The sequence below is a fragment of the Oratosquilla oratoria genome, unplaced genomic scaffold (assembly GCF_046742065.1).
Source record: "Oratosquilla oratoria isolate Oo_2021 unplaced genomic scaffold, ASM4674206v1 SCAFFOLD73, whole genome shotgun sequence".
In the NCBI taxonomy this organism is placed as follows: domain Eukaryota; kingdom Metazoa; phylum Arthropoda; class Malacostraca; order Stomatopoda; family Squillidae; genus Oratosquilla; species Oratosquilla oratoria.
In genome coordinates, this window is record NW_027467737.1 from 90,384 (window position 1) to 162,472 (window position 72,089).

Below are 72,089 nucleotides of genomic sequence, written 5' to 3' on the forward strand. Positions count from 1 at the left end.
GCATCCATCCAGACCAGGTGCCTTACCTGCTTTCATCATCTTAACTGCTGCCTTCACTTCATCCTTCCTTATTTCTCCTCCATTTTCCTCACTCATCACTCTCATTTTCTTCGCATTTCCCACTGCAGCTATCTTTCCCTCCCTATCCTCCTTCACATTTAGAAACTCCCTAAAATATTCTGCCCATCTTCCCCTTACTGCCTTCTCCTCCATTATTATCTCTCCATCTGCACCTTTTACCTTTTCTTCTTTACTTGATTCGCCTCCTCTTCCTCTCTTAATTTCTTTCCAAAACATCTTTTTATTACTTTCAAAATTTTCTGTCATACTCTTACCCCATTTTACATCTGCTCTCCTCTTTGCCTCCTTTACCTTTTTCTTTACTTCTTTTCTTTTCTTTGTACGTCTCATATGACTCCCTCGTCTTATTTTGTAACCAATCTGTGTAAGCTCACTTCCTCTCTTCTACAACCTTCTTCATTTCCTCATCCCACCATTCACTACCCTTTCTTCTATTTCCTCCTGTCCTTGTTCCAGACACCATCTTTGCACACTTTGTGACTCCCTCCTTGAACCATCCCCATTCCTTCTCCACACCTACCTCTACTCTATCCTTCACTCCCTCCTACTCCTCCTTCAGCTTCTCCTTGTACTCCTTCTCCTTTTCCTCTTCATTTAAAGAGTTCACTCTAAGAACCTCCCTACCTTTTGTCCCTTTCCTCTTTCTCCATCTGTCCTCCACTCTCAACTTACCTTCCACCAGAAAATTATCTGATATTCCCCCACCCTCTCCCCTTAGCACATGTACATCCTTAACTCTTCCTATCATAATCCTATTTACCACTACATAGTCCATTAAGGCTCTATCTACCACCCTCTCCCATGTGTACTTAAGCTAGACTTTCTTCCGAAACACTGTATTTGCTATCATCGACTCTCTTTCTATACACATTTCCACCATCAACTCTCCACTACGATTCTTTCCTGGAACTCCACATTTCCCTACCACTCCATCAATTGGATCCTTTCCTACCCTAGCATTAAAGTCTCCCAGTACTATTACATTGATATTCCTCCCTAAACCTTCTATGCACTCATTTAAATCTATCCAAAAGGCCTCCTTTTCTTCTACACTCTTCTCACTGCCAGGCCCATATGCACTTACAAAAACCCACATCTCCTTTCCCAGTTTCACCTTCATCAACATTATCCTTGAGGAAACCTCCTTCCACTCCACTACACGTTTACCTATCTCTTCACTTACTAGTATAGCCACCCCTTCCCTCCCTCACCCTCTCTTCACTCCTGATAACCTCCCACTTACACTCCCAAACTTACAATTGCCCTTCCCTTTCAGCTTAGTTTCACTCAAAGCCAACACATCCATCTTTCTTCTCACAAACATACTACCTATCTCTTCCCTTTTACTCTCATCTGTACCACATCCACGCACATTAAAAGACCCAAACCTTAGGGTGCTGGTCCGAGAACTTCCAGACCCTCTTATGCCTTTGCTTTTACTTTTAGGAATGTGCCCTGTAGGGCTACAAGGAGAAGGATGGCTAGTCCCAATACCTTTTCCTTTCTTCTAGCCTCTTATGATCCAAGTGGGAATACTTGGTGGCAGTATTCTTTTCCCCCACCACAGAAAAAGAATACTCAGAGAAATGGTACAGGACAGCAACAAGGGGTTGGGGGAGAGCATAACGGAGGGACAGTCGTAGTATAAAAGTGTCATCATTTCTCTATGAACAGAGTTTTCCTCTATCATAGACAATACGATGTGTGGCTCTGGTCCATAGGGGCGCCCCATATAGACCCTAAAGTATCAACTGCATGCTACTTTGCCATAATAACAAGCAGCCAATACCCCAGACGGGTATGATATATATTATATGTTAGTATTTATTATATACAATATATCATGTTCGTAATTATGATATACAATATGATTACTAATACAAACAGAGAGAGAGAGAGAGAGGTGGAGAGAGCCAGGAAAGTTAAGTAAGAATGACCATGGCAGATAGAGGATTTAGAATATATTTTTTACAGATGATCCTGACAATGCAGCTGCTGTGTCGCACAAGGAGAATGAACCTAGCAGGCTAGAACTTCTCCATGAAACTGAAGCAAGGCATGTCATTGCAAGCAATGCCAATTCAAGGTATGTCTTGTATTATTTGGTAAACTCATCATGTTAGTATTTATGATATACATTATATGTTAGTATCTATTATATACAATATGATATCATGTTAGTAATTATGATATACAATATGATTACTAATACAGAGAGAGAGAGAGAGGTGGAGAGAGCCAGGAAGGTTAAGTAAGAATGACCGTGGCAGATAGAGGGTTAACAATATATATATTTTTTACAGATGATCCTGACAATGCAGCAACTGCTGTGTCCCCCAACAAGGAGAACAAACCTAGCAGGCTGGAACTTCTCCCTGAAACTGAAGCAAGGCAGTCATCGCAAGCAATGCCAATTCAAGGTATGTCTTGTGTTATTCGGTAAACTCATCATGTTAGTAATTATGATATACAATATGATTACTAATACAGAGAGAGAGAGAGAGAAGTGGAGAGAGCCAGGAAGGTTAAGTAAGAATGACCATGGCAGATAGAGGGTTAACAATATATATATTTTTTACAGATGATCCTGACAATGCAGCAACTGCTGTGTCCCACAACAAGGAGAAAGAACCTAGCAGGCTGGAACTTCTCCCTGAAACTGAAGCAAGGCAGTCATCGCAAGCAATGCCAATTCAAGGTATGTCAAGGTATGTCATGTAAACTCATCATGTTAGTATTTATGATATACATTATATGTTAGTATTTATTATATACAATATGATATCATGTTAGTAATTATGATATACAATATGATTACTAATACAGAGATGAAATACGTGTCACAATGCAAATACTATGTAATGTAGACATAGCTAGCTAGATGAGAGAGACTGTATATGGTCCCTAATGATTGTTAATTTGCAGGCAACCCCAACAAATCAGCTGCTGCCCAGCCAGTGTCATCTCAGGGCAAGGATCTCTTGGGAAAGTTATGTGACATCATTGCTGTGCAACAAGAGTTAGAGGCTGTGAAGAAACAGAGGGATGCATTGCTAAAAGAAAAGGAAGAATGGAGTAAGGAAAGAATTGTGCTCAAAGGAGAAGTGACAAATGTTTATACTAAGGTTAAATATAACTTAAGTAAGTTTTTTCCCCATCTCAAGTAGAGCATATGTTAAATGGAACTTGTATTAGACATTGGAGTGATGATGATATAAGTGCATTGCATTAAGAAATTTGAGCCCAAAAGCCTATAGGTATCTCAAAGAAGTGTGGCAGTTGCCTTTACCATCTGTAACAACACTAAATAGATGGGCATCAAAATTTAACACAGAACCTGGGATTTTGAAGGCTGTGTTTCATTTACTTGAGCATGAGGCTAAGGACTTGCATAAAGAGGACAGACTATGTGTTTTGTCCTTTGATGAGTGTAGTATTGCATATGAGTGGGTATTTGACAAGAAAACAGATACATTAATAGATCCTAAGAATAGAGCCATGTGTGTTATGATTTGCGGCTTTGTGAAACAATGGAAGCAGGTTGTCTATTATGATTTTGATTGCTGTCTAACCAAAGAAATTTTGTATGATATCATACAGAATATAGAAGTGGCTACTAGTTTCATTGTTTTAGCAATGGTCAGTGACCTTAGTCCAACAAACATAAGGTTATGGAAGGATTTAGGTATTTGTATGGACAACTCCTCTTTTTGTAATCCAGCTGCTCCTAATCGGAATGTCCATGTCTTTGCTGATGCACCTCATCTTGTCAAATTAATAAGAAACAATTTTTTAGATTCTGGTTTCACATTGGCAAATGGAAGCTGTGTTACCAGTGATTGTGTCAAGGAAATAATATTTAAAAGTATCAGTGATTTGAAACCAGCTCATAAATTATCTGAAAGGCACATCACTGTACAGGGTATAAAAAGAATGAGCATCAAGCTTGCAACACAATTTTATCTGAGACAACAGCAAAGACCATACAGTATTTCAGAGGTAAAGGGGTTTTGAAAAGTAAAGGCTGGAAAGAGACAAGCAAATTTATTTCAATTGTAGATGCATGGTTTGATGTCATGAACTCTAGAGTTCTTTATGATAGGAAGCCCTCTAGGAATGCTTACGGTATCCAACTTGCTCATCAAGACAGTGTACTGGAGGAAATGATCACCATTGCAAAGAGTATCAAAATCACTGGAAGAAATCACCTTTATCAATTTCAGAGAGGTCTAGTTGTCTCATCTCAGTCTTTGCAGAACTTATATGAAATGGTCAAAGAAAAGTATGGTCTTACATACATACTGACATACAGGCTAAACCAAGATGGGCTGGAACATTTCTTTGGGTACATCAGGCAAATGGGTTCTACATATGATCATCCATCACCTCTTGCTTTTAAATATAGAATAAGAGCCCATCTTCTTGGCAAAGATAGCAAATTGATGGGGAGCAAGTACAACGTAACAACTGAAAATAATGTACCCATGATGAGTGATTCACTCACCAAAGACATGATAAGCAATTCTGATCAGGAGAATAGTGTGACTGATTCATTGCAAAATGAATTAAGCTTATCAGCAATGATATTAACCAACTTGGATATTGATGATATTGATGATCCATACATTTCTGAGGGAAAAAATCTAGATTTTCCTGATGATAGCATTCCAATTTTAAATTTGGGAAGTGAAATGAAAAAAGAAGGATTGCAATATTTTGGTGGATACATTGCTTTCAAATTTCCACAATATAAATTTCTTGGATCACATGTAACATCACACAATAATTCATGGAATACTATAGCTAGTTGGAAGTCTGGTGGTTTAATGACACCAAGTGAGATCTTGAGAAAATGGAACACATGTTCTTGTGTTACCATGGCCAGAAATCACTAACACCAGGAACAAACTCCACAGAGAAATTAACAGCGCAAATCTGTACATATGTGACATTGCCTCAAGAGGTTATTCATTTTTTTGTAAGGACACGCATGTTTTTTAGAATGCGTAACCTAGATAGAAATCTAAGGCTTCACAAGAGTGAAAAAAGGAAATATTCTAAACTAGTGTTTTAGAGAAAGTGAAACAGGATGCATATGATAGTTTGTGCGTTGAGTTAACCCAAACAAATGGACAAAAAGTGAATGTAGGACTAGAAATGGGTGGAATGATAAAAAAAGAGAGTTGTTTTAAATGGAAAAACTTCTAGATGGAAAAATGTTACAAGTGGAGTTCCTCAGGGCTCTGTTCTTGGGCCACTTCTATTCATAGTATATATAAATGATATAGACCATGGACTGTTTCCAAATTTGCTGATGATACAAAACTGTGCGGAATGGCAAATGATCACTTAAATCAATTAAATATTGAAGAAGCTTTAGATAAATTACAGCAATGGTCTGAAAAGTGGCTAATGAAATTTAGCACAAGTAAATGCAAGGTAATGCACATAGGTAAAAATAACAGTAAGTACGATTACAAGTTATTTGGAAATTTGTTAACAAAAGTGGATAGTGAAAAAGATCTTGGCGTAATTATCAGTAACGATCTCAAATCATCCAAGCAGTTTATTTCAGCCTCTGAGAAAGCAAATAAGATTCTAGGACTGATTGCACGATCTTTTGATTTCAAAAGTCCATCACTCATTAACAAGCTATATAAATTGTTAGTTCGTCCACATTTGAAATATGCTGTTTCCGTATGGTCACCGAATCTCATTAAAGACGTTGACAGACTGGAAAAAGTACACTGGCGAGCCACAAAACTGATTCTAAATATCAAAAATAAATCATATGAAAATCAACTACAACATATTAATCTGTTTTCCCTAAAAAAGCATAGACTCAGAGGTGACTTGATACAGGTCTTCAAAATTCTAAAGGGAATTAACAACATCAAAAGTGACAAAATTTTCACATTGAATGAGAATCAGACAAGAAACAATGGTCTCAAACTGTCCGGAAATAGATTCAATTTGGAAGTAGGTAGAAACAACTTTGCCAACCATGTAGTTAATGAATGGAATAAACTTCCTGCACAGGTAGTGCAATGTAGTTCAGTTCGAAGCTTTAAGAATCGTTTAGATAAACACCTAAGCAAGATACTGTAATGATTATAATTTATTTCATATTATTTGTTTTTGTTTTGTTATCATTTGTCCGTTTTGATTTTCATTTATTATTAGTTATATGTCAATTCATTATTATTTACTATTTACCTGTTTGTTTATCATCTAACTATAGCATTTATTTATGTATTTTATTTGTTATTTACATTATTATAGTTTTTAATTATCAATTTATTATTATGATTTTTTTTCTGCATCCGACCTAGATATGGACCAAAAGGTCTCCTGTCGGCATACTCCGCCTTTGTAATCCTTTGTAGTCAAATAAAAGTTATTACCTGTTATTTCGGTTTTGATATTCCATTGTATGTGTGCGAGAGAGAAAGAGAGAGAGAATGTTTACGTACAAGCACACACTAATCATCATCATCATCTTTGACGCCTGCTCCCAGGAGTTCCCACAATGAGATGACCACGGCAGAAGAGCTTCCATCTCTATCCAAACACACTCTCCTTGCCTGCTCAAGATCTCTCAATGATCTTTCACACCTCTCAGTCACTGACATACTCCCACTCCCTATTCCTCCATCATTCCACCCCCCTGTATCTCACATACACCCTCTTGGTCATCCTACTCTCTTCCATTCGATCCATGTGGCCAAACCACTTTAATGTCTATCTCTACCTCTTCAACCAAGGTTGTATAAATAGACCTTGTCTTCAACCACTACATTTCTTTCCCTTACCTTTGAGACCCATTGGAAAAAGCTCATGCACACTTTCATTACTCATTCTATCCATTCTACTTACACCACAAGCATTTCTCACTTAACTCATTTCCACTGCCTGCACTCTAGACCTCTGACTCTTATTCCAAAGCCATGTTTCAATTGCATATGTGAGGGTTGGTACTATTATTGCATTTCTGAAATCCCTCTTGGCCACACACACATACCAATGCATCACAATTTTTTTATGAGTCCCAGCAGCGACAGGTGTAGATATAACACACACACACAATCGTCGGATTGACGGCGAAGATTGGAACTCCGAAAAAAAAAAAACAGTTTTCGTGGATTTCAACTACGAGGAAGTACCTTTTTGTATTAGTAGGGAAGGGGAAAGCTCGTGGTGTAGAAAGGTGATGAAAGGGGAGAAGGGGAGGGATTACTGAGGGAAATGGAAGGAAATGAGGAGGGAGACGAACGGGCTCCCCCTGACAGCAGAAAAATATAAACAAGAGGTCTGCTGACGACACAGGGGAAATCGAAAATATCAGTAAAAGCATTAACGTTAAAATATAGATAAGAACAACACAATGGAAAGTGGAAACAATACACGAATTTAAAAACAGTTTAGATAAAATGAGATATGAAGATGGGACACCACGAGCATAGCTCCCCTTCCCATAAAATACAACTAGGTAAATACACACTAATAATAGCAATGAGCTAGAGAGTGAGAGATAACGGGGGAAAAATATAATAGTTCTAGTCTTCCTTGGCATTTCACAGTTTTCTTTGGTGTTTCACAAAGAGAAAACGGAAACATCCAGATGACATCAGAAGCTGCGCAGAACGGCTCAAGCGTTTAGACCTGGTGTATATAGATCTTGATCCGGACTGTATTCGGGGATCACGTTCAGTGCCACTGTTGTTTTTTCCACTTGACGCAGAACACCTGGAGGAAGATACAGGAATTAGGCCTTGTGACACTGTACAAGACAGACGAAGAAAGTAGATTATTTTGTTCTATGTTAGATGCCTTGGCTTTTCTGCCATGGGACAGAGTTCCAGATGGGATGGAATTTTTTAGAACTGTTATTCCGGTTCAACTCAGTTGTCTGGTAGATTATTTCAATGCGACCTACGGTTCTGGAGGATATCATCATATCCAGATGCCTGCCGAATGCCCAGGTGATGTGCTACCGCCACTTCGTATGTGCCGTACACCACTCCTTTCTCCACCCGAACTTTGGAACGTACATGAAGTAACCTTGTCTGGCGGGCATTGTACAAACAACCATTGTGAGGCGTGGAATCAAGCCTTCACACAGATGATAGGCTACGACCATCCTTCCATGTGGATCGCGATCGAGGCTCTACGAAAAGACCAAGCCCTTGTTGCAACAACACTATTGGAAAATACCCGAGGCCAACCACCACAAAAGCGCCAGAGGAGACATACAAAAGACCTTCAGAAAAGGCTTTCCACTTTCTGTAAAGACTTCGAAGCAGGCCAGAAAGCTATTGAGGCATTTCTTAAAGGCTGTGCCTACTGCATCTGCTTTTAATTCGATTTAGATTTATTCTAAGTAGTGCTAACTTTCAAATGTACTATTTCATAACTTAGTGCTGACTTTGTATTTTTCTATACTAAAAATCTGCTATTCATAATATTTAGTATATTGTAGTATTTTCATATAATATCATGTAAACTGGTGCTGACTTTGTATTATTTCATACTTAATACTTTTATACTTTATACTGCATAGCTAGCCTCAATTATACTATTGATTTCCTATTGTCATGTATTATTTGTGTTGAGTTAAAGTAATTTCAGATTGTTTTATTAATATTCAATATATTGTATTATTTTCATATACTGTCCCAACAAACATGAAATAACCAAACCAACATCATATCTACTCAGGCACTGCCGATTAAGAAATGTCGGGCCGGTTACGTAAACTCAGATTTCCAGTGTTGGTCCGACTTATAAAGTTATCTGCATGCACACTGGACTATGTCAGCTGGATGCTGGCCCAAAGCAGGGACAATTAACAGGTAACCTAAATCAGGCCTATACAGTACTACATACATCATACATATACCAAGGCTTTTTCCCCCTTACAAGGGGGGGTAGCCAAAAAGGAAAAGGCATAAAATCATTCCCACCCATTCCATCCCTGAATACACTCCACACCCCTCCACCCTCCCTCTTATCTTAGCACCTCCTGAATGACGGGTCATCCCTGCACCTTGTCCACTGCCCTGGGTAAGAAGCAGTGTCGCAAGACACAGAACATCCACAGCAAGGCTGCTTCAATAAATCGGCGACCCCCCCTCTCCGTCCCCCCATTGCATAAAATGAGAGGACGGGGAGAAATCCCTTCGGGCTGCGTCAAATTTTGCTCACACATACTACCTCACCCCCATCCACCTCATGCAATCACATCATCATCCATATACAACCATTCTCCATTCACCCCTGTCTTCTGTCCTCTCCCGTCCTTCCTCAACAGACATTCCCCTCTTCCCCAAAGCCCCCTTCACCCCATCCATCCACCTCATCCTAGGACGTCCCCTCATGTTCACTCCCTCCACATCTGCCTTCCATACCTCTTTTACTAGTCTTTCTTCACTCATTCTTTCCATGTGTCCAAACCATCCTAATATTCTTTCATCAACCCTATCTCCCAAATCCTTTTCCACCCCTGTTCTCCTCCTCACCTCCTCATTTCTCACTGTATCTAGCCTAGTAACCCCCATCATACTTCTCAGACACCTCATCTCAAACACATTCAAACTCCTTCTCTCTTCTTCTCTTATGTTCCATGTTTCTACCCCATACAGTGCTGTTGGCACAATCACAGTACTAAATTGGGCCAATTACGTAAACTCAGGTGTCCTGAGTTGGTCCGATTAATAAAGTTATCCGCATGTACACTGGACTGTGTCGGCTAGAAGGTGGGCCAATGCAGGGGCAATGAATTGGTACCCTAAATTGGGCCTACACTACATTGGGCCACATCCGTTAATTCTTATTCCCAGAATTAGTCCAACTAATAAAGTTATCTGCATACACACTGGACTAAGTTCACTAGATGCTGGTAAGTGCATTGGACCAGTAGATATAGTTATTCATTTTCACATTTGACTGCATTGGTTAGACATCGATGCCATTGATGAAAAACTACTTTTATGCCTTTGCTTCATGTGCATAGCTCAATATCAGGCTACATGCCACCTCACTCACCCTTCACCCCTCCCACTTTAACCTATTTCCACACCTGATACATATTTTTGGATGCATTCCAGGATCTGTTAAATGCACCAAGAAGTGTAGCAGGTATGGAAAAAGGTCAATGGAGCAGGGGTGAAGGGCGAGTGTGCATGGCACCTAGTCTGGTCCTGAATCATACACATGACATGTAGCCAGAAAAGTAGTTCTCCATCAAAGGCTGTGACGTCTAACAGATGCAGTCAAATGTGAAAATGAATAACTATATCAACTTGTCCAATGCACTTACCAGCATCCAGTTCACTTAGTCCAGTATAGTATACCGATAAGCATCTAACCAATACAGTCAAATGTGAAAGTGAATATCATGCACTGCTGATGAAGCTCACAAACTGAAACACACCTGATTATATACAAGCAGACTTTATTAAGAGAAATATGAAAACCAATTTTTTATTACAATGCATACTGCAATAAAAAATGAAAATCTAGTATAGGCCTTATGGTCTCTTGCAGTCTCCTTCATTCTTATGTCCTTACGTAGACTAGTTTCTAGTAGGAACTATATACACATTGATATATACATATATATATATATATATATATATATATATATATATATATATATATATATATATATATATATATATATATATATATATATATATATAAAACATATGCTAATGTACTCTTTCAGTATCAAAAATATAAAATATTCTCATTTCATATTCTCAAATTTGAAAATATCACATGAATATCAGTGTTGAACAAATTATAGAGTTTAAGCCATTAAACAATTGTGAAAGTACAGTGTATGTGCGGTTTTCAAAGGAAACATATATATATATATATATATATATATATATATATATATATATATATATATATATAACATAATATGCTAATGTACTCTTTCAGTATCAAAAATATAAAGTATTCTCATTTTATATTCTCAAATATGAAAATATCAAATGAATATCACAAAGTGTTGAACGAAATATAGTATTTAAGCCCATTGAACAATTGTTAAAGTACAGTGTATGTGCAGTTTTCAAAGGAAACAAATATTAAGTAAAAAACATTAGTTATACTGCCCCTCTACCACATAAGTATTGAATGCTTTAATAGTGCTATAACAGACCAAGGTAGACATTGCAATATAACTACAGAACATGACTACACCTACAGGTGTTTCTATCAATTCCCAGTCAATTTGAACATGTGGCACCTTCAGTCATGGATATAAGATGTAAAGCTGAAAACAACTGAGGATAATCTCATATTTATTTCCATTTTGTATCCATGACTGCAAGGATGCCAAATGTTGATACATACATACATACATATACCAAGGCTTTTTCCCCCTTACTAGGGAGGTAGCCAAAAAGGAAAAGGCATAAAATCATTCCCACCCATTCCATCCCTGAAAACACTCCACACCCCTCCACCCTCCCTCCCATCTTAGCACCTCCTAGATGACAGGTCATCCCTGCACCTTGTCCACTGCCCTGGGTCAGAAGCAGCGTCGCAAAACACAGCACATCCACAGCAAGGCCGCTTCATTAAATCGGCGACCCCCCCCATATAAAGGAGAAGACGGAGAGAAATCCCTTCAGGCTGCGTCAAAATTTTTGCTTACTAACACTACCTCACCCCCCGTCCATTCCACCTCATGCATCACAACATCTTCCATATACAACCATTCTCCATTCACCCCTGTCTTCTGTCCTCTCCCATCCTTGTAAAAGCAAATGTTGATTTTAGCTGGAATTGGGGTCATGGACACAGGATAATGCAAGACACAATCATCCAAGTGATTAACGAAAAAGCTAATTGGGTCAGGGATACAGTAAATAGAATAATGTATTGTGGTATATGGACTAAAAGAAAAACAAGGATTGGCGAGGTACATGAGAGAAAAAGAAGAAAAAGAGACAGCAGTAGAAATCCTAAATGAAATTCTGGGGGGAGAAAGAGATGCAAGCATAGACCTGGAAGAGACTTATACAATAGGTCACTATTCTAAGGATAGAAATCGACCTCTAACGATAAAATTAAGGTCACAATTGGTAATAGAAGACATATTTGAAAAAGTAGGCAACTTGGCAAAGAGTGAAAAGTACAATAAGATATGGATAAAAAGAGAAATGAGTACTGAGGAATTAGAAAACGAAAAGTCACTAAGAGAAGAAGCAAAGGAAAAAACTTGATGAGAACGGAGACAGAATGCAAAGAATTCTATTGGAGAGTAATTGACATTAGGTTGAGACAATGGCACATCAAAACGAAAAAACCAAGGACCGAAAAAATAATGGAGAAGGAAGAAAATTAAAAGTGACCTATACTAACATTGACGGATTAATTTCAGGTCTGAACGAACTCGATGATTATCTGTTAGAAGAAAAAACAGACATAATGGGAATTGTAGAGACTAAACTAAGAGGTGAAATACCATCCATCATTATTGGACAAGGTCTATACAATTACTGGATAAAAAACAGGGACAAGAAACAGGGAGGAGGAATCATGTTCTTGGCCAAGAAAGACCTAAACATGACAAAAATTGCAGAGGGCAAAGGTAATGTTGAACTGATCATGATAAAAGTTGAAGGCAAGAATATGAAAAGTAGAAAGTTTGTGGTGACCTATGTGCCTCCAAAAACAAATGCTTGGAAAGAGAATGAACATACAAAAATGCTAGAAGATACAAGAAAATCACTAAATGAGATACTAATGGGTAAGGGTAATCTGGTAATTATGGGGGACTTCAATTGCAAAGAAATTTGTTGGGACAGCATGACAGTGTGAGGAGGAGATGACTTGTGGGGCAATGTACTGCTAGACATAACCATGGAGTACACAATGACCCAATGGGACAGTGAAAACACTAGGTAAAACACTAGGTACAGAAACAATGAAGAGCCATCGAAACTACATACATACATATCCCAAGGCTTTTTCCCCCTTACAAGGGAGGTAGCCAAAAAGGGAAAGGCATAAAAACATTCCCACCCATTTCATCCCTAAATACACTCCACACCCCTCCCACCCTCCCTCTCATCTGAGCACCTCCTGGATGACGGGTCATCCCTGCACCCTGCCCACCGCCCTGGGTCAGAAGCAGTGCCGCAAGACACAGCACATCCACAGCAAGGCCGCTTCATTTAATTGGCGACCCCCCCTCTCCGTCCCCCTTTGCATATAAGGCGAGGACGGGGAGAAATCCCTTCGGGCTGCGTCAAAATTTACTCACACATACTACCCCACCCCCCCCGCCCATTCCTCCTCATGCAGTCACAACATCATCCATATACAACCATTCTCCACTCACCTCTGTCTTCCGTCCTCTCCCTTCCTTCCTCAACAGACATTCCCCTCTTCCCCAAAGCCCCCTTCACCCCATCCATCCACCTCATCCTAGGACGTCCCCTCATGTTCACTCCCTCCTTATCTGCCTTACATACCTCTTTTACTAGTCTTTCTTCACTCATTCTTTCCATGTGTCCAAACCATCCTAATATTCTTTCATCAACCCTATCTCCCAAATCCTTTTTCACCCCTGTTCTCCTCCTCACCTCCTCATTTCTCACTCTATCCAGCCTAGTAACCCCCACCATACTTCTCAGACACCTCATCTCAAACACATTCAAACTCCTTCTCTCTTCTCTTATGTTCCATGTTTCTGCCCCATACAGTGCTGTTGGCACAATCACTCCTTCATACAGTCTCCTCTTCGCATCCATTCCCAAATGTCTATTCCTCATTACACTCTTTAAACCACCAAGGCATTTACTCGCTTCTCTCAATCTACATTCTACCTCCACCTTCACTCCACCTTTTCCTGCTACACTTGCACCCAAGTATCTAAAACTATCCACTTCCTCCAGTTGCTCTCCCTTAATGTTCACTTCCAGTCTACTGCCACTTTCACCCCTTGTACATCTCATCACCTTACTTTTACCCACATTTATCTTTAGCTTTCTTCTATCACATACTCTCCCAAACTCTGCCACCAGCTTCCTCAATCCCTCCTCTGACCCTGCCACAAGCGCAGTGTCGTCCGCAAACAACAGCTGGCTCACCTCCCACTTTTCTCCATTTTCTTTAACCATCTCCAATCCCTGACCCACTACCCTAGCATTCACCTCTCGCACCACCCCATCCATGTAAAAGTTGAACAGCCAGGGCGACATAACGCATCCTTGATGAAGCCCCACCTTTACTTCAAACCACTCACTCTCTCCATTTCTAATCCTGACACATGCTCTACTACTCTCATAAAAACTCTTGACAGCTCCCAAAAGCTTTCCTCCTATCCCATAAATCTGCATAACCTCCCACAGTGCCTTTCTGTCTACCCTATCATAAGCCTTTTCCAGATCCATAAAAGCCCAAAAAACATCCTTCCCCTTTCCTATAGCTTTCTCACATAATATTTACAACAGAACCTGAAATAGTGGACAATGTCCAGTACAAGACACCAATTGGAAAGAGTGACCATGTACTCATTGAAACTGTACTAAAGGAAGAAATAGACATGGAGAGGAATGAAAGGTATAGGAAAGGAAGATTGATGTACGACAAAACAGACTTTGCAAAACTAAGGACATTCTTCCTGAATGCAAACTGGGAAAAATTCTATTTGGAAGAGACAACAGTGGAAGAGAAATGGAATATATTGATGGATAATTACAATGAAGGGGTAAACAGGCATGTACCAAGACAAATGCGAGAGTTGGTTCAACAAAAGATGCAGTGAGGCAAAAGACCGAGGGGACAAAGCTTGGAAAAGGTGGAGAAAAGACAAAAAACAAAGCAAATGGCAAATTTATATAAACTGTAGAAATGAGTACTTTATGTTAATGTGAGAAGAGAGGAAAAAAGGAACCATGAGAAGGATATTATAGATAAATGCAAAGATCAACCCAAGCTATTCTATTGGTATGTGAATGGTAAACTTTAAACCAAACAGGAAATGGTGAAACAACACCAAGGAAATATAGAATACACAGAAGAATTAGAGATGGCCAAAGTCATGAACAACAACTTTAAATCTGTCTTCACCAGAGAGAAAATACAAAATTGGGACGTAGATAATAACAAGCAATCTCCCCACATGAGTGAGTTTACAACATCACAAAAAGAAATATCAGAACATCTATCAAAACTGGACATCAGAAAATCACATGGCCCGAATGGTATTGCAAATTGGATTCTAAAGGAATGCAAAGAAGAACTAATGGACAAAATACACATCATAATAAATAGCTCACTCAAAGAAGGAAAGACACCTAATGACTGAAAAAATGCTAACATTGTACCAATATATAAAGGAGGAAACAAGGAAGAACCCACCAACTATAGGCCAGTATCACTAACAAGCACTATAGCCAAAATTTGTGAGAAAATCATCAAGAATAGATGGGTAAAACATCTGGAAGACAACAACATATTAAACCCAAGACAATTCAGGTTCAGACAAGGAAGACCATGCACTACAAACTTAATATGCTTCTACTCAAGGCTAATAGACATAGTGCAAGAAAGAAATGGATGTGCTGATTGTGCATTCCTAGACTTGCAAATAGCCTTTGACAAAGTACCATACATAAAATTACTAAAAAAACTGGAAGACATAGGAGGAATACAAGGGAACCTACGAAAATGGATGAAGGACTTCCTGACTGGTAGAATGATGAGAGAAGTGCTCAGAGAAAAATATTCAGATTGGAAAGAGGTGGGGAAAAGAATACTTCCACCAAGTATTCCCACTTGGATCGTAAGAGGCGAGAAGAAAGGGACGGGGATTGGGACTAGGCATCCTTCTCCTTGTAGACCCACAGGGGAAATTCCTAAAAGAAAAAAAGAAGGCATAAGAGGGGCTGGAAATCCTCGGACCAGCACCCTAAGGTTTGGGTCTTTTAATGTGCGTGGATGTGGTACAGATGAGAGTAAAAGGGAAGAGATAGGTAGTATGTTTGTGAGAAGAAAGATGGATGTGTTGGCTTTGAGTGAAACTAAGTTGAAAGGGGAGGGTGAGTGTAAGTTTGGGAGTGTAAGTGGGAGGTTATCAGGAGTGAAGAGAGGGCGAGGGAGGGAAGAGGTGGCTATTCTAGTAAGTGAAGAGATAGGTAAACGTGTAGTGGAGTGGAAGGAGGTTTCCTCAAGGATAATGTTGATGAAGGTGAAACTGGGAAAGAAGATGTGGGTCTTTGTAAGTGCATATGGGCCTGGCAGTGAGAAGAGTGTAGATGAAAGGGAGGCCTTTTGGATAGATCTAAATGAGTGCATAGAGGATTTGGGAAGAAATGTCAATGTGATAGTGCTGGGAGACCTTAATGCTAGGGTGGGAAATGGTCCAATGGAGTGGTTGGGAAATGTGGAGTTCCAGGAAAGAATCATAGTGGAGAGTTGATGGTGGAAATGTGTCTAGAAAGAGAGTTGATGATAGCAAATACAGTGTTTCGGAAGAAAGTCAAGCATAAGTACACATGGGAGAGGGTGGTGGAGGGAAGGGTGGTAGATAGAGTGCTAATGGATTATGTAGTGGTAAATAGGATTATGATAGGAAGAGTTAAGGATGTACATGTGCTAAGGGGAGAGAGTGGGGGAATATCAGATAATTCTTTGGTGGAAGGTAAGTTGAAAGTGGAGGATAGATGGAGGAAGAGGAAAGGGACAAAAGGTAGGGAGGTTCTTAGAGTGAACTCTTTGAATGAGAAGGAAAAGGAGGAGTATGGAAAGAAGCTGAAGGAGGAGTGGGAGGGAGTAAAGGGTAGAGTAGAGCTGGGTGTGGAGGAGGAATGGGGATGGTTCAAGGAGGGAGTCATAAAGTGTGCAAGGATGGTGTGTGGAACAAGAAGGACAGGGGGGAAATAGAAGAAAGGGTAGTGAATGGTGGGATGAGGAAACAAAGAAGGTTGTAGAAGAGAAGAAGTGAGCTTTCACAGATTGGTTACAACGATGTAGGTAGGGTGAGATCAGAGGAGCTTGTTCGGAATTACAAGGTCCTCCTTCAGGAGATGAAGGAACGTGGGAGCCGTCACGTAGTCTGTGGGATCCTCCCGAGGATCTACGCAGGTTCGTGTTGGAACAGTAGAGCCATAGGGATCAATGATAGGATATCGCAGTTGTGCACACAATTGGGATACCACTTTCTTGATCCTTGGTATCTCTTTTCTAGGCGCCATGACCTTTACGCTTCTGATGGGATCCACCTTACCCGCAGAGGCAAAGATGTTCTTACAAACCTCATTGTGGGAGTTTGTAATGAACCAGCTCCTTTTTTAGGGTAGAAGGCCAAAGGGAAGGGGAAATAGAATGTACTTGGGAAAACAGTGTAGAGTATAGCATTAATGTAGAACAATGTACCAGTATAGGACAAAATATAATTTTAGGATATAATGTCGCTAGAGGACGAAATGTCACATTAGGATATAATGTCATAGGACAAAATGTCGCAATGGGATATAATGACAGTGGAGGACAAAAGATCACGATGGGAAGTAATGATAAAGGAGAACAAAATATCACGATAGGATGTAATGATAATGGAGGAGAAAATATCACGGTAGGATATAATGTCATTGAAGGCCAAAATGTAATTTTAGGAAGGGATACCGGACAGAATGTCAATGAAGGCCAAAATATCATGATAGGATGTAATATCGCTAGAGGACGAAATGACACATTAGGATGTAATGTCTTAGGACAAAATGTCACAATGGGATGTAATGACAGTGGAGGACAAAAGATCACGATGGGAAATAATGATAGTGGAGAACAAAATATCACGATAGGATGTAATGATAATGGAGGAGAAAATATCACGGTAGGATATAATGTCAGTGAAGAACAAAATATAATTTTAGGAAGAGATACCGGACAGAATGTCAATGAAGGCCAAAATATCAAGATAGGATGTAATGACAGTGGAAGACAAAAGATCACGATGGGATGTAATTATAGTGGAGGAAAAAATATCACGGTAGGATATAATGTCACTGGAGGACAAAATATAATTTTAGAAAGGGATGCCGGACATAATGTCACTGAACGACGGGAGGCCGGCGTGAATCACGGTGACGTAGGGGGACAAAATGTACAAAATAGATCGGATGACCGTAATCGACCAGATGTCCGTGATGGGGGAAAAGTTAATTTTGATAGGAGAAATGTTAATGAGGCATTGAATGTCAATGAAGGACCAAATAATAATAATATAGAGCAAGGCATAAATAAAAAACAAAATGATAATATAAGACATGATATTGAGACTCAAAATGTGTCAAAAAGAAATAATCAGGAGTTTCTTAAAACCATGTACTTTAATGCTCGTAGTATTAGGAACAAATTTCAAGAAATACAGGCGTATGTCAAAAGCGAAAATCTCGATATGATAGGAATAACTGAGACATGGTTAAATGGTACAGATTTCGAAGCTGAATTTAATATTGCGGGATTTAAACACTTTCATCAGGATAGAAACCACAAGAAAGGTGGGGGTGTTCTATTGTACGTTAAAAACAATGTTCATGCTTGTGTTTTAGAGAAAGTGAAACAGGATGCATATGACAGTTTGTGGGTTGAGTTAACCCAAACAAATGGACAAAAAATGAATATAGGTGTAATATATAGGCCAAAGACATTATCATTAGCAGACGACAAACTGTTATTTCAAGAACTGTCTAGTTTCTGCAACCGGGATTTATTGATAATGGGTGATTTCAATTTTACTGACATTGATTGGATGACCCTTGAACATGGCCATATAGGTAGTCGCTTGATTGATTTTCTTGGTGACAATTACTTAATTCAGCATGTAAAAGAGCCCACAAGATATGGAAACTTACTCGATTTATTGATCACTAGCCGCGAAAGCATGGCAACTGATGTAGAAGTCGGTGAATCTGTTGCAAATAGCGATCACAACTTAGTCAGATTCAAACTCCTAAACAATTTTAGAATAGATACTTGTGCTTCTAAAATACCCGATTTCAGTAAAGCTCAGTTCATAGAACTACGTCAGGAGCTTCAGCTTACAGATTGGGAGGAAAAATTAAACGAAAGGCCTGTAGATCAGATGTGGGAAATATTTCAAAATACGCTCACTAAGATGATTCAAACTTACATTCCTTTTAAGGACAGACGTCCCCCAAATCAGGCTCGCCCAAAGTGGCTCGACAAAGAAACTGAAAAAAGTATTGCTAAAAAGAGACAGGCTTATAAGAAATATAAGTGCTCGGGTGCATCTAATGACTATGAAAGTTATGTATCAATACAGAGAGATTTAAAAAAGACAATAAGAAAAAGAAAACGACAATACGAAATGAACATCGCTGAGAAATCCAAAGAGAATCCCAAAGAATTCTATAGTTACATTAGAGATAAAAAGGTTGTTAGGAATCACATTGGTCCACTATTATCTGCTGACGGTCAACTTGAATATTCAAATGAAGGAATGTGTAATCTCTTAAACAATTATTTTAGCTCGGTATTCGTAAACGAAACACCTCAAAGTGAATTCCAAACTGAAACCTGTGAAAAGTCTGGGGTAAACTTACTCACTACGGTAAATATAACAAAAGAAACAATTAAAAGGTGTATAGACAAACTCAAAGTTAATAAAACACCAGGGCCTGACGGTTGGCATCCAAGAATCTTAAAGGAAATGAAAAATGAGATTGTTGTTCCATTAGAAATTATTTTCAAGAAATCCATCATATCCGGAGATGTCCCAAGAGAATGGAAGCTAGCTAACGTTACTCCCATATTCAAAAAAGGTGACAAAAAGAAACCAAATAACTATAGGCCTATTAGTTTGACTTCGATCGTAGGAAAAATAATGGAAACTATCATCAGAGATGCTATCGAATATCATTTAGAAAGTAACCGTTTGATAAATGATAGCCAACATGGTTTCAGACGGAAACGTTCTTGCGTGACAAACTTACTCGAATTCTACAACACAGTTGTCTCGAATTATGACAAAAGAAACAATATAGATTTAATATATCTAGACTTTGCAAAAGCTTTTGATACCGTCCCACACGAAAGACTACTTACTAAATTAGCTTTGCATGGAATAAGTGGTAGCCTATTAGGTTGGACTAGTAATTGGTTGAAAGGTCGAAAACAGAGAGTTGTTTTAAATGGAAAAACTTCTGGATGGAAAAGTGTTGCAAGTGGAGTTGCTCAGGGTTCCGTTCTTGGGCCACTTCTATTCATAGTATATATAAATGATATAGACCATGGACTAAAATCTACTGTTTCCAAATTTGCTGATGATACAAAACTGTGCGGAGTGGCAAATGATCACTCAAACCAATTAGATATTCAAGAAGATTTAGATCAATTACAGCAATGGTCTGAAAAGTGGCTAATGAAATTTAATACAAGTAAATGCAAGGTAATGCACATAGGTAAAAATAACAGCAAGTACGATTACAAGTTATTTGGAAATTCGTTAACAAAAGTGGATAGTGAAAAAGATCTCGGCGTAATTATCAGTAACGACCTCAAATCATCCAAGCAGTGTATTTCAGCCTCTGAGAAAGCAAATAAGATTCTGGGATTGATTGCGCGATCTTTTGATTTCAAAAGTCCATCACTCATTAACAAGCTATATAAATCGTTAGTTCGTCCACATTTGGAATATGCTGTTTCCGTATGGTCACCGAATCTCATTAAAGACATTGACAGACTGGAAAAAGTACAACGGCGAGCCACAAAACTGATTCCAAATATCAAAAATAAATCATACGAAAATCGACTTAAGCACATGAATCTGTTTTCCCTAAAAAAGCGTAGACTCAGAGGTGACTTGATACAGGTCTTTAAGATTTTAAAGGGAATTGACAACATCAAAAGTGACCAAATTTTCACATTGAATGAGAATCAGACAAGAAACAATGGTCTCAAACTGTCCGGAAATAGATTCAATTTGGAAGTAGGTAGAAACAACTTTGCCAACCGTGTAGTTAATGAATGGAATAAACTTCCTGCACAGGTAGTGCAATGTAGTTCAGTTCGAAGCTTTAAGAATCATTTAGATAAATACCTAAGTAAGATGCTGTAATTATTATAATTTATGTTATATCATTTGTTTTTGTTTTGTTATAATTTGTCTGTCTGATTTTCATTTATTATTAGTTATATGTCAATTTATTATCATTTACTATTTACCTGTTTGTTTGTTATTCAACTATACCAATGCATTTATTTATGTATTTTAATTGTTATTTACATTGTTATAGTTTTAATTTATTATTAATATTATTATTTTTTTTGCATCCGACCTAGATATGGATCAAAAGGTCTCCTGTCGGCATGCTTTGCCTTTGTAATCCTTTGTAATAGGACGAGGGAGTCATATGCGAGGTACAAAGAAAAGAAAAAAGAAGTAAAGCAAAAGGTAAAGGAGGCAAAGAGGAGAGCAGATGTGAAATGGGGTAAGAGTTTGACAGAAAATTTTGAAAGTAATAAAAAGATGTTTTGGAAAGAAATTAAGAGAGGAAGAGGAGGCGAATCAAGTAGGGAAGAAAAGGTAAAAGGTGCAGATGGAGAGATGATAATGGAGGAGAAGGCAGTGAGGGGAAGATGGGCAGAATATTTTAAGGAGTTGCTAAATGTGAAGGAGGATAGGGAAGGAAAGATTGCTGCAGTGGGAAGTGCAAAGAAAATGAGAGTGATGAATGAGGAGAATGGAGGAGAAATAAGGAAGGATGAGGTGAAGGCAGTTGTTAAGATGATGAAAGCAGGTAAGGCACCTGGTCTGGATGGATGCCATGCAGAATGTCTGAAAAAGGGAGGTACAGTGATGGTGGACTGGTTGGTGAGGTTATTTAATGTTTGTTGGACAGAGGGTAGAGTACCAGAGGACTGGAGGAGTGCCTGTATAGTTCCACTTTACAAGGGAAAAGGGCATTTTATGGTAAGACAGATATGTGAGAAAGCTATAGGAAAGGGGAAGGATGTTTTTTGGGCTTTTATGGATCTGGAAATGGCTTATGATAGGGTAGACAGGAAGGCACTGTGGGAGGTTATGCAGATATATGGGATAGGAGCAAAGCTTCTGGGAGCTGTCAAGTTTTTATGGGAGTAGTAGAGCTTGTGTCAGGATTGGAAATGGAGAGAGTGAGTGGTTCGAGGTAAAGATGGGACTTCGTCAAGGATGCATTATGTCGCCCTGGCTGTTAAACTTATACATGGATGGGGTGGTCCGAGAGGTAAATGCAAGGGTAGTGGGCAAGTGATTGGAGATGGTTAAAGAAAATGGAGAAAAGTGGGAGGTGAGTCAGCTATTGTTTGCGGACGACACTGCACTTGTGGCAGGATCGGAGGAGGGATTGAGGAAGTTGGTGGCAGAGTTTGGGAGAGTATGTGATAGAAGAAAGCTAAAGATAAATGTAGGTAAAAGTAAGGTGATGAGATGTACAAGAGGTGAAAGTGGCAGTAGACTGGAAGTGAGCATTAAGGGAGAGCAACTGGAGGAAGTGGATAGTTTTAGATACTTGGGTGCAAATGTGGCAGGGAAAGGTGGAGTGAAAGTGGAGGTAGAATGTAGATTGAGAGAAGCGAGTAAATGCCTTGGTGGATTAAAGAGTGTAATGAGGAATAGACATTTGGGAATGGATGCTAAGAGGAGACTGTATGAAGGAGTGACTGTGCCAACAGCACTGTATGGGGCAGAAACATGGAACATAAGAGAAGAAGAGAGGAGTTTGAATGTGTTTGAGATGAGGTGTCTGAGAAGTATGATGGGGGTTACTAGGCTGGATAGAGTGAGAAATGAGGAGGTGAGGAGGAGAACAGGGGTGGAAAAGGATTTGGGAGATAGGGTTGATGAAAGAGTATTAGGATGGTTTGGACACATGGAAAGAATGAGTGAAGAAAGACTAGTAAAGATGTGGGGGGAGTGAACATGAGGGGACGTCCTAGGATGAGGTGGATGGATGGGGTGAAGGGGGCTTTGGGGAAGAGGGGAATGTCTGTTGAGGAAGGACGGGAGAGGACAGAAGACAGGGGTGAATGGAGAATGGTTGTATATGGATGATGTTGTGATTGCATGAGGTGGAATGGACGGGTGGATGGGGGGTGAGGTAGTATGTGTGAGCAAAATTTGATGCAGCCTGAAGGGATTTCTCTCCATCCTCTTATATTATGCAATGGGGGGATGGAGAGGGGGGGTCGCCGATTTAATGAAGCAGCCTTGCTGTGGATGTGCTGTGTCTTGAGACACTGCTTCTGACCCAGGGCAGTGGACAAGGTGCAGGGATGACCCGTCATTCAAGAGGTGCTAAGATAAGAGGGAGGGTGGAGGGGTGTGGAGTGTATTCAGGGATGGAATGGGTGGGAATGATTTTATGCCTTTTTCTTTTTGGCTACCCCCCTTGTAATGGGGAAAAAGCCATGGTATATGTATGTATGGAAAGAGGTGATCAGTGGATTACCGCAAGGATCTGTACTGGCACCAATAATGTTTGCTATCTATATGAATGACATGGATGAGGACGTGAACTGTTACATGAGCTTCTTTGCTGACGACGCCAAACTGTTAAGGAAAGTAGAAACTGATAAGGACTGTGAAGCACTGCAAGAAGACCTAAATAGGGTATGGAACTGGAGTCAGAAATGGGAAGTGGACTTTAATACTAAGAAGTGTAGCATAATGGAGTTTGGAAAAAGCAAAAACAGAATATCAGGAAAATATACAATTGGAACCAAGGAAGTAAAGAAAGTAGGATCCGAAAAAGATTTGGGAGTAATTATCACGAACGACTTGTCCTATGATAAACAGATTAACAAAACTGTCGGGGAGACTCACAACTTGCTAAGATCAATAAAAGGGGCATTTGCATACTTGGACAAAGACATGATAAAAAAAATATTGGTTACATTGATAAAGCCTAGACTAGAGTATGCAGCGACATTGTGGTCCCCCAGTCCCAAAAAGAACATAAAGAAGATAGAAAGAATCCAAAGAGCAGCTACAAAAATGGCACCTGCACTTGCAAACCTATCATACAAGGAGAGATTGGCTAAACTGGAGTTACTGACACTGGAGCAAAGAAGAGAGAGAGGTGATCTATTGACCATCTACAGAATCATGAAAGGCACAGAGATACTTGATAGAGAGGACTTACTTAACTGGGACAAGAGAAACACAAGAGGACATGGAAAGAAAATAAAAAAAACATAGCTATAGAAGAGAAACGAAGAAAAACAGTTTTCCACATAGAGTTTTGGATACTTGGAACAAACTGGATAATGAAATAGTATGTGCAAAAACCATTCATGAGCTTAAAAGCAAACTAGACACTACGAGATACAATGGCGGGACACCATGAGCATAACTCCCCTTCCCGCAAAATACAACTAGGTAAATACAATTGTATATGGCACAATTATTCCTAAATTAAACAAATCCATATTGTTTTGGTGTGAACAAAAGTATAATTAAACAAATCCATATTCTTTGGTGTGGACAAAAGTATATTATCATCTGATATGAAAGAAAGGCCAGATATACCTTATGAAAGTAAGTTAATTATGGTATGCAGTGGTCTAGCTGTTCTGCATTGGGCAGCAACAATTAGTGTATATGTACCACCTGGACAAATGTTTACATAAAGGAGGCCTATGATGCGTCACTACTGGTGGAAGCATTGATATCTGAATGCCTCTGGGGACCACCACATCTGTCTGATGCATTCCTTAAATACTTCATGATGGTTTTTCCAATTTCATCCTCTGTGGTTTGGAAGTTTCTGTTGTCAAGCAAAACCCCAGCAAATACATTGAGGAAAACTTTATGTTAATGGTCTTTATTAACAGCATCACACATTGTTAAATCTTATGTTTAAATTTAAAGATACTTCATCATGGTATTCAGAACTTAACAAGTTATACAATAAAATCAGCAATGAAAACTTAACCTTAAAATTGGTTTAAAACCATTCCTTTTTTGCTCAGCAGTTAAGCTCCAAAAACTTTTTGTGGTGCAGTTACATAAAAATGGTGCAAGTAAATACTGGCAAGAAAGACTACATAAAGGTTATACCTTCTGTTTCCTCTTCCAAGTTCTGCTTCACTTTGAATATCTCAGGAATATTCTGCTTTCTTTGCCATTGCTCGAGCTTGACTATACTCAGCTGAAATGCAAAGAGGAAAGTTTTAGTAACGAGATATTATTTGTGAAAAATAACACACTGTGTAAGCTAAAATATCTGTTAACTTTACTAATAATAACATATGTCAGATATACTGTACTATAAACATACCACCTAATTTATTCATTAGTATCAGAACAGTTCTACAGCATACATCCATACACATTAAGATGGTAATTACAGTAGTACTCAGTTTTCAGCCATCAACTAAACTCCAACATATCTTCTGGTCTTATGAATTCTGATCTAAAATAAGTAATCACTTCTGCTACAGCTAAAAACTAGAGTGTATAGTCTGTGTCACAGTACTCTTCTTGGAACTGGAATATGTTGAGGCCAGCCAGGTGACCATGTTTGTGTGTCGTGTATAGGCAATTCCTTCTTGACAACAAAGGAAATTCACTGATCTATAGATCACTTTTTCATGGCTATTATATAGCCGATTATGGCTATTATATAGCCGAGTATGGCTATTATATAGCCGATTAAATGAAGCGGCCTTGCTGTGGATGTGCTGTGTCTTGCGACACTGCTTCTGACCCAGGGTGGTGGGCAGGGTGCAGGGATGACCCGTCATCCAGGAGGTGCTCAGATGAGAGGGAGGGTGGGAGGGGTGTGGAGTGTATTTAGGGATGAAATGGGTGGGAGTGTTTTTATGCCTTTCCCTGTTTGGCTACCTCCCTTGGAAGGGGGAAAAAGCCTTGGTATATGTATGTATGTATTATATACTGTAGTCTAGATGTATCTATACAAATTATACAGTAATGTACTGATACAATATAGTTTCACCTAAATTTGATGGTAGCAGCAATACTACTACAGTATGTGGGAAAATATCATTGTCAGTTTCCATATTATTGTGTTGTCCAGAAGACCTCTGATGTCATTGTTTATTTGGCTATCATATTTGTCTCTCCATATACTCCTATTTCTAGCTTACTGCTTCCAGCCCATCAAACCAGCCTCACAATAAAAACAAATACAACAGTGCCTATAAGTCACACATTCAAAGCAACCAATTTAAAAAATCATTTATGGATCATTCAATTTGCTATTTTGCCAACTGAACTATTCAAACTTATTCATATATAGGATATTTAGAAATTAAAGTTACTAACCACATTTACAGAGTACTCTTGCATCATACTGTATCCAGCTTCCTTCTGGGGTGAGTTTCTCCTGGATAGCTCTGTTGAGCTTTGAAGTGTCACAGTAGCGTGGCCAATAACATTTCCCATCCAGCAGCCAGGTATCAGGAACCACAGCAATTTCATTTCCTTCCTCAAAGACAATAACTCCAAATTCTGCCATACCTTCCTGCTTTTAAATACAATTGGCTTATAAAAGATACATGAAGGTTCAACATGTACTGTACTGTACAGTAACTGTGCAACACAGTCCTCACTGCTCTACGAACAGTATATTGTATTGGTAGCCCTCACTCTATACTGAACTATGACTCCTCTAAGAAGATTTGATCGCCCTCCTTGGCACCTGATGAGTAATGAGGTAAAGTCTAAGTTAGCAATGCCGGATAAGTCTGGGCAGGAATCCCCATTCAGTACACAAAGCAAAGGTTACTCTATCCATTGAGCTAGGTCAAAAATGTGGTATCAGTACATGGCTGTAGTACACTAGCCTATATAATAATCTCAGTATGTCTACTATCAAATCAAATAAAAAATATGGTAACATTTTACATCAGACAACCATTTTTCAACAGAAGGCGCAGTTCATTGCTGGTGGACTGTGTGAAGTAAGGGAAAAGATGCAAACTTTGGCAAATGAGACTGAAGGGGGAAAAGAATACATTTACATTCAATATCTTTATATGAGCATGTTCTTATGCTCTTACTTTCATTACTAACAGCATATATACCCAGAGAACTTGACTGTACAGGATATGTGTACAAATCTTCATAAACTTTGTAGATATATGACAAATAAATGTCTGGGTCTCCTTCATATTTCAATATATCCACTACTTTCCCAACCTTACTATTAATAATTATGCCACAGTTAGCTGGGTTCACTTTGATACAAAAGTTCTTAAGGTATAAAACTTTAAACTGTACACAAGGAAAATCACTTGGTACTGGCCCATTTCTGTGGACTACTTTTGCAACTGGATATTTAGAATTCTTCTCTTCAGGTTCATATGCCTTCATTTCATAAATTCTATTAACTATTTGCATGAGAAAACAGTTAGGTTTTCTAAGCAATTTTTTTTAGGTATCCAAGATAATTCTCAAAAGGAAAGGCACTGAATTTATCAACTGATCCATGTCTATTTACATCATCTGTTAAATGACACAAATTATGAATGTTGTACATAACATGCCTTGAACCATACACATTTCTAAAGTGGTTTACAAAAGCAATCAAATATCTATGTGCTTTTTCCAGCTTCTGGACCTCTGGGTACTGAAAGTAGAAATGTGCTCACACTCAAAAGAAGAATTTTTTTATAAACATTCTCATCAATGTGTTTCTGGAGACAAACTGCTCCAGTATACAAAAGAAAGGCTCTGAATTCTGTCTATGATGCAAAGTCCAGGAGGAAGACACTGCAGCAATTGATATAAATGGTAAAACTGTAAATGAAGTCACCACCAAATTTGGAGAAAAAATGCGCAACACTTTCCACTTACCACAATAGACCAACGCCAACTCCTGTAAAGTTTGGCGTCAAAACAAATGACCGTAACAAAGGTTCCAATATTTTTTGGCATAGACGTAACATGTTATACTACTTAAGCATATTATGCAGACCAGTCGAGGATACGACTCTTCGCTGCGCTCACAGGGTATAAATCCATGTTATCAATTATAGATATGAGAGATAACCAGTTATTTGAATATATTTTCTCCTGTTATTAACAAAAAAGTAAAACTATAGGTAAGGGTAACTGGATTATCTTTACGTTTTTTACGATACTTAAATAGACAAGAAATAGTATAATGTCATGCACATAACCACGCAATGCCTGCATGGAAAAGTTACTTCAATGAATGTTTTCCAGAAACAGAAACATGGCTTGTCAGTACGTTCTATGTCAATGTGGGATGTTTGAAAAAAACAATATACCTGTGATATTATGCCAGCTACGAAAGTTCCCTGTCAGGATATGAAAGCTCTTGTTCATGCAGTGTCCAAAGTATAGGTATTGACAGTAATTATGTTAAAATGTAAATTGTCATGTTAAAAGGTAAACTGGCCTTACACACATGAAAATAAATCAGCCCTACACGGAACACTCAGTGTTATTTACGAGAAACAATATTTTAAATTAATTGGCCCTACATGAAAATCCCAATATCATTACATATTATGGAATATGATGTCATACTGAATTGGCCCTACACAGAACTCCCAGTATTAATACGGATTACAGGAGACAATATTTTCAGTAAGTTGGCTCTTCATAAAACTTCCAGCATTATTACGGATTATGGAATATGATGTTATAATAAATTGGCCCTACACAGAACTCCTGGCATTAGAATGGATAACGGAAAAAGCTATTAAAACAAATCGGCCCAATATCAAAGACCTGTAATGGATCCAGACAACTTTTACCGATGTGAGGAATTAATTGGTCCAACCTTCTGAACTAAGCCCAAAGTTTGCCTTAATTGGCCCGTAATGCCCATGTTTGCTGGGGTAGTGTCAAGTAAACTTATCTTTTAAGCAATAAACACAGTTTCATTTTCATATCGTTATCTTGTTTTCCTTAATTGGGGCTTTTCTAGAATTTGGGGCTTTTTTCCACCTGGGTATTTTCAAGGTGGGGCTTTTTTCCATCAGGGAATTTCCGAAGTGGGGCTTTTTTCCTAGGAATTTTTGGGGCTTTTTTCTGAACCGCTTGTCTAAGACAGCCAAAAAAATGTTCTAAGCAATCTTGATTTAGTCTGTATGTTAGTAAAAAGGTTACATTAAATCTTTCATTCAACATTTTGTATAACTTTGAGAGGGACATTGAAGAAATGATTAACCCTTTTTGAAATTGATACAAGTGATTTTTTCCACCCACTCTCATTTCTTTAGCAGTTTTAATCATATCTTCCAAAATGTGATTTTATTCTTCCAAATTCCACCCATAGGCATTTCTTCAGGATTTTTTTTAATCTATACGTACCCTTGCATTAAAGAGATCAAACCAACGATCTGATAGCATAATGAATTTACTAGTCATTTCCCAATCATTACTCTTTAAAAGGCCTTGTTCATCAAAATACTTAATTGTTTTACCTGTAGTTTCAGACAACAGTTGTGCAGCTAAGTGAATATTCATTCTTCGATGACCTTGTACATCAATGTGTTTGTCGCCAAGTCGGAATGTTGTTTTTAAGTCTTTTACACTCATTTTGATTATCTCACAAATGCAAGAATTGGTCTCATTTTTGCATCCATTTTTACCATCCAATTTGAATCCAGAATCTAAAAGATTGTTTCTAATTAGTTTTATGAGATGTGGAGCATCAGCAAAAACAAAAATTTCCCTGTCACTAGAAGCTGGATTTGTGAAGCTATGGTTATCAATGGTGACATCAAGTGTTTGTAAGAGTTTAAGATTTGTTGATCCCATATCCGATACCACAGCAACAACTAAAAATCCAGCTTCTTCCACCTTAACAATAATGTCATATAGTATGTACTTAGTCATATTAGTGTCAAAGTCGTAGTATACTGGCTGTTTCCAAGGGCTTGTCAGTCTCCTTAACATAGCACACTGTAGTCTCTTTTTAGGTTCATATATTACATCAGTGCCTTTTTCGTATGTCCAGTCTGATGCAACACTTGTCTCATCAAAAGATAGTATACCAAGGCGCTCAATATCTGACATTTTTTCTGTTTTTTCGGTTCAAAAGCTGAATTACTGCTAATAACACACCAGGTTGTAAGTCCAGCTTTGCTATATATATAACGGAAAGGTTGTTTGATATTTGTAGACTTTAAAAAATGCCACTGGAGTCGTTTTTACTCAAATGAACTACAGTCGGCACTGCCAAAGCTCAGTGTGATAACCTCTTTAGTGGTGGTTGGGGACGAATTTAGCGGTCCGAAAGGGGGGCCTGGTCATATATATAACCGCCCCCCTACTCCCTATGCCCTTAGGATATAACAAACCCCTCCCCAGCCCCGTTTATTTTTTGTATAATATCGCCCATTCTTGTACAAGAACAAAATCCGTGGTGCGTCGCAGTGTTTTACAGGCAACGGTGTCGCCAATAGTGGTTGCACTGACTTCACAACTCATCGGTTAACCCAGATGAGCGGCCATATTGCAGATATTGGAATGTAAACAAACAGATCTGACGTGTATGTTACAGGCAAAGCTTTTTGGTTACAAATACATCTGTCATGGCAAAAAGGAATTTTTCTAAAGTAAAATTGAAAGACACTTTAGATAGATATTGTGATGGGCTTAACAAGGAGGAGAGGGCGAGGTATGAGAAGAAATTAGCACTTATTTGTGGGGTACATCCGTATGAAATAGATGATGCAGCATGGTCTGTCGATGATTCATTGCTACCTGCAATTACCTACCCGGACACAGTGAACTATTTGGTGTTTTCACAGAGTCCTTACACATCTGAGGATTTGAAGAACTTCAAAGCACTTGATGCGTACAACCAGTTTGTGAGTGGTTGGGTCAGGGATACGACAACATGCATTTTAAACAACAGATGCCTGGTCAAAGCAAAGGTGAGGCAATTACTCTTAATTAAGTTTCATGAGAATTTTAGTTAGGCTTAAGTTCAGTTTACATAGCCAGGACTGGTACGAGTTAGATCTATAAACCAAATCAGGTGACTAATGTTGGCAATGTATATGCTAGGATCATTGTCTAATTGCAGGCTTAGGCAACATATTTAACCAACCAACCTGTTAAAATCTACTTTTAATAGACAAATAGTAAAAGTACTTTAATTTAATTTCAGATAGATAAAAAATATCTTCTTGTTAATCATTTGGGCTAATTCTGAATTTTAACTTCCTGAATTTTTTTTTATTTTTTTATCTATTATTATTATAAGTGCATGTGAAGTATGTAATTCTAGGTGCCTAACATAAAAGCAACTTGGCTTAAACAATAAAAGTAACTATTTGATTGTTATTAGGACTAGTAATAGATATTACATGAAATATTTTCAAGCCTGAAGCTCTGTAAAAAGATGATACAATTATACATGGTAATATATTGTATTAGTGTTATGAAAAATATCACATATTGAGCTATATAAAAAACTTATCAAGTCTAAGATATTGCAGTCTTAATCTATATACATAACCGAAACTGTATATATTTTTTCTAGATATAAAAAGGTTTAAGATTTAACAATGCGTATACATTTATTTTAAGCACAATTTTATCTTTTTAGGATATGTGCCCCGTGGGGCTACAGGGAGAAGGATGCCTAGTCCCTTTCTTCTCGCCTCTTACGATCCAAGTGGGATACTTGCAGGGATGACCCGTCATCCAGGAGGTGCTCAGATGAGAGGGAGGGTGGGAGGGGTGTGGAGTGTATTTAGGGATGAAATGGGTGGGAGTGTTTTTATGCCTTTCCCTTTTTGGCAACCTCCCTTGGAAGGGGGAAAAAGCCTTGGTATATGTATGTATGTATGTACAATTTTATCTGGAGTATGAAAATTGAATCTTACAGAAAATAATATGACAATCTAATCAGCCTTTAAACACATACTTGTCTGGTATTTATTAGATCCAGTTGTCATAAATATTGATATTTTGATTTAACGTAATTTTGATGTATTAACAATCAAATTATTCTTATTTCAACTGCCAAACAATCTGATTTCTTTACTAATTTCAAATAACCTAATTATTCACTGAAACTGGAACTAATACCCCTACAGAAATTTAAATGTTTTTATCTTTTCTAGGTACTGTATTGCATTCTTAGAGGCTCAGGGAGAAGCCACTACTTCCATGGTTTATTGCAGACAAGGGTGTATTTTGGCAGCACACTACGCGTATGGCTGGTCTTGGAGAAAGCTGTACACATGTCGCTGCACTACTTTTTTCTGTGGAACCAAACCAACAATAAAGTTAAGGGACTCTAGGACTGTTACACAGTCAAAATCCTTTTGGCTACTGCCTGCTTCTTTGAAAGGTGTGTCGTACAAACAATGCAAAGACATTGACTTTACTTCTGCAAAGACTATGAAGAAGAAACTAGATAGGAACAGACAGCTGTTTGGAATCAGATATTCCCAGCCCTTGTGTTAATAAAAAGTATATCAAAAACCAAATACCAGATCCTACAGATATTGAACTGGCATCATTTTTTTTAAATCATTGTCTTGCACAAGCACGAAACCAGCACTGTTATCTTTATGTGAACCATGCTGTGAACAGTTTGCTCCAAAATCAGTTAGTTTAGATTTCCCCACTGTTCTAACAGAACAGAGAAGAATCAGCAATTCAACTGTCATATGATGAGCTTTTAAATAAGTGCAGAAGTATTAACTTGACAATGACTGAGGACCAAGCAACAGCTGTTGAGAGAGAAACTCGAGAACAGGCTAGTTCTAAACTGTGGTTTAGATTTCGAAGTGGGAGAATAACAGCTTCTAAAATGAAAAGTGTATGTGTGACTGATCCTGCTTCTCCATCAGAGCCTTATAATAGGAATAAGCTATCCTGAAAGCTGTAAATTCTTTTCCAAAGCTACACAGTGGGGATGTGAGCATGAGAAAGATGCAAAGGATATATTTCTTGAACAATTGAAACAGCTTCATGAAAATGTAAAATATGAACAAACTGTTTTTTATCAGTACAACAGTTCCACATATTGTTGCTTCACCTGATGGCATTATTACATGTGAAGAATTAGAACAGAACACGAAAATCTCGGAAACCTGCATGGACCCGAGAAAGTTAACGATAATCGAGGCCCTTTATATCAAGGATAAAAACCCTAACTTGAATATACAGGCACTTGATTTATTAGTGCTACCCAGTATGAGAACACAGGGTAGGCCAGAAGCATGAGGAGATAATTTATGCATAATTTTCAAACTATCATGTGATCTCCCCTAGTCTTATAATTTCGCGTGGTCAAATATTGCACTTTGATGACATTTGACACACTCCCTGAAGAAGGCTCAGTTGAGCCGAAATCCGGATCGGAAAATATGTCCACCTACGCACGAGTTCTACAGAATTTAGACCCTGCTACACAGCGATTAGTGAGATCTTTAGAAAGTTTCTCCAAGAAAATTATTAATGCAGAACACAGCATCACTTTCAACAAAATTTGTGTATTAGAAAACTTTCTGCCTGTATATATTATTTTTCATATAATTTTTTTTATTTACTGGACTTGTTTTATTTTTAGATTAAAATGTCAAACTTACTCATGTCTATTTACACTGTTAATGCAAAATATTTGTTGTTCCTTTGTGCTTCCTGATAAAATATGGATCAGGCATAGTAATAATAATAATAATAATAATAATAATAATAATAAAAAAAAAAAAATAAAAAAAAAAAAAAAATCTTTTACTGCATTCGAATCTTCATGCCTACCGAAACACATGCGATTGCTACTCGTCAGTTGTAACCATAACATGCTGCTAGCATGTCTATACTTAAATTTGCTCCTTAAGTCTTTAGTGATTTCTAGTTAACAGTCTGAAAATGTTCTTCATTAATTAATATTAGCAGGCCACATGATGTATGCATGCATGTATATCAACTGTGCTCAAATATCTATGCATATTTCCTATAAATCATGATTGTTATATCATACTCGAATGAACTACACACCAGAACGGGATGTGTAACTTACATCACCCAGCTGGAAGCGATGACTGATATGGCAGCGGGACCTGTGTGCGCGCGTTCTAGAACGTTCGGGTGAAAGCTCTCATGGCCACTAGTAGCCAGCAAGGATGCGTGCATCAGGAAAAATGGATGCATCCTTGCTGGCACTGCGTTTATGCTGTGTTGCATGTCCGCAAACTGCGTCGTGTGAAAGGTCCCATTGAACTCCATTGAAAGTTAAAATGCGGCGCATACATACATACATACATATACCAAGGCTTTTTGCCCCTTCCAAGGGAGGTAGCCAAAAAGGGAAAGGCATAAAAACACTCCCACCCATTTCATCCCCAAATACACTCCACACCCCTCCCACCCTTCCTCTCATCTGAGCACCTCCTGGATGACGGGTCATCCCTGCACCCCGCCCACCGCCCTGGGTCAGAAGCAGTGTCGCACTTACGTTAAATGCGGCGCACTTACGTTAAACCTAATAAATGATTGATGTGGTCCCCTCGAGTATCCCTGCACCTACAACCACAGTAAGATGGACAATAAGTAAACAAACATACAAAATGTATTAATATACATTCCCTGAATAAAATAACCTAGCATGTAGCACTTTGTCACTTTGCCTACTTCCGAATCTTTGTTTATATGCTCATACATGTATGTCTCTCAATGGATCCTCGTTTAGCGATGAAATCGCTTAACGACGTTGTCTTCTGAACGATACTCCGTTGTTAAACGAGGACTGGCTGTATATACATTGTTTGCCAAGATATTGCTGTTTATTTAACATACTAAAAATGTCCTCAAATAGCACTCGCACCCTGTAGTAATGCATTAAGAAATCGTGAAGTAAACGAATTATTGGAAGAAATCATAGATATAAATTTTGGACTACCGAGCTGTACTTAGGGAATCGATTACTTTGCGTAAGAGTAATGAGCAAACAATTAGAGAACTGAGTGGCCTAAAGAGCAAAACGAATGAAAAATGAGGACAAAAATAAAAATGAAGAACTGAAAAAGGAGGTCAAAGAGCAATTACAGGTAGTGACCGGAAAGGTGGAATAGTCATTTAAAGAAACAGACCTCATTGAAATAAAAAAAATCAATGTAAACACATACATATACCAAAGGCTTTTTCCCCCTTACAAAAAGAAAAAGAAAAAAAGGGATAGAAATCACTCCCACCCATTTCATTTCCCATATATTCCACTCCCTTCCACCCTCCTATCTTGGCACCTCCTGGATGACGGGTCATCCCTGCATCCTGTCCACTGCCCTGGGTCAGAAGCAGTGTCGCAAGACACAGCAAGGCCAATTCATTATTTCGGCGACACCCCGTCTCCGTCCCCTCATGTACATACATTCATATACCAAGGCTTTTTCCCCCTTACAAGGGAGGTAGCCAAAAAGGGAAAGGCATAAAAACACTCCCACCCATTTCATCCCTACATACACTCCACACCCCTCCCACCCTCCCTCTCATCTGAGCACCTCCTGGATGACGGGTCATCCCTGCACCCTGCCCACCGCCCTGGGTCAGAAGCAGTGTCGCAAGACACAGCACATCCACAGCAAGGCCGCTTCATTTAATTGGCGACCCCCCCTCTCCGTCCCCCCTTGCATATAAGGAGAGGACGGGGAGAAAATCCCTTCGGGCTGCGTCAAAATTTACTCACACATACTACCCCACCCCCCACCCCCCTGCCCATTCCTCCTCATGCAATCACAACATCATCCATATACAACCATTCTCCACTCACCTCTGTCTTCCGTCCTCTCCCTTCCTTCCTCAACAGACATTCCCCTCTTCCCCAAAGCCCCCTTCACCCCATCCATCCACCTCATCCTAGGACGTCCCCTCATGTTCACTCCCTCCACATCTGCCTTCCATACCTCTTTTACTAGTCTTTCTTCACTCATTCTTTCCATGTGTCCAAACCATCCTAATATTCTTTCATCAACCCTATCTCCCAAATCCTTTTTCACCCCTGTTCTCCTCCTCACCTCCTCATTTCTCACTCTATCCAGCCTAGTAACCCCCACCATACTTCTCAGACACCTCATCTCAAACACATTCAAACTCCTTCTCTCTTCTTCTCTTATGTTCCACGTTTCTGCCCCATACAGTGCTGTTGGCACAATCACTCCTTCATACAGTCTCCTCTTCGCATCCATTCCCAAATGTCTATTCCTCATTACACTCTTTAATCCACCAAGGCATTTACTCCCTTCTCTCAATCTACATTCTACCTCCACCTTCACTCCACCTTTTCCTGCTACACTTGCACCCAAGTATCTAAAACTATCCACTTCCTCCAGTCGCTCTCCCTTAATGTTCACTTCCAGTCTACTGCCACCTTCACCCCTTGTACATCTCATCACCTTACTTTTACCTACATTTATCTTTAGCTTTCTTCTATCACATACTCTCCCAAACTCTGCCACCAACTTCCTCAATCCCTCCTCTGACCCTGCCACAAGCGCAGTGTCGTCCGCAAACAACAGCTGGCTCACCTCCCACTTTTCTCCATTTTCTTTAACCATCTCCAATCCCTGACCCACTACCCTAGCATTCACCTCTCGCACCACCCTATCCATGTATAAGTTGAACAGCCAGGGCGACATAACGCATCCTTGACGAAGTCCCACCTTTACCTCAAACCACTCACTCTCTCCATTTCTAATCCTGACACAAGCTCTACTACTCTCATAAAAACTCTTGACAGCTCCTAGAAGCTTTCCTCCTATCCCATAAATCTGCATAACCTCCCACAGTGCCTTTCTGTCTACCCTATCATAAGCCTTTTCCAGATCCATAAAAGCCCAAAAAACATCCTTCCCCTTTCCTATAGCTTTCTCACATATCTGTCTTACCACAAAGAAAGGAAAGGAAAAGATGGGGAGAAATCCCTTCGGGATGCATCAAAAATTTTTTCATACATACTTCCTCACCCCCCATCCCCCACCCACTCCCCCTCATGCATCACAGCCTCATCTATACACAACCCTTCTCCATTCACCCTTATCTTCTGTCCTCTCCCTTCCTCTACAGACATTCCTCTCTTTTGTAAAGCCCCTTTCACCCCAGTGGTGTAGCTAGTGCTTTTGCCGCCCGGGGCTGCCCTCATGTTTGCCGGCCCTTCTCACAAGGAATTCAACAAATGCACATTAACTTCTTAAAGGATATATATGTGTGTGTGTGTTTGATTGACAGTTGATGTTAATATATCCTTTAAACTGTCACACTTCATTATGCTTAATAATGTAGAAAAAACTGACATCTATGAGAGACTGATTAACGTAATTTTATATCAATCATAAAAGGACCAAAAATGCCGTGCGGGGTGGACCACCCATACTGCCCCCCCTTAGCTACGCCACTGTTTCACCCCATCCATCCATCTCATCCTAGGACGCCCCCTCATATTCACTCCTTCCACCTCCGCCTTCCACACTTCTTTTACTAATCTTTCTTCACTCATTCTTTCCATGTGTCCAAACCATCCTAATACTCTTTCATCAATTCTATCTCCCAGCTCCCTTTCCACCCCTGTTCTCCTCCTCACCTCCTCCATGGAAACACAAACAGGAAAATAAAAAAATACATTTTAGAGAAATAGTACAAAAGCAGATGGAGGAAAATACAAAAGAAACAGTTATGAAAGTAATTAAAGAAAAGGAAAATTGGGTGAGAAATACAGTTGACAAAGGTAAGTGCATTGTGGTCCATGGTATCAAGGAAAAACATATATAAATACCAGAGAGAAAAGGAGAAGGAAATAGCTAAGGAAATTTTGAAAGAAATACATGACAATGGAAAACTTTTGATAAGGAAATTGACAAGATCCACATAGAACTCAAATGGTAGTGAGGAGATATTATTGAAAGCGGTTAAATTGGCAAACAGCGTGAAATTCAAACATATATGAATAAAAAAAAAAATGAGTGATGAGGAAAAAGAGAAAGACAAAGCTCTCAGAATTGAAGCCAATGACAGAAATGAGAAAAGAACAGACGGAAAAAACAAGATTTTTTTTTTTTTTTTAGAGTACTGGACTTAAGACTGAAAAAATGGTACATCAAAAAAATGGAAACTTAAACCAAAATAGAGAAGAAAATATGAAACTAAAAGTGGCATACACACATATTGATGGCATGATCTCTGGAATTAATGAACTAAATGATTATCTAGAAATAGAGAAACCTGGCATTATGGGAACTGTGGAGACAAAACTGAAAGGACCTCTATCAACAAGTATAGTGGAACAAGGTCTATACAACCACTGGGCAAAAAATAGAACAGGCAGGAAGGAAGATGTCATGATATTGACCAAAAAGGGTCTAAATGTGACAAAGATTAATGAAGGCAAAGGTAATGTACAATTAATTATGATTAAAATTGTAAACAAAAAGATGAAAAGCAGAAACTTTGTAGCAGTGTTTGTACCACCAAAACACAGGCTTGGTCTGATAGCGATCATTCCAAATTATTGGAAGACACAATGAATGTGCTAAACGAGTTACTGAAAGAGGGTGGTAACATAGTAATCATGAGCAATTTTAATGCAAAGGATATAATCTGGGAAGAAATGATAGTAAAAGAGGGAGAAGAACTTTGGAGCAACATTCTACTGGATTTGACCATTAAATACAACTTAATACAATGCATACATACCATATTTTTCGGACTAAAGCCCGCACTGTTATATGACCCGCAGGCCCTTACACCTTAGTGAAAATCCACACAAGACCCGCACCGCTGTATGACCCGCAGTCATATGGCGTTCGTGGCAGTGTAGATCCGACAATGTATACTACCCATGCATGGGTGGCCACAGGCACAGCTCAGGCGGTTGTTGTTACGGCCGGCCGTTGACGTGGTGATCAAAGTAATTTCAAAGCTGAGGCTTTTTCTAAATTTTCTGTTTCATCAATGCTTAGGTGATTTATAAAAAATATATGTTTTCCGATATTGGCAGGTTTCTTGGTGATATCTTGCTTTTCAGGATTCATCACACATCAAAGGCTGACACGTACGTACACAACCTCACAATTTGGTTTCTGAAGCTGCCACTAGATGTAGTGGTAGCTTCGATGAAAGAGGGGTGATCTCCAAAGTGTGCAACTGATCTTACGATGCCTTTGGGATGGGTCGAAGACGCGGCATTGCGATTCATGATCATGATACCAACATTCCTCCAGTCCTATTTATTTCTGATTGTGATGAGAATGAAGAATAACCAACAAATTACATTTCAATATATTTTATTGCACTTATATATATACTACAAAGAACCTTAATAAATTTGTGTAAATAATGCCATAAAACCCTGTTTGATTGTTTACCGGTAATTAATCAATCAATTGGTTTATAAATGCCATACAAAGACTGGTAATTAATTATCAAACCAAACAATTTCCAATGGTTAGTTTTCAATAGAACAGAACAATAATAGAGCACATTACTGAACTGTTATGAACAGTCAATGGAGCACATCATTATTAGAAAAAAAAAAAAAAAAAAACCAGTCAGTGATCACAGACGACAGAGTCAATGTTTATGAAGGTGTATCATCGCTCATGAAGCCATCGAATTCCTCATCCTCTGTATCGTCATGGAAGAGGTTGTGGTATAAATCGGCCAATTCTGATGCAGTGACCTCATCCGTTTCCATTTCGGATTCGTCCGATTCCTTTTCCGAGTTGTAGCATGCATCGAACATTGCAGGATGGCACGTTTCTGATTTACGGAAACCGTTCTGAATAGTAGATTCTTTAATTTTCTTCCATGCTTGAACGACCCACATGTAATGCACAAATTTAGCGTTAAGGAATCAGGTACAGTTTGTAATTTGTAATTGCGAAAATGGCCGCCTGCTTGTTTTTGTTTGATCACGACACACCATGTTGGTGTTGGTACCTGTCAGTGTTGTATTGTATGTTCATGCTGTTTAGTTAGGCCTGTTTTATTTGTGATAATGCCTTTATTAATACCAAGAGCATGTACAGCGGGTAAGATACTGACAAATCCTACCTTCTCTTTGTCGTTTGTCTCGATCGTGCGCGCTGTATTATGACATTAATCAACTTTCATATGACGAACCCGGTCGGTCCCCCCGCAAATCCCCGATCCGAGAGGGCAGCCAGCTAAACTAATCATTTTTTTTTTTTTTTTTTTTTTTTTGACTGCTTAACCCCTTCCATACGGTGCCGCACACGTAGGCGTCATGGGGAGCGAGTGTATTCGCGAGGCTGCCATATCAGCGTCTTGATTATATTTATTGTAGTCGCCCCTCCATAATGACATTCTTTCTAATTCTTTTGTAATCGCATTTTCTATGGTTATCAAAATTCACGGGTGAAGAGAGAACGTTCGATATAAGCGGTGACTAAATTTTATGATGCGAGTATTATTACGACACGTCGTACGGCTGGCATTGGCTGCTGCCAACGAGATCTAAGTCCATGACGCCTACGTGTGCGGCACCGTATGGAAGGGGTTAAGAGGGCAATTTCTAACCAGAATCCACAGATGACCCGCACCTTTATATCACCCACACCCCCGAATTTTGGCCCCTTTCTGAGGCAAAAAGCCGCCGGTCATACACCGAAAAATACGGTACATACATATACCAAGGCTTTTTCCTCCTTACAAGGGAGGTAGCCAAAAATGAAAAGGCATCAAACCATTACCACCCATTCCATCCCTAAATACACTCCACTCCCCTCCACCCCCCCTCTTACCTTAGCACCTCCTACATGACGGGTCATCCCTGCACCTTGTCCACTGCCCTGGGTCAGAGGCAGTGTCGCATGACACAGCACATCCACAGCAAGGCCGCTTCATTAAATTGGCAAACCCCCCCTCTCCGTCCCCCCATGCAGAAAAGAAGATGGGGAGAAATCCCTTCGGGCTGTGTCAAATTTTGCTCACACATACTACCTCACCCCCCACCCATTCCACCTCAAGCATCACAGCATCATCCGTACACAACCATTCTCCATTCACTCCTGTCTTCTGTCCTCTCCCATCCTTCCTCAACAGACACTCCCCTCTTCCCCAAAGCCCCTTTCACCCCATCCATCCATCTCATCCTAGGAAGCCCCCTCATGTTCACTCCCTCCACATCTACCTTCCATACCTCTTTTTTCTAGTCTTTCTTCACTCATTCTTTCCATGTGTCCAATTCATCCTAATACTCTTTCATCATCCCTATCTCCTAACTCCCTTACCACCCCTGTTCTCCTCCTCACCATCTCATTTCTCACTCTATTCAGCCTAGTAACTCCCATTATACTTCTCAGACACCTCATCTCAAACACATTCAAAATCCTCCTCTCTTATGTTCCATGTTTCTGCCCCATACAGTGCTGTTGGCACAATCACTCCTTCATACAGTCTCCTCTTACCATCAATTCTCAAATGTCTATTCCTCATTACACTTTTATCCACCAAGGCATTTACTCCCTTCTCTCAATCTACATTCTACCTCCACCTCCACTCCACCCTTTCCTGCCACATTTCCACCCAAGTATCTAAAACTATCCACTTCCTCTAGTCGCTCTCCCTTAATGTGTTAAGGAAAATACTAGATATAGACACAATGAGGAACCGTCAGAACTAGACTTAATATCAACTTCTGAACCAGATATCATGAACAAAATGGAGTATAAAACATCAATTGGAAAGAGTGACCATATACTAATAGTTTGAATTAAAAGAACAAAAACAATGTAGGTAGGAATGATAAACAGAGAAGGAAGATTAATATACAGCAAAACTGATTTTGTAAAACTAAGAAAAAAAATCCAAAACACAAACTGGGATAAATTCTCCAAAGAGGAAACAAAGATGGAAGACAAATGGAACATATTCAAAGAAAAGTACAAAGGAAGGAATTGATAAATATGCAACAAAGAAGAAGCAAAAAGAAATCTATATAAATTGTTGGTATAAAAAAAGGTGCAGTGAGGCAGAAGAGACAAAGTCTGGAAAAGATGCAAAAGAGACTAATAAACATCCAAATGGCAAACATATATAAAACTTAGCAATGAATATGTGAATATATGCAGGAAAGAAAAGAGAAATCATGAAAAAGATATCATAGACAAATGTAAGGATTAACCTAAACTCTTTTACAGATATATAAATGACAAATTAAAGGATAAACACAAACTTGTAAAACTGCATGAAGGAGATAAAGAATATATGACACAAAAATGACAGAAGTTATGATCAGACATTTCAGGTCTGTTTTCACAATTGAGAGCTCACATATTTCGGAAGATGGACAGCAAGAAAAATCCCCCAAAATGAAAGAAATAAAGGTAACACAGAAACAAATAAGAGACCAAATAAAAACACCTAGATGTTAGGAAATCTCATGGACTGGATGGAATTGCAAATTGGATACTGAAGAGTGTATAGACGAACTGACAGACAAATTATACAAGATAATAGACTTTTCACTCAAAGAAGCAAAGGTACCGCAAGATTGGAAAGATGCAAACATAGTACCAATATATATATATGAGGAAACAAAGAAGATTGTACAAACTTCAGACTAGTATACCTTACAAGCACAGTAGCAAAAAAGTTATCAGAAACAAATGGACCAAACACTTGAAAGAAAAGAAAATAATAATTCCTAAACAATTTGGCTTTAGAAGTGGAAGACTGTGTACCACAAACTTAATTTGCTTTTACCTAAGATTGAGATAATACAAGAAAGAGATGGCCGGACAGATTGCGCCTTCTTGGACTTGCAGAAGGCAGTTGAAAAAGTACCACACAAAAAATTAACAAGAAAATTGAAATGATAGGAATACAAGGTAAGCTACTGGAATGGATGAGGGATTTATTAAATGGGAGAAAAATGAGTGTGGTACTTAGAGACAAAAATTCGAACTGGGAAGATATGAAGAGTGGCATCCCGCAAGGCTCTGTATTGGCTCCTTTAATGTTTACCATATATATAAATGATATGGATGAGGGGGTGAACTGTTACATGAGCTTCTTTGCTGATGATGGCAAATTACTCAAGAGAGGAAGCACAGAAGAAGATTGCAGATTGCTACGAGAAGACCTGGACAAAATATGGGGATGGAGTCAGATGTGAAACAAATTTCTATATTAAGAAACGTAGAATAATGGAATTTGGAAAAAGCAAAAATAGAATATCGGGTCAATACAAAATTGGAAACGAGGAAGTCAAAAAAGTAGATTCAGAAAGGGGCCTGAGAGTGATCATCAAGTGACCTATACCTGATAAACATGTCAATAAATTAGTTGGAGAGAGTTTTAACTTAAGATCAATGAAAGTGTCCTTCAACTACATGGATGAAGAAATGGTAAAGAAAATAGTGGTTACACTAATAAGACCTAAACTAGAGTATGCTGCAACACTATGGGCACCTAGCACAAAAGAGAACATAAGAAAATTAGAAAGAATCCAAAGAGCAGCAACAAATATGGCACCTACACTATCAAATTTGACATACGAACAAAGATTGGAGAAATTACATCTATCAACACTGGAACAGAGAAGAGAAAGAGTTGATTTGTTGACCATTTACAGAATTATGAAAGGGATGCAAATTCTCGATAGAGACGACTTGTTAAAATGGGACAGATGAGAAACGAGAGGATATGAAAAGAAGCTAAAGAAGGACAGTTACAGAAGAGACCTGAAAAAGAATAGCTTCCCACATAGAGTGACTGATGTCTGCAACAAACTAAACAGAGAAACAGTGAGTGCCAAAACTATACACAATTTTAAGAATGAACTGGATGTGGATAGATACAAGAACGGGTCACTACGAGCATAGCTCTCATCCTGTAAAATACAACTAGGTAAATACATATGCATACAGTATACATGTGATGTGATATGGTTTAATGTCACAAACTCCTCTCTATCGTAAGGCTAGGACGGTGCCTCTCACAGAGGACTTTGTAGCATGGAATGTCATGAACCATGCCCTTGGTTCAACTTCGCCAGTGGCAAGGTTTGAACCGCCATCTTCTCTACATTCACCGTAAGTAACAATGCCCTAATCTGCTCAGGCAGTGAGCATATATACATGCACATATATATGTTTATATATGTACATCCCATGCACAAACACCCATGTACACTGGTATGCAGAACATGTTTAATCCCATATTCATTCCTATCCCCTGATTAATGCAAGACTATGAATAAAGATTCAAATTAGTGTAGTTCAAATTAACTACTATAAAATAATTTACTTCTTTTAAGAATTTGATAATTTGTTCCACTGCAGTATGTTCATTTAAATTTTCTACCAAGGTTTGTCTGATAGCTAATTTGTCCTGTGTTGGTTTTCTTAGAAAAGGCATTCTACTAAAATATGTTTTACCGACTGGTCAACATGACAAGAACACCACTGAGGAACCTGCCTCTGCCCCACTCGTCATCAGGTACTTACGAGTTGCAAAAAGTGAGGTTGATTCGCAACCTAGTTAAAATAATGCTAGACCTCCTGTTTGTTGGGTAGTAGAGCCATAGTCTTATATTCTTTAATTTAAAATTACTCGTCAAATTAGACCAGTGGTCTTTCCACTGGTCTCTGCAACAAGATTTAACAACATTTTTAAAATCTGGAATGGGGATTCCCATGCTGGAACAGTGGTCAAGCCTATTTGCTGCCTTGGCTGCTACATCAGCATGTTCATTACCAGCAATTTCAATATGGGACAGAACCCAACAAAATTTTACATTTATTAATTTTCTACTGATTAATAGGCAAGTCCAATTTTAACTTCTTGGACCAGATAATGAGATGGAAACAACTTCCCTAAAGATGACAAGAGACTCATCGAGTCAGTGTATACAACATAACTTGTACCATGGGGGCAGTTAGAAAATGCATATATTTAAGGGAGGATGCTACAGGTAATTTATTTTTAATTACAATGTTTGGCATCACCCCAGAGCAGCCTACTCCATCAGGGGTTTCTGATCCATCTGTATATATGCTGATGGCATTCGAGTGCTCAGATACACGTTCATGAAAGTTTGTCTTGAGCTGGGCATCTGAATATTTTTTCAGTAGATTTAAAGTACCATTCCTCATCATGATGATGGTGATATGGTTTAATGTCGCAAACTCCCCCCTATCGGAAGGCTAGGGCGGTGCCCCTTACAGAGGGGTTTGTAGCATGGAATTTAATGAACTATGCCCTTGGTTCAACTTCGCTGGTGGCAGGATTCAAATCGCCATCCCCTTGACCTTCGCCTCAAGTAATGACGCCCTAACCCACTCACCCAGTGAGCTTCCTCCATTCCTCATAGACTTTCTCAAAGAAAGTCGATAGACGAAACGTCAGGAATAAAAGCTTCACCTCCAGTCCATGTTTCCTTTACTGTGTCTATACAACTTGTTCACATGGATTTTCAGCAATGAAAAGTTAAGCTTAAAATTGGTTTACAACCATTCCTTTTTTGCTCAGCAGTTAAGCTCCAAAAACTTTTTGTGGTGCAGTTACATAAAAATGGTGCAAGTAAATACTGGAAAGAAAGACTACATGAAAGTTATACCTTCTGTTTCCTCTTCCAAGTTCTGCTTCACTTTGAATATCTGAGCAATATTCTGCCTTCTTTGCCATTGCTCGAGCTTGACCATACTCAGCTGAAATGCAAAAAGGAGTTTTAGTAACGAGATATTTTTGTGAAAAATAACACAGTGTAAGCTAACATATCTGTTAACTTTACTAATAATAACATATGTCAGATATACTGTACTATAAACATACCACCTAATTTGTTCATTAGTATCAGAACAGTTCTACAGCATACATCCATACACATTAAGATGGTAAATACAATAGTACTCAGTTTTCAGCCATCAACTAAAATCCAACATATCTTCTGGTCTTATGACTTCTGATCTAAAATAAGTAATCACTTCTGCTACAGCTAGAAACTAGAGTGTGTAGTCTGTGTCACAGTACTCTTCTTGGAACTGGAATATGTTGAGGCCAGCCAGGTGACCATGTTTGTGTGTCGTGTATAGGCAATTCCTTCTTGACAACAAAGGAAATTCACTTATCTTTAGATCACTTTTTCATGGCTATCATATAGTCTAGATGTATCTATACAAATTATACAGTAATGTACTGATACAATATAGTTTCACCTAAATTTGATGGTAGCAGCAATACTACTTAAGTATGTGGGAAAATATTGTCAATTTCCATATTATTATGTTGTCCAGAAGACCTCTGATGTCATTGTTTATTTGGCTATCATGTTTGCCTCTCCACATACTCCTATTTCTAGCTTACTGCTTCCAGCCCATCAAACCAGCCTCACAATAAAAACAAATACAACAGTGCCTATAAGTCACACATTCAAAGCAACCAATTTAAAAAATAACTTATGAATCATTCAATTTGCTATTTTAGCCAACTGAACTATTCAAACTTATTCATATATAGGATATTTAGAAATTAAAGTTACTTACCACATTTACCGAGTACTCTTACATGATACTGTATCCAGCTTCCTTCTGGGGTGACTCCTTGATAGCTCTGTTGAGCTTTGAAGTGTCACAGTATTGTGGCCAATAACATTTCCCATCCAGCAGCCAGGTATCAGGAACCACAGCAATTTCATTTCCTTCCTCAAAGATAATAACTCCAAATTTTGCCATACCTTCCTGCTTTTAAATACAATTGGCTTATAAAAGATACATGAAGGTTCAACATGTACTGTACTGTACAGTAACTGTGCAACACAGTCCTCACTGCTCTACGAACAGTATATTGTATTGGTAGCCCTCACTCTATACTGAACTATGACTCCTCTAAGAAGATTTGATCGCCCTCCTTGGCACCTGATGAGTAATGAGGTACAGTCTAAGTTAGAAATGCAGGATAAGTCAGGGCAGGAATCCCCCTTCAGTACATAAAGCCAGGGTTACTCTATCCATTGAGCTAGGTCAAAACTGTGGTACCAGTACATGGCTGTAGTACACTAGCCTATATAATAATCTCAATATCTCTACTATCAAATTAAATAAAATATGGAAACATTTTATATCAGACAACCATTTTTCAACAGAAGTCGCAGCTCATTGTTGGTGGACTGTGTGAAGTAAGGGAAAAGATGCAAACTTTGGCAAACGAGACTGAAGGGGGAAAAGAATACATTTACATTCAATATCTTTATATAAGCATGTTCTTAGGCTCTTACTTTCATTACTAACAGCATATATACCCAGAGAACTTCACTGCACAGGATATGTGTACAAATCTTCATAAACTTTGTAGATATATGACAAATAAATGTCTGGGTCTCCTTCATATTTCAATATATTCACTACTTTCCCAACCTTATTATTTATAATTATGCCACAGTTAGCTGGGTTCACTTTGATACAAAAGTTCTTAAGGTATAAAACTTTAAACTGTACACAAGGAAAATCACTTAGTATTGGCCAATTACTGTGGACCCCTTTTGCAACTGGATATTTAGAATTCTTCTCTTCAGGTTCATATGCCTTCAATTCATAAATTCTATTAACTATTTGCATGAGAAAACAGTTAGGTTTTCTAAGCAATTTTTTTAGGTATCCAAGATAATTCTCAAAAGGAAAGGCACTGAATTTATCAACTGATCCATGTCTCTTTACATCATCTGGATAGATGGAGAAAGAGGAAAGGGACAAAAGGTAGGGAGGTTCTTAGAGTGAACTCTTTGAATGAAAAGGAAAAGGAGTAGGAGTACGGAAAGAAGCTGAAGGAGGAGTGGGAAGGAGTAAAGGATAGAGTAGAGCTGGGTGTGGAGGAGGATCGGGGATGGTTCAAGGAGGGAGTCATAAAGTGTGCAAGGATGGTGTGTGGAACAAGAAGGACAGGGGGAAATAGAAGAAAGGGTAGTGAATGGTGGGATGAGGAAACAAAGAAGGTTGTAGAAGAGAAGAAGCGAGCTTTCACAGATTGGTTATAAAATAGGACGAGGGAGTCATATGAGAGGTACAAAGAAAAGAAAAGAGTAGTAAAGCAAAAGGTAAAGGTTGCAAAGAGGAGAGCAGATGTGAAATGGGGTAAGAGTATGACAGAAAATTTTGAAAGTAATAAAAAGATGTTTTGGAAAGAAATTAAGAGAGGAAGATGAGGCGAATCAAGTAGGGAAGAAAAGGTAAAAGGTGCAGATGGCGAGATGGTAATGGAAGAGAAGGCAGTAAGGGGAAGATGGGCAGAATATTTTAGGGAGTTGCTAAATATGAAGGAGGATAGGGAAGGAAAGATAGCTGCAGTGGGAAATGCAAAGAAAATGATAGTGATGAGTGAGGAGCATGGAGAAGAAATAAGGAAGGATGAGGTGAAGGCAGTTGTTAAGATGATGAAAGCAGGTAAGGCACATGGTCTGGATGGATGCCATGCAGAATGTCTGAAAAAGGGAGGTACAGTGATGGTGGACTGGTTGGTGAGGTTATTTAATGTTTGCTGGAGAGAGGGTAGAGTGCCGGAGGACTAGAGGAGTGCCTGTATAGTTCCTTTTTACAAGAGAAAAGGGGACAAGTGTGAATGTAGTAGTTTCAGAGGGATTAGCTTGTTAACCCATTTATGCCGCTCGTTCTGTCAACGCAACGTGAAACAAACTACAACATGATGTCGAGCTACACCGATAGAACGGCATGTTGTATCCTGTAGCTGCTTCCCATACTAGTAGACACCCAGAACTCCCAGTGGAAGGTTCACATGATGTCACACGTCTCATCATTTGAGGGGAAAAGCAAGTGAAAGAAGCTCCATTTTCTGAAATACAATGTCTTCATCAAAAAGGAGGTGAGTAAGGAAAACTATCATCGGGGATTTGTTCATATCTATTTCATAAGAATCTTCTATGTTTCTTTTCATGACAGAACACTTTTGAACCATATTTTCTTTGATAGTATGCTGATGGCAGTTGTGTAAAAACTTTATAAAGAAAAAGTTGTGCTAACGCAACCATCGGCACCGGCCTCTTCATTGAAGTAGTTATTTTGTAACGCATATTTTTTTTTGCGCATATAATTGCAGTGAATGAATACATCTGTGTAGCCTAACTTGTTTGTTGAAAGCATACATATTGTCTACAAACATTTTACGATATATAAATTCCATTATTATTTTTTTTTTCAGAAAAATGAATTTGAACGAGATCTTAGACGAGCTAGAGAGACCTACTATGTCTGACGAGAGTGAAATTAGTGATGAAGATGAATCCAGTGGAATGGTAAAACAAACTGAAACACATGACGTTTACATCATGCCTGCAAATGATGGTGATGTGACAGATGAAGATTCTGGCGAAGAAGAAAGCGTGGATATCTCTAATCTTCCCGGAACACAGCTAACTGCTTTTGCAGTGTTAGATTCCACAGTGTCGCAAGATGATGTAGATGAAAATGCTGAAAGACAAGCATCCCAGAAAAAGAAAATCATAAAACTCAGAAAATGGAAAGCACAGGATCTCCCAGAAAAGACAAATGTTCCATGTTACCCATATAAACCATCAATTGCTGATATTCCACGTAAGCCTAGTGAGACCCTTGAGCTTTTCTTGGATGTATTAGCTATTGATCACCTCGTGAAACAAACTGTAAACTATGCAGTACAGAATGGTAAACATTTATTTACGCTGACAAGTGATGAAATGAAAACCTTCATAGGAATTTTGTTAGTGTCAGGCTACTGTTGCGTTCCACGTCGCAGACTGTATTGGCAGAGACAACCAGACGTGTATAATGAGCTTATTGCTGACTCCATGCGCCGCGATCGCTTTGATGAGATCATGAAATATTTTCATGCTGCAGACAACACAAAGCTTCCCAAAAATGACAAGTATGGCAAAGTTTCTCCCCTCATGGAAATCCTGAATGGCAACTTTCTCAAGTACGGGGAAGTATTTGGGCCAATAAATATATCCATTGATGAGTCAATGATACCTTATTTTGGTCGGTATCCCACAAAACAGTTCATCAGGGGAAAACCTGTACGATGGGGTTATAAAGCATGGGTTGCAGCTGATCCAAATGACTATGTTTTCGATATATCTGTTTACCAAGGCAAAGATGGTACAAAGGGTAAGGCTAATGCATCTTATGGACTTGGTGGAAAAGTTGTACTTGATGTTTTGGATGTGATAGAAAAACGTTATCCAACAAAGAAGTTATCCCTTTACTTTGATAACTTCTTTACATCCCTCAAACTTGTAGAAAAAATCAAGAGCATGGGTCATGATGCTACTGGCACACTGAGAAAAAACCGAATCGAAAAATGCCCATTTACAAATCCTGCAAAGTTTATGAAATTACCTAGGGGAACTGAAGAACATTTTTGTGATGCTGATCAGGGATAATTGCAGAACGCTGGCAAGATAATGGCATTGTAACAATTGCATCATCTGAGTATGGAGTAGTGAAGGCTGAACGCTATGTTGCTTCTCAGAAAAAACGTATGAATGTTTTGATGCCAAATGCCATCCATCAGTATAATTGGAAAATGGGTGGTGTTGATAGGGTAGATCAAAATATTGCTCAGTACAGGCCTTCAATTCGTAGGAAAAAGTGGTACTTTCCAATTGTCACATACTTGTTTACAGTATGTGTAAACAATGCCTGGATTTTTGCAAGAGAAGGAGGTTACAAAGAGGATATGTTGTCATTCATACGTGCTGCTGCTACTGAATGGCTACAGAATCACGGCAAAAAGCCAAATAATCCAGGAAGATCACGATCAGTTCTCAGTGTTGCAGGTGTATCGGCACAAATGCACTATGATAATGTTGGGCATCACATCGTGAAATCGGATCCTCCAAAACGCTGTCATTGCAGGTTGTGTAACAGTCAGACTGTATTCATATGCCAGAAATGTAAAGTATACCTGCATCAAGTGTTCAGTGCAGTACCATACCATGTAGGCCAGGAGAATCCTCTGAAAATATATCTAAGATAGGTTGTACTATTTCTTTATCAAGGTTTTTCTTTTTTATTATCACATGCACCTCATTTCTCCACTTTGAGAGCTGTATTATCTCTAAGGGCTGTATTCTTTGGTTTCCTTTAGTTTATAACAAAGAAATTCAAGGTTTCCTTTTTAGTCAGGAAATTCTAATTATGTATCAAAAGTGAATTTTATACATCATTTTTAAAATTCTTCTTAAGCAATATGTATTGCGGTCAAAACGCCACTCGTTGCGTTTGCGCAACAACACATTTTCATAAATAAAATGAGAACCATTATACATATGGAGTAATATTCATCATATGTTTGCAGTTTAGGTTCACATTATGCATATATCAAAGCGGCAACATCAAATTCTTACTTTCATTTTTTTTCGGCTTAAATGGGTTAAGTGTAGTAGGGAAGGCTTATGGGAGGATCTTGATTGAGAGGATTAGGAGAGGAACAGAAGGAGTAATTGGTGAGGAACAGTGTGGTTTTAGGACAGGTAAAGGTTGTGTAGATCAGATCTTTGTGGTAAGACAGATATGTGAGAAAGCTATAGGAAAAGGGAAGGATGTTTTTTGGGCTTTTATGGATCTGGAAAAGGCTTATGATAGGGTAGACAGAAAGGCACTGTGGGAGGTTATGCAGATATATGGGATAGGAGCAAAGCTTCTGGGAGCTGTCAAGAGTTTTTATGAGAGTAGTAGAGGTTGTGTCAGGATTGGAAATGGAGAGAGTGAGTGGTTCGAGGTAAAGGTGGGACTTCGTCAAGGATGCATTATGTTGCCCTGGATGTTCAACTTATACATGGATGGGGTGGTGCGAGAGGTATATGCAAGGGTAGTGGGCAAAGGATTGGAGATGGTTAAAGAAAATGGAGAAAAGTGGGAGGTGAGCAAGCTGTTGTTTGTGGACGACACTGCGCTTGTGGCAGGATCGGAGGAGGGATTGAGGAAGTTGGTGGCAGAGTTTGGGAGAGTATGTGATAGAAGAAAGCTAAAGATAAATGTGGGTAAAAGTAAGGTGATGAGATGTACAAGGGGTGAAAGTGGCAGTAGACTGGAAGTGAGCATTAAGGGAGAGCGACTGGAGGAAGTGGATAGTTTTAGATACTTGGGTGCAAATGTGGCAGAAAAAGGTGGAGTGAAAGTGGAGGTAGAGTGTAGATTGAGAGAAGCGAGTAAATGCCTTGGTGGATTAAAGAGTATAATGAGGAATAGACATTTGGGAATGGATGCTAAGAGGAGACTGTATGAAGGAGTGATTGTGCCAACAGCACTGTATGGGGCAGAAACATGGAACACAAGAGAGGAAGAGAGAAAGAGTTTAAATGTGTTTGAGATGAGGTGTCTGAGAAGTTTGATGGGGGTTACTAGGCTAGATAGAGTGAGAAATGAGGAGGTGAGGAGGAGAACAGGGGTGGAAAAGGAACTGGGAGATTGGGTCGATGAAAGAATATTAGGATGGTTTGGACACATGGAAAGAATGAGTGAAGAAAGACTAGTAAAAGAGGTATGGAAGGCAGATGTGGAGGGAGTGAACATGAGGGGACATCCTAGGATGAGGTGGATGGATGGGGTGAAGGGGGCTTTGGGGAAGAGGGGAATGTCTGTTGAGGAAGGACGGGAGAGGACAGAAGACAGGGGTGAATGGAGAATGGTTGTATATGGATGATGTTGTGATTGCGTGGGGTGGAGTGGGCAAGGGGGTGGGGTAGTATGTGTGAGTAAAATTTGACGCAAACTGAGGGGATTTCTCCCCATCCTCTCCTTTTATCCAATGGGGGGATGGAGAGGGGGGGTCGCTGATTTGATGAAGCGGCCTTGCTGTGGATGTGCTGTCTTGCGACACTGCTTCTGACCCAGGGCAGTGGACAAGGTGCAGGGATGACCCGTCATCCAGGAGGTGCTCAGATAAGAGGGAGGGTGGAGGGGTGTGGAGTGTATTCAGGGATGGAATGGGTGGAAATGATTTTATACCTTTCCCTTTTTGGCTACCTCCCTTGTAAGGGGGAAAAAGCCTTGGTATATGTATGTTAAATGACACAAATTATGAATGTTGTACACAACATGCCTAGAACCTTACACATCTTTAAAGTGGTTTACAAAAGCAATCAAATATCTATGTGCTTTTTCCAGTTTCTGGACCTCTGGGTACTGAAAGCAGAAATGTGCTCACACTCAAAAGAAGAATTTTTTTTATAAACATTCTCATTAATGTGTTTCTGGAGACAAACTGGTCCAGTATACAAAAGAAAGGCTCTGAATTCTGTGGCTTTGTATCTATCAACTTCATCTCAACTTCTTGGTTTTCTGTTAAGTTCACAAGGCATGTAATTTGCAAGTTCTTCCACAGATTTTCTTTATCAGGTCAGTTAGACCTAATGGAGTTTTACAAATTGTCCGAGGGTCCGAAGGCAAATTTGCATCAAATTGCAAATTTAAAATTTCAACAAGGTCTCTTAGAGCGCAGTGCTTAATCTGGTGTTTGATGGCCCAGTTCTTAACCAAGGTTTCAGTGTCTACAGATTTGTAGGGCAACAACACTTCCATTTGTGCACCATTTTCAAGGTTTTGGGTGATTTCGGCCAAGGATTCTTCTGGGCCAAAATCACAAGAACTCTGCAGGGTAGGACATTTCGGCCAGTCCTCCAAATATTGCTATTATTATTTACTTATTATTGAAAGAAAATATATTATTAAAAGAATTCTAAAAAATTACTCATATATCATTTGAAGTAACAATATTTTTTGCACATACTGTGTGAAAATGAAATGAAATTTATTAAACAAATTATCTAAATTAAAATCATACAACTTTCGTGTGTGGACTAAGGTAAATGGTGTTATTGTTGCACCAAAAGTTGCCTAACATTGTCATTGATAACACGGAGTCTAGGGTTAGATTGTTCAAAAAAATAATTCTGGCGTTAGTTTATCTTGATGTTAAATGTCATGGTAATGCTCTGTGTTACCATGATGTTTAATGTCAAGATAGATTTAAAGCCAAGATAGTGCAAAAATTTGTTTTGAACAACCCAGCCCAGAAGTTCAACATCATTAGTGAGCATGGAGGGGGGAAGGGCATCGAATGTAGAATGTTTCGGCCACAGAAGTTTCGGCCAGAACTCTGCAGGGTAGGACGTTTCGGCTGGTCCTCCAAATGTTGCTATTATTATTTACTTATTATTGAAAGAAAATGTATAATTAAAAGAATTTTAAAAATTGCTTATATATATATCATTTCAAGTAACAACATTTTTTGCACATACTGTGTGAAAACAAAATTAAATTTATGAAACAAATTATCTAAATTAAAATCATACAGTGCACCAAGCCAGGGCACCAAGCCTTCAAGCTTAAAAGGTTATTTTCTCTGGGCCGAAATCACTGGTGATTTCGGCCCAGAAAAACCTTGGGCCGAAATCACCGGACCGAAATCACCTTGGGCCGAAATCACCTGATCCCATTTTCAATTTCACTTTCCTCTGTCTCTGATTGGTCTCTACTACTATAACTGGTCAGCAGCTCATAAGGATTGTCCACATTATTACTGCTGGTATCATCAGAGCATAGATATGCACCTACTTGTACCTCACAATCATTTAAACTGGTACTACATTTGTCCTTTCTCTAATGTTGAATTAACTCTGCTTGTACTGGCAAGAGGTAAATATATAATTAAACGTAAAACTCGTCAGATAAAGTATGGTAGCGGAGGGGCAACAATAAACGAATGTTGTTTAGAAAAATGTGTGATAGAAGTTATCTGCTCACAAATAACCTGTTAATGGTGAGTTTATTGGTTCTTTAGATTTTCGGAATATCATAAATGAAAGGTCATCAAAGAAGCATCATTGTAAAAACTTAAATGAATGGTAAATTAACAAGTTTAAAAGGAAATATTTGTGGTAAATATAATTTATGTAAGTGCAGTGGATACCCAGAAAGTGAAATAAATAAGGATCAGAAGGTGATTAAAGCATAAATAAGACAAGATTAAGGGGGCTGGTGGAACGACCGACGACAACAACGAAACTGGAACTAGAACAATTATGACGGACAACAAAAATAAAGCTCGGGCAAGCGCAAATGAGGATCAAAAAGACGAAAAATGTGGAAAATGTGGAACATTGGTAAAGGATAATGATAAAGCCATAGCATACGAGATCTGTGAGGCATGGTTTCATAGGTGCTCGGACAAAAGGTCCCCGGACAAAAGGTCCTGAAATCTGCACCCCTGGGACAAAATGTCCCCAACGGCCTAGGTGGGTGGTCAAAATGTCCCCAATTTTTTTTTTTTTTTTTTTTAAATTTGTCAGATGTGTTTTACTTTATTCCTTTATACAATTGACATTTATACAATTGACATTTCTGAAACGTTTGCTTACACAATTGGCTCATAGATTTATGGGTTGGGTCGAGTATAAGATATTTAATAAAATATCAAATATTATTGTACTTTGTGTTTATATATAGAGATTCTCCTGAATTTAAGGGTTGTTATAAAACCACAATTAACTATGTCCCAAAATGTATAAACAGTTGATAAAAATCAATATTTGTTGAAAAAAATGGGGACCTTTTGTCCTATATATCGGGGACCTTTTGTCCTAGGGGTGCAGATTTCGGGACCTTTTGCCCGGGGACGTTTTGTCCGGGGACGTTTTGTCCTACATTCGGTTTCATATCAGATGTGAAAATATGTCAGAAGAAATTTACAAATTTATGGTGGAGTAGGAGGTTGGGGAACAACTGCTAAGGAGTTGTAAACATTGTAAGAGGGGGTGTTCCAAATTACATAGGAGAATGAGCAAAATAGAGAAACAACATAGTGAAATGGGAAAGAGGCAAGATAAACTACAATTTATGGTGAAGGAAATCAGAGAAGAAATAACAGTTGACCAAGAAAGAAAGAAGAAATTGGATAACAAAGTGGGAAACTTAGAAGTAAAGGCTATAGAAATCGGGGAAATAACTGGCAAAAGCACTGAAGATAGAAAAGTTTTGGATGACAGATTAGGGATCCTAGAGAATAAAGTGATAAATTTAGAGGGAAAAATTGAATCATGTGATATGGTAAAGGAGGATAGTGTGGTGGATACTTCAAAGGAAAGCAGAAACACTGGAGGCATAAGTCGAGGATTAGGTGAAACCTTCTACCAGGAAATCAGTCATTTGAGGGAGAGAGAAAATAATTTTGTGATATATGGGGCGCCTGAATCTACAGCAAATGGAGATAAAGAAAGAATTGAACATGACAGGGAATTTGTCAAGAAGCTACTTGTAACATGTAATGCAGAACAACACCAGGAAAGGCTGTTTAGAGTGTATAGGTTGGGTAAACAATCTGGTAACAAACCGAGGCCTCTTCTTGTAAAGCAACATGACAACTTAATGAAAACCTGCATATTCAGAAATGTAAAAAGATTGCATGGCAACAAGGAATATGAGAATGTGAGGTTGGCACATGATCTCAATAAGAGGGAGAGGGAACAAGAGGTAAAATTATGGAGGCAAAAAACTTGATATCAGCGGGGAAAGGCAAACATATAGTGGTTGGCCCCCCATGGAAATGAAGGGTAGTCAAAACCAGGGAACTTCCAAACTAAGAATTGGAGGGAATCCTTGCAAAAGTGTAAATAGTGTAAACAGGAAGGATTTATATATTATGTTTAGCAATGTGGACATATTTAGTTTTGATAAAAGGTTAGAATTAAGTACTAGAATATGTGAATTGGAAAATACACCTCATATCATAGCTCTGCAGGAGGTCAAACCAAAAATTTTAGATATGAAAGGACCAATGCAGAATATAATATGGAAGGATACGATCTCATTGAACAGAACTTACATAATAACATAGGAAGGTACAAAGTTTAATCTATTCGATCTGAAAACCAAATATTGTGAGTACTGTGGTGTACTGATAGAATGTGGAAAAGAGAAATTAATGGTCATATCTATATACAGAAGCCCAAACAGCGATGAAAGAAATAATGCTGGGCTGCTCCAACTGATGCCAGAGAATGATATGAATGTGCAATATAAAGTACTACTAGGGGACTTTAACCTTCCTAACATTAGTTGGAGCAGCTACACAACAGAATCTAGTCATATGGATTACAATAGTCAATTTATTGAGAAAGTGAGAGATTGCTTTTTTACTCAGCACATACTTGATATCACCAGAATAAGAGGGGACAACACTGGAAATACACTAGACCTAATATTTACTAATGATGAAACAATAATTGGAGAAATCAGTGTAGAAAGTCCGCTGGGAAAAAGTGATCATGCAAGCATTCTGTTCACTTGTGACACTCAGGAGCAGATGGACAACAGTAAGCAACAAATTTATATGTATGAAAAGGCAGACTATCAGCTCATGAAAGAAAGGCTTGGAATTGACTGGAACCAGTATTTGCAGGATTTGGGTACAGAGGAAATGTGGAAGAAATTCGCCAATAAACTACATGAAGTGATCGAAGAATGTGTTCCCAGGAATCACATCAGAGCGGTAAATAAGAATAGTACAAGAAAAAATGAAAACCTACCAATGACTAGGAAACTACGGGCTAAGATTAAAAGGAAACAAAGATTGTGGGAAAAATTGAAGAAAATTAAACAGGAAAATGATGTAACACTAAACAGGAAATACCAGGACACAGAAAGAGAGTACAGAAGAGTCAATAACCAAATTAGAAGACAAACCAGGAATGCTGTGAAATCAAAAGAGAGGGAAATAGCAAGGTATGTGAAGGAGAATCCGAAGGTGTTCTGGAAGTATGTAACATCAAAGACGAGAACAAAGGCCCACATTGGAGAACTGTATAAAAATGAAGAAAAAACTCAAAAGGCATCAAGTGACAAGGAAAAAGCTGACATACTCTAAGAGCAATTCTCGAAGGTTTTCATACATGAGTCAGATGAAGATCCACCTAGGGCGGCAACCAGGGAGGCAACAATACTGGATAGTATGGTAATCACTGTAGACAAAATAAGGAATGCCCTGCAAAAACTCAAGAAGAACAAATCACCTGGACCAGATGGGATACACCCAAGGGTAATTAAGGAACTGATGGAGGACTTACTGGAACCACTGAGAATCATATATAACAGCTCACTGCAGGAAGGTGTGGTACCCGAGGACTGGCGTATTGCCCATATCACGGCCATCTATAAGAAAGGCAACAAATGCGATCTAGGACATTACAGACCTGTCAGCCTAACAAGTGTCCTATGCAAGGTTATGGAGTCACTGTTGCGGGAGGAGGTAATTAGACATTGAAGGAGAATAAGTTATTTAGTGAGAAACAGTTTGGCTTCATTTCTGGAAGATCAACTACATTACAGTTAATAAAGGTACTGGATGACTGGACTGAGGCAATAGATGAAGGATTGGCTGTGTATGTAGTGTAATTGGACTTTATGAAAGCCTTCAACCGAGTACCACATAAACGTCTGATAGAAAAAATATCAAGCTACAGGGTAGAAGGTAAAATATTGAGATGGATTCAGAACTTTCTAACAGGGAGAAAACAGAGGGTGTTGATAAATGGAGAGGCTTCTGGATGGGAGGAAAAAACAAGCGGAGTCCTGCAGGGATCTGTTCTTGGCCCCCTTGCTTTTTTGTAATATTTATCAATGACCTGCCAGAGGCAGCAGTGAACGGAAGTAAAGTGTATCTATATGCAGATGACACTAAGATATAAAGGACAATACAAAGCACGGAAGACTGTGATAGGTTACAGTGGGATCTGGATGAGCTCAAAGAATGGACAGAGAGGTGGCTCCTAAGTTTTCATCCAGAGAAGAGCAAATATATGAGGTTAGGGAGGACCACAATGGAAGAGAAGTACGGCAACATCAGTAAGACAGGAAATGAAACAGACATAGGGGTGATCATAGATGATAAACTAAACTTCTCCATACACCTGGCAGAAAAGATCAATAAAGCCAATATGTTAGTAGGGCTGATCAGAAGGACCTTTCAACATTTAGAACCATACATTTTCAAGCCTCTGTACACGGCTCTTGTAAGGCCGCACTTGGAGTACGCCAACCCGGTTTGGTGTCCCGATCTGGTGAAGGATTTGGAGGCTGTGGAGAATGTACAGCGGAGAGCAACTAAATTATTGCCATCCCTCAAGGAGTTATCATTCGAAGAGAGGCTGAGGAAGTTGAGCTTGCCCACCTTGGCGTACAGGAGATCCCGGGGAGATCAAATTGAGACCTACAAAATTGTCACTGGTTTATATGACAGAAACTGCACTGAGGGTCTCTTTGAATTTAGAGAGGGGTCCAGTACAAGGGGAAATAGTCGAAAAATATCTAAGCCAAGAGCGAGGTTGGACCTGAGAAAATACTCCTTTAATAACAGTCATTAATAATTGGAATGAGCTGCCAGAATGGGTGGTGAATGTAGACACAGTGACAGTCAAAAGTTTAAAGTTTTGAGGCAAGGCTAGACAAATTCTGGGAGGGACAAGAACAAATATAAAAATATTGAGCACAAATTAACACTGCACGCGGCCAGCACCAACATCACACTAGAAATCAGGCAGCTACACTGGAGTCATAGGTCAAAGAAGGCCTCTTCTAGTAAAATCATAAAAATGTCAACTGTAATGCTACCGGCAACATCCTCGACATTTTCTTGCAAATAGGATACAAACTCTCGCTTCTGTCTCCGACGCAAAGTCCAGGAGGAAGACATTGCAGCAATCGGTAAAAATGGTAAAAGTATAAAGGCAGTCACCACCAAATTTTGAGAAAAAATGCGCAATACTTCCCACTTACGGCAATAAACCACCAACAACAACTCTATTGTTTGGAGCCAAAACGCCAATGACAAAGGTTCCAATATTTTTTGGCATAGACGTAACGTGTTATAAATCCATATGTTATCTGTAGATATGAGAGATAACCAGTTATTTGAATTGATTTTCTCCTATTATTAACAAAAAAGTAAAATAATAGGTAAGGGTAACTGGATTATTTTGACGTTTTTTTATGTTACTAATGTGCATGACATTATAGGCGTTTTTACCAACGCATCCAGAATATCAAACGCTATCAAACATGTTTGAAGTCATTGGTAAACACGACTTACTGTGCTGCCAGACGACCCTCGCTCGCACCGTCTCGGAAAAAGTGTCGTACGGATCATATAAGAGACTGCATTCGTGGTGGGAAAATCAAGCCAGACTACGTGAATTGAGCCAAGGGACGAATGGACAGCAGCACCGACTCTGATACTCATATGGAAGATGACCGAAAACCAGTCTCTTCTATCAGGACCTATGATGCCTCTATTGGCAGTTGCAAGCGTGGCAGAGATGCAGCCAGAGCCAGATATGGTGCAATGCAGGAAAGGATGTCTTTTTGTGGCCAATTCCCTCCTAAAATTTCTGAAATTGCACATGAATTCCAAGAAATGGGAGGAAATTCCCGGTGTGGTAGGGGCTCTGGATGGATGCCACATTAACATCAAAGCTCCATCACCCACGCAGGCCGATTATGTTGATAGAACACAAAAACACAAAGTGTCATTTTACTTGCAGTTTGCTTGCCTAATAAAAGTTTTTCCTACATTCAAGTGGGCTTTCCCGGGATCTGCACATGACAGCCGAGTGCTAAAGTCCAACTTCACTTTATAAGAAAATCCAAAACGGTGACCTAAATTATTTTCCCATCACCACAATATCATATTGTAGGAGACTGCCTTTGGAGTCCAAAAGCATGTAATGGTACCATTTAAGAACTCTGGAAACTTATCGCAAGCACAAATTCTCTGCAATACTAAACTCTCCAAAGCAAGAGTTACCATTGAAAATGCTTTTGGTTTCTTAAAAGGTAGGTTTCGACGATTGAAGCATGTAGATGCTGATATTCTTCGGATACCTAAAATAATAAAAGCATGCTGTGTTCTTCACAACATATCAATAACTCAGCCTGATGAAATTAACATCCTCGAGAGGGATGGGCTGGTGGATGACGCTATTGAGTGTTTCAGTTCTTCATTGTTGTCTGCCCTGCCACGAGACCAGGCTGGTGTGCTAAAAAGGCAGGCAATAGTGGCAATGCTACAGTGAGTGACAGGAAAAAGTAAAAGCAACCTGGAATATGACTGTTTAGGGTTTCAATAATTAGCCAAAATATATTGTTTTTTTTACATTTCTTTACATGTTACAAAAATATACAAAATTCACATATATGTACATACATACATATACCAAGGCTTTTTCCCCCTTCCAAGGGAGGTAGCCAAAAAGGGAAAGGCATAAAAACACTCCCACCATTTCATCCCTAAATACACTCCACACCCCTCCCACCCTCCCTTTCATCTGAGCACCTCCTGGATGACGGGTCATCCCTGCACCCTGCCCACCGCCCTGGGTCAGAAGCAGTGTCGCAAGACACAGCAAGGCATATGTACATGGTTTTTATTGATTGTGCCTCCCAAAATTTTGTAAAAGTGTTTTGACTCACTCTGAAATCCTCTTCAAGTGTGACGTGGCACATATAATTGGATGTACTTTTGCTTGTGTTCATATGGTAGGTTGGAGGGAATGCAGAGGGCAATGGAGGCAGGAAGGGTGTCAGAACCGGTAACTGAAGTCTTTCTGACAAGTCAGAGACCACAAGGGTGACTTCAGTTACCGGTTCTGACACCCTTCCTGCCTCCATTGCCCTCTGCATTCTCTCCAACCTACCATTCTACCATTTCAATGCAAGCACCAGTACATCCAATTATATGTGCCACATCACACCTGAAGAGGACTTCAGAGAGTCAAAACATTGTGTTATAGTCATTTGTCACCATGTAGTTATTTGGTATTATATTTTATTACAAAATCACTCATTGTTTTGTCTGCACTCTAATTCAATTCTTTTTAATTCTTAGGATATTCAACCTCTCCCTCTTTATCTCAATGTCCATTTCGTGGCGTTCTCTATCACATTCTGCAATGCAAGACAAATAGTTCTGCCATACTGTTTTGTTGTTTATCACTAGATGTTTTCAGTGTATTTTTCATATATTTCACGCACAATAACAGTTCCTTTCTGTCTGCAGAGGGTCTTAAGCTTCTGGTTCTTGTTCTTCTTGGGGGTGGGACATTCCCTCGGGCTGCAGGTGGCTCCTCACGTGTGGCTGGAGCAGGCTGTGGGGCTTGTGAGGCATGAGCAGGCTGAGGATCTGGTGGTGATGCTTGAGGAGGAGTTGGGGCACATTGCGAGGCTTCACCATGCTGAGGGTCTAGTAATGAGGCTTGTGTGACTGGGTCTTCTTCCACAGGGTTGTCAACCTCCATTTCTGCCAACACTCCTAGTACCCACTTCTGTGCCCTCCAACACACACAGATCTGGCTGGGACAGGGGATGATTCTTCAGAATGAAGGACAGGAGATTGTAAAATCGTTGGCTCAGTCTTCTTTCCCCTCCCACTTGCCTTCTTGTAGTCCTCATAATGATGGAATATTGATTTGAGGTTGCGCCACTTGCCCCTCAACTTGTCTCAGTTCCACGCCTGTGATCTAATTTGGGGGAAAAGTCAAAGTGGAATTAATATTTTTCAATATTAATTGATACATGCACCTTTTCATCATAAGGATTCCTAAACACACATTTGACAGAGAGAGGTCATTAATTGGGAAGCACATAAAGTAATGGTCTGGTTAACCATTTTTAAACCAAAAATATGTGAAGAAATTTTTTAGGTTCATAGCATATAAAACACAGACATAGAGCAGGGGCACTACAAGTCTTGGAATGCAGATCACACTGTGAATTACAGTGTGATGCTTCATGACGATGGTACCTTAACCTTGAGGAGGAAAAATGGAATGAAGTAATGATGAAGCACTAAAATTATAATACAAGAATCCAGTTACCATACCCATGCTGTCACTTAAAAAGCTATTAGTATTTCATACGTGCATGTACAAAATCATGTACGAATCAAGCAGTTGGCAACCAGCTTCCCAATATCAAAGGCAGGTAACACTGAGAGGCTACCCATTATAACATAAGGACCTGACACATAGCATATGCCACATACAGAAAAGCATCATTGGTGGTAGGCAACATCCGGACAGGAACATATTACGTGCACTGCTTACATAATAGACATGCATACATCATAACAGTTTTTCATTTAACTAATACCTCAATGTGATGCAGTTGGATGCCTGCTAGTCCCTGAAGGAAAAAAATATATATTAAATGTGATACTCCAGCTGTAATGAATTGTGGTTACTAACAGATTATTATGGCGAATATCAATAAGAAAATGAACTCACATGGCCTAATAATAACTTACCAATTCCTGCAACACTCTGGTGATGTCCTTTCCACACAACGGCCTTTGTAGTTTTCTTGTCATTTAGGCGCGTGTAGTTTGCCTTGACAAGTTGCAGGAGTGCTTCTGTAGCCTCATAATTCCACAGTTCTTTCACCTTCCCTGAAAAATCAGGCACTCATTATAGTAAGGAAGTCATCATATTCAAGTGCAAAATTATACAGGATATAAGAAACAGTGAAGAAAAAATACATGTGTGACCTACATGTATATTTAGAAGCACAACACAATACTAAAGCGAAGACTGACATAGTCATGCCACAAGGGCCTAAACATACAAAAATTAGAGGCTACCCTATGGTCAAGCTTTACTGTTTGGAAGAAACAATCTGTGGTAAGTATGTACAAATAACAATGTACAGCCCTACACTAAATTAAGGTCCTTGAACAGGCTGAAACTATTTACTGTAATAATATAAGATAACAAAATACTTTTCATTCATTACTTACAGTTCTCGCTCCATGTTGGTGGAAATTTTGGGGATAAATGGTTGGAATGAAATCCTAGCGGTTACAGCAGTCGTCCATGATGTACGCACTGTTCGTGTTCTCTCAGCAGCATTTCAAAACAAATATCATTTCTCCGATATATTTGCTTTTAATACGGATGTCAATAGGCATACAGCAATAAGGTAATCCTTTAATTCTTATTTTTCAGCAAGTATTATACGGATATATAGCATAAACTACACCAAGTTCACATAACTGGAAGACGAAGTCACAACCACATGAACTGACACCGAAACGTCCCTCACTAGACATATGTCTGAACTGTGTTGAGGTATCACAAGACAACACAACCATTTATTTCAAGTCTTATGGACAATTCTTTGGAATTCTAATGCCAGGAACAAGTTACTACTTTGATCTTCTTTTCATATAAAACAATTATCATAATCCTTAGGGCCTCAGAATTGTAATTATTTAATGTGATAGGAATGGCAATACCTTCCAGCCAATCAGAGTGCGTGTTAGCTATTCCGAGCATATTCGCTGCCGTATCTTCAAACGCCTCTCCCAGTCGTTTGATAAGAACTGCAAACATGTTTGAAAGCGTTAGCTAGCGTTTGATATTCTGATGCGTTGGTAAAAACGCCTTATGTGCATGACATTATATTAATTCTTGTCTATTTAAGTATCATAAAAAAACCGTAAAAATAATCCAGTTACCCTTACCTATAGTTTTACTTTTTTGTTAATAACAGGAGAAAATAAATTCAAATAATTGGTTATCTCTCATATCTACAATTGATAACATATGGATTTATAACACGTTACGTCTATGCCAAAAAGTATTGGAACCTTTGTTATTGGCGCTTGTTTTGATGCTAAACTATTCAGGAGACGCTGCTGGTGTATTGCGGTAAATGGAAAGTGTGGCGCATTTTTTCTCAAAATTTGGTGGTGACTGCCTTTACACTTTTACCATTTATACCAATTGCTGCAATGTCTTCCTCCTGGACTTTGCGTCGGAGACAGAAGCGAAAGTTAGTATTTGCAAGAAAATGTCGAGGATGCTGCCGGTAGCATTGCCAGTACAAGCAGAGTTAATAACATCAGAGAAAGGACAAATGTAGTACTAGTTTAAATGATTGTGAGGTACAAGTAGGTGCATATCTATGCTCTGATGATACCAGCAGTAATAATGTAGACAATCTTTATGAGCTGCTGACCAGTTATAGTAGTAGCGACCAATCAGAGACAGAGGTAAGTGTAATTGAAAATGGGATCAGGTGATTTCGGCCCATGGTTTTTCTGGGCCGAAATTACCAGCGAAAATAACCGTTTAAGCTTGAAGGCTTGGTGCCCTGGCTTGGTGCACTGTATGATTTTAATTTAGATAATTTATTTCATAAATTTAATTTCGTTTTCACACAGTATGTGCAAAAAAAAAAATGTTGTTACTTGATATGTATGCAATTTTAAAATTTAAATTTTTTAAATTCTTTTAATTTTATATTTTCTTTCTATAATAAGTAAGTAATAATAGCAACATTTGGAGGACTGCCGAAACGTCCTACCCTGCAGAGTTCTGGCCGAAACATCCTACATTCGATGCACTTCCCCCCTGCATTCTCACTAATGAAGTTGAACTTGGGCTGGGTTGTTCAAAACAAATTTTTGCACTGTCTTGGCGTTAAATCTATCTTGACATTAAACATCATATGATCATCATCATGGTAACACAGAGCGTTACCATGACAATGATTTAACATCAAGATAAACTAATGCCAGAATTATTTTTTTTAACAAACTAACCCTAGACTCCGTGTTATCAATGACAATGTTAGGCAACTTTTTGTGCAACAATAACACCATTTACCTTAGTCCACACACGAAAGTTGTATAATTTTAATTTAGATAATTTGTTTAATAAATTTAATTTCATTTTCACACAGTATGTGCAACAAATATTGTTACTTGAAATGATATATAAGTAATTTTTTAGAATTCTTTCAATAATAAGTAAGTAATAATACCAACATTAACATTTAGAGGACTGGCCGAAATGTCCTACCCTGCAGAGTTCTTGTGATTTTGGCCCAGAAAAACCCTGGGCCGAAATCACCCGAAACCTTGAAAATGGTGCACAAATGGAAGTGTTGTTGCCCTACAAATCTGAAGACACCGAAACCTTGGTTAAGAACGGGGCCATCAAACACCAGATTAAGCACTGCGCTCTAAGAGACCTTGTTAAAATTTTCAATTTGCAATTTGATGCAAATTTGCCTTCGGACCCTCGGACAATTTGTAAAACTCCATTAGGTCTAACTGACCTGATAAAGAAAATCTGTGAAAGAACTTGCAAATTACATGCCTTGTGAATTTAACAGAAAACCAAGAAGTTGAGATGAAGTTGATAGATACAAAGCCACAGAATTCAGAGCCTTTCTTTTGTATACTGGACCAGTTTGTCTCCAGAAACACATTAATGAGAATGTTTATAAAAAAATTCTTCTTTTGAGTGTGAGCACATTTCTGCTTTCAGTACCCAGAGGTCCAGAAACTGGAAAAAGCACATATATATTTGATTGCTTTTGTAAACCACTTTAAAGATGTGTATGGTTCTAGGCATGTTGTGTACAACATTCATAATTTGTGTCATTTAACATACATACATATACCAAGGCTTTTTCCCCCTTACAAGGGAGGTAGCCAAAAAGGGAAAGGCATAAAATCATTTCCACCCATTCCATCCCTGAATACACTCCACACCCCTCCACCCTCCCTCTTATCTGAGCACCTCCTGGATGACGGGTCATCCCTGCACCTTGTCCACTGCCCTGGGTCAGAAGCAGTGTCGCAAGACAGCACATCCACAGCAAAGCCGCTTCATCAAATTGGCGACCCCCCCCTCTCCATCCCCCCATTGGATAAAAGGAGAGGATGGGGAGAAATCCCCTCGGTCTGCATCAAATTTTGCTCACACATACTACTCCACCCCACGAAATCACAACATCATCCATATACAACCATTCTCCATTCACCCCTGTCTTCTGTCCTCTCCCGTCCTTCCTCAACAGACATCCCCCTCTTCCCCAATGCCCCCTTCACCCCATCCATCCACCTCATCCTAGGACATCCCCTCATGTTCACTCCCTCCACATCTGCCTTCCATACCTCTTTTACTAGCCTTTCTTCACTCATTCTTTCCATGTGTCCAAACCATCCTAATACTCTTTCATCAACCCTATCTCCCAGCTCCTTTTCCACCCCTGTTCTCCTTCTCACCTCCTCATTTCTCACTCTATCTAGCCTAGTAACCCACATCATACTTCTCAGACACCTCATCTCAAACACATTCCAACTCCTTCTCTCTTCTTCTCTTATGTTCCATGTTTCTGCCCCATACAGTGCTGTTGGCACAAACACTTCTTAATACAGTCTCCTCTTAGCATCCATTCCCAAATGTCTATACCTCATTACACTCTTTAATCCACCAAGGCATTTACTCGCTTCTCTCAATCTACACTCTACCTCCACCTTCACTCCACCTTTTCCTGCCATATTTGCACCCAAGTATCTAAAACTATCCACTTCCTCCAGTCGCTCTCCCTTAATGGTCACTTCCAGATTACTGCCACTTTCACCCCTTTTACATCTCATCACCTTACTTTTACCCACATTTATCTTTAGCTTTCTTCTATCACATACTCTCCCAAACTCTGTCACCAACTTCCTCAATCCCTCCTCCGATCCTGCCACAAGTGCAGTGTCGTCAGGAAACAACAGCTGGCTCACCTCCCACTTTTCTCCATTTTCTTTAACCATCTCCAATCCCTGACCCACTACCCTTGCATTTACCTCTCACACCACCCCATCCATGTATAAGTTGAAACAGCCAGGGCAACATAACGCATCCTTGACGAAATCCCACCTTTACCTCGAACCACTCACTCTCTCCATTTCCAATCCTGACACAAGCTCTACTATCATAAAAACTCTTGACAGCTCCCAGAAGCTTTCCTCCTATCCCGTATATCTGCATAACCTCCCACAGTGCCTTTCTGTCTACCCTATCATAAGCCTTTTCCAGATCCATAAAAGCCCAAAAAACATCCTTCCCCTTTCCTATAGCTTTCTCACATATCTGTCTTACCACAAAGATCTGATCTACACAACCTCTACCTGTCCTAAAACCACACTGTTCCTCACCAATTACTCCCCACTGTTCCTCACCAATTACTCCTTCTGTTCCTCTCCTAATCCTCTCAATCAAGATCCTCCCATAAGCCTTCCCAACTACACTTAACAAGCTAATCCCTCTGAAACTACTACATTCACACTTGTACCCCTTTCCCTTGTAAAGAGGAACTATACAGGCACTCCTCCAGTCCTCCGGCACTCTACCTTCTCTCCAGCAAATATTAAATAGCCTCACCAACCAGTCCATCATCACTGTACCTCCCTTTTTCAGACATTCTGCATGGCATCCATCCAGACCAGGTGCCTTACCTGCTTTCATCATCTTAACAACTGCCTTCACCTCATCCTTCCTTATTTCTCCTCCATTCTCCTCACTCATCACGGTCATTTTCTTCGCATTTCCCACTGCAGCTATCTTTCCTTCCCTATCCTCCTTCACATTTAGCAACTTCCTAAAATATTCTGCCCATCTTCCCCTTACTGCCTTCTCTTCCATTATCTTCTCTCCATCTGCACCTTTTACCTTTTCTTCTCTTCTTAATTCGCCTCCTCTTCCTCTATTAATTTATTTCCAAAACATCTTTTTATTACTTTCAAAATTTTCTGTCATACTCTTACCCCATTTCACATCTACTCTCCTCCTTGCAACCTTTACCTTTTGCTTTACTTCTCTTTTCTTTTCTTTGTACCTCTCATATGACTCCCTCGTCCTATTTTGTAACCAATCTGTGAAAGCTCGCTTCTTCTCTTCTACAACCTTCTTTGTTTCCTCATCCCACCATTCACTACCCTTTCTTCTATTTCCCCCTGTCCTTCTTGTTCCACACACCATCCTTGCACACTTTAAGACTCCCTCCTTGAACCATCCCCATTCCTCCTCCACACCCAGCTCTACTCTATCCTTTACTTCCTCCCACTCCTCCTTCAGCTTCTTTTCGTACTCCTTCTCCTTTTCCTTTTCATTCAAAGAGTTCACTCTAAGAACCTCCCTTCCTTTTGTCCCTTTCCTCTTTCTCCATCTATCCAGATGATGTGAATAGACATGGATCAATTGATAAAATTGCTTAGAAAACCTAACTGTTTTCTCATGCAAACAGTTAATAGAATTTATGAATTGAAGGCATATGAACCTGAAGAGAAGAATTCTAAATATCCAGCTGCAAAAGTGGTCCACAGTAATTGGCCAGTACTAAGTGATTTTCCTTGTGTACAGTTTAAAGTTTTATACCTTAAGAACTTTTGTATCAAAGTGAACCCAGCTAACTGTGGCATAATTATATATAGTAAGGTTGGGAAAGTAGTGAATATATTGAAATATGGAGGAGCCCCAGACATTTATTTGTCATATCATATCTACAAAGTTTATTAAGATTTGTACACATATACTTTGCAGTCAAGTTCTCTGGGTATATATGCTGTTAGTAATGAAAGTAAGAGCCTAAGAACATGCTCATATAAAGATATTGAATGTAAATGTATTCTTTTCCCCCTTCAGTCTCGTTTGCCAAAGTTTGCATCTTTTCCCTTACTTCTACACGGTTCACCAACAATGAGCTGCGGCTTCTGTTGAAAAAATGGTTGTCTGATGTAAAATGTTACCATATTTTACTTAATTTGATAGTAGACATATTGAGATTATTATATAGGCTAGTGTACTACAGCCATGTACTGGTACCACAGTTTTGACCTAGCTCAATGGATAGAGTAACCCTGGCTTTATGTACTGAAGGGGGATTCCTGCCCAGATTAATCCAGCATTGCTAACTTAGACTGTACCTCATTACTCATCAGGTGCCAAGGAGGGCGATCAAATCTTCTTAGAGGAGTCATAGTTCAGTATAGAGTGAGGGCTACCAATACAATATACCGTTTGTAGAGCAGTGAGGACTGTGTTGCACAGTTACTGTACAGTACAGTACATGTTAAACCTTCATGTATCTTTTATAAGCCAATTGTATTTAAAAGCAGGAAGGTATGGCAAAATTTGGAGTTATTGTCTTTGAGGAAGGAAATGAAATTGCTGTGGTTCCTGATACCTGGCTGCTGGATGGGAAATGTTATTGGCCACAATACTGTGACACTTCAAAGCTCAACAGAGCTATCAAGGAGAGTCACCCCAGAAGGAAGCTGGATACAGTATCATGTAAGAGTACTCTGTAAATGTGGTAAGTAACTTTAATTTCTAAGTATCCTATATATGAATAAGTTTGAATAGTTCAGTTGGCAAAATAGCAAATTGAATGATTCATAAGTTATTTTTTAAATTGGTTGCTTTGAATGTGTGACTTATAGGCACTGTTGTATTTGTTTTTATTGTGAGGCTGGTTTGATGGGCTGGAAGCAGTAAACTAGAAATAGGAGTATGTGGAGAGGCAAATATGATAGCCAAATAAACAATGACATCAGAGGTCTTCTGGACAACACAATAATAGGGAAACTGACAATGATATTTTCCCACATACTTTAGTTGTATTGCTGCTACCATCAAATTTAGGTGAAACTATATTGTATCAGTACATTACTGTATAATTTGTATAGATACATCCAGACTATGATAGCCATGAAAAAGTGATCTAAAGATCAGTGAATTTACTTTGTTGTCAAGAAGGAATTGCCTATACACGACACACAAACATGGTCACCTGGCTGGCCTCAACATATTCCAGTTCCAAGAAGAGTACTGTGACAGACTACACACTCTAGTTTCTAGCTGTAGCAGAAGTGATCACTTATTTTAGATCAGAAGTCATAAGACCAGAACATATGTTGGATTTTAGTTGATGGCTGAAAACTGAGTACTACTGTATTTACCATCTTAATGTGTGTGAATGTATGCTGTAGAATTGTTCTGATACTAATGAACAAATTAGGTGGTATGTTTATAGTACAGTATATCTTACACATGTTATTATTAGTAAAGTTAAGAGATATTTTAGCTTACACAGTGTGTTATTTTTCACAAAAATATCTCGTTACTAAAACTTTCCTTTTTGCATTTCAGCTGAGTGTAGTCAAGCTCAAGCAATGGCAAAGAAAGCAGAATATTCCTGAGATATTCAAAGTGAAACAGAACTTGGAAGAGGAAACAGAAGGTATAACTTTCATGTAGCCTTTCTTTCCAGTATTTACTTGCACCATTTTTATGTAACTGCACCACAAAAAGTTTTTGGAGCTTAACTGCTGAGCAAAAAAGGAATGGTTGTAAACCAATTTTAAGGTTAAGTTTTCATTGCTGATTTTATTGTATAACTTGTTAAGTTCTGAATACCATGATCAAGTATCTTTAAATTTAAACATAAGATTTAACAATAAGGATGTGTAATGCTGTTAATAAAGACCATTAACATAAAGTTTTCCTCAGTGTATTTGAAGGGGTTTTGCTTGACAACAAAAACTTCCAAACCATAGGATGAAATTGGAAAAACCATCATGAAGTATTTAAGGAATGCATCAGACTGATGTGGTGGTCGCAAGAGGTATTCAGATATCAATGCTTCCACCAGTAGTGACACATCATAGGCCTCCTTTATGTAAACATTTGTCCAGGTGGTACATATACACTAATTGTTGCCCAATGCTGAACAGCTGGACCACTGCATACCATGATTAACTTACTTTCATAAGGAATATCTGGCCGTTCTTTCATACATACATACATACATATACCAAGGCTTTTTCCCCCTTACAAGGGAGGTAGCCAAAAAGGAAAAGGCATAAAATCATTTCCACCCATTCCATCCCAGAATATACTTTTGTTCATACCAAAGAATATGGATTTGTTTAATTATACTTTAATTCACACCAAAACAATATGGATTTGTTTAATTTAGGAATAATTGTGCCATGTACAATTGTACCCAGGTGTTTGTGTCCATGACCCCAATTCCAGCTAACATCAACATTTGGTATCCTTGCAGTCATGGATACAAAATGGAAATAGATATGAGATTATCCTCATACACTGTACTTTCACAGTTGTTCAATGGCTTAAATACTATATTTTGTTCAACACTTTGTGATATTCATTTGATAT

The 72,089-nt window shown here is 38.9% G+C and overlaps 2 protein-coding genes across 7 annotated transcripts in view; one reads left to right on the plus strand and one right to left on the minus strand.

Moving 5' to 3' along the window:
- Window positions 1–2,812: 2,812 nt before the first annotated feature.
- On the minus strand, window positions 2,813–59,896 carry LOC143023965 (uncharacterized). Its single transcript, XM_076182635.1, has 6 exons — window positions 59,848–59,896; window positions 46,595–46,767; window positions 45,648–45,738; window positions 26,399–26,597; window positions 25,172–25,262; window positions 2,813–7,827 (listed from the first exon to the last, which is right to left on the minus strand). Exons 2-6 carry the CDS (start codon window positions 46,722–46,724, stop codon window positions 7,730–7,732), a joined length of 609 nt encoding a protein of 202 aa, XP_076038750.1. The 5' UTR covers window positions 46,725–46,767; window positions 59,848–59,896; the 3' UTR covers window positions 2,813–7,729.
- A 4,864-nt stretch (window positions 59,897–64,760) lies between these two features.
- LOC143023966 (uncharacterized) overlaps window positions 64,761–72,089 on the plus strand; it is a 282,814-nt gene continuing 275,485 nt past the window's right edge. For 2 of the 6 annotated variants that reach the window (XR_012966240.1, XM_076182637.1), the window contains exons 1-3: window positions 64,761–64,896; window positions 70,022–70,199; window positions 71,058–71,148. Coding sequence is in view for 4 of the 6 variants with exons in the window: in XM_076182637.1 (XP_076038752.1) it covers window positions 64,856–64,896; window positions 70,022–70,199; window positions 71,058–71,148 (310 nt within the window). In the remaining 2 variants the exon portion in view is untranslated. Of the gene's footprint in view, window positions 64,897–70,021; window positions 70,222–71,057; window positions 71,834–72,089 lie in introns of those variants that run through there. The other 4 variants (XM_076182638.1, XM_076182639.1, XM_076182636.1 and 1 more) reach the window with 4 other exon arrangements.

Bases quoted from the DNA above. Each gene is read 5' to 3' on its own strand.
- LOC143023965 (XM_076182635.1), bottom strand. From the start codon at position 46,724: ATGAAATTGCTGTGGTTCCTGATACCTGGCTGCTGGATGGGAAATGTT. The intron at 26,598-45,647 runs GTATAACTTTCA...ATTTAAAAGCAG, and splicing joins CTTGGAAGAGGAAACAGAAG to GAAGGTATGGCAGAATTTGG. The intron at 7,828-25,171 runs GTATAACCTTTA...ATCTTCCTCCAG, and splicing joins CTTGGAAGAGGAAACAGAAG to GTGTTCTGCGTCAAGTGGAA.